Source organism: Strongylocentrotus purpuratus, unplaced genomic scaffold, assembly GCF_000002235.5.
Source record: "Strongylocentrotus purpuratus isolate Spur 01 unplaced genomic scaffold, Spur_5.0 spur5_scaffold_5, whole genome shotgun sequence".
Lineage (NCBI taxonomy): Eukaryota > Metazoa > Echinodermata > Echinoidea > Camarodonta > Strongylocentrotidae > Strongylocentrotus > Strongylocentrotus purpuratus.
In genome coordinates this window covers 89137-161225 of record NW_022145611.1, presented here as the reverse complement: position 1 = coordinate 161225, position 72089 = coordinate 89137, and the positions used below count along the sequence as shown (strand labels likewise).

Here is a 72089-nt window from a genome sequence, read left to right as displayed (position 1 = left end):
GTGCAACTTAATGATACCACTCAGGAGTCCACAGCGTTCTTTAAAAGAAAGATATTTGCAAATGTGATGAAAAACTAACAAATACGCCTCAAATGGTTCTTTTTGTGCAATTGGACAGTTTATGCAAGGTTTTAGAGCTCTATACACCCTTTTAAACATTGCGCAATAAATACAGATGAAAACCATAAACCGATGACGCTTACAGGTAGAGGAGATCGAGTGCAACTTAATGATACCACTCAGGAGTCCACAGCATTCTTTTAAAGAAAGATATTTGCAAATGTGATGAAAAACTAACAAAAACGCCTTAAATGGTTCTTTTTGTGCAATTGGACAGTTTTATGCAAGGTTTTAGAGCTCTATACACCCTTTTAAACATTGCGCAATAAATACAGATGAAAACCATAAACCGATGACGCTTACAGGTAGAACAGATGGAGTGCAACATAATGATACCACTCAGGAGTCCACAGCGTTCTTTAAAAGAAAGATATTTGCAAATGTGATGAAAAACTAACAAATACGCCTCAAATGGTTCTTTTTGTGCAATTGGACAGTTTATGCAAGGTTTTAGAGCTCTATACACCCTTTTAAACATTGCGCAATAAATACAGATGAAAACCATAAACCGATGACGCTTACAGGTAGAGGAGCTCGAGTGCAACTTATTGATACCACTCAGGAGTCCACAGCATTCTTTTAAAGAAAGATATTTGCAAATGTGATGAAAAACTAACAAATACGCCTCAAATGGTTCTTTTTGTGCAATTGGACAGTTTTATGCAAGGTTTTAGAGCTCTATACACCCTTTTAAACATTGCGCAATAAATACAGATGAAAACCATAAACCGATGACGCTTACAGGTAGAACAGATGGAGTGCAACATAATGATACCACTCAGGAGTCCACAGCGTTCTTTAAAAGAAAGATATTTGCAAATGTGATGAAAAACTAACAAATACGCCTCAAATGGTTCTTTTTGTGCAATTGGACAGTTTTATGCAAGGTTTTAGAGCTCTATACACCCTTTTAAACATTGCGCAATAAATACAGATGAAAACCATAAACCGATGACGCTTACAGGTAGAGGAGCTCGAGTGCAACTTATTGATACCACTCAGGAGTCCACAGCGTTCTTTTAAAGAAAGATATTTGCAAATGTGATGAAAAACTAACGAATACGCCTTAAATGGTTCTTTTTGTGCAATTGGACAGTTTATGCAAGATTTTAGAGCTCTATACACCCTTTTAAACATTGCGCAATAAATACAGATGAAAACCATAAACCGATGACGCTTACAGGTAGAACAGATGGAGTGCAACATAATGATACCACTCAGGAGTCCACAGCGTTCTTTAAAAGAAAGATATTTGCAAATGTGATGAAAAACTAACAAATACGCCTCAAATGGTTCTTTTTGTGCAATTGGACAGTTTATGCAAGGTTTTAGAGCTCTATACACCCTTTTAAACATTGCGCAATAAATACAGATGAAAACCATAAACCGATGACGCTTACAGGTAGAGGAGCTCGAGTGCAACTTATTGATACCACTCAGGAGTCCACAGCATTCTTTTAAAGAAAGATATTTGCAAATGTGATGAAAAACTAACAAATACGCCTCAAATGGTTCTTTTTGTGCAATTGGACAGTTTTATGCAAGGTTTAGAGCTCTATACACCCTTTTAAACATTGCGCAATAAATACAGATGAAAACCATAAACCGATGACGCTTACAGGTAGAACAGATGGAGTGCAACATAATGATACCACTCAGGAGTCCACAGCGTTCTTTAAAAGAAAGATATTTGCAAATGTGATGAAAAACTAACAAATACGCCTTAAATGGTTCTTTTTGTGCAATTGGACAGTTTTATGCAAGGTTTAGAGCTCTATACACCCTTTTAAACATTGCGCAATAAATACAGATGAAAACCATAAACCGATGACGCTTACAGGTAGAGGAGCTCGAGTGCAACTTATTGATACCACTCAGGAGTCCACAGCGTTCTTTTAAAGAAAGATATTTGCAAATGTGATGAAAAACTAACAAATACGCCTTAAATGGTTCTTTTTGTGCAATTGGACAGTTTTATGCAAGGTTTAGAGCTCTATACACCCTTTTAAACATTGCGCAATAAATACAGATGAAAACCATAAACCGATGACGCTTACAGGTAGAGGAGCTCGAGTGCAACTTAATGATACCACTCAGGAGTCCACAGCATTCTTTTAAAGAAAGATATTTGCAAATGTGATGAAAAACTAACAAAAACGCCTTAAATGGTTCTTTTTGTGCAATTGGACAGTTTATGCAAGGTTTTAGAGCTCTATACACCCTTTTAAACATTGCGCAATAAATACAGATGAAAACCATAAACCGATGACGCTTACAGGTAGAGGAGCTCGAGTGCAACTTAATGATACCACTCAGGAGTCCACAGCATTCTTTTAAAGAAAGATATTTGCAAATGTGATGAAAAACTAACAAATACGCCTTAAATGGTTCTTTTTGTGCAATTGGACAGTTTATGCAAGGTTTTAGAGCTCTATACACCCTTTTAAACATTGCGCAATAAATACAGATGAAAACCATAAACCGATGACGCTTACAGGTAGAACAGATGGAGTGCAACATAATGATACCACTCAGGAGTCCACAGCGTTCTTTAAAAGAAAGATATTTGCAAATGTGATGAAAAACTAACAAATACGCCTCAAATGGTTCTTTTTGTGCAATTGGACAGTTTATGCAAGGTTTTAGAGCTCTATACACCCTTTTAAACATTGCGCAATAAATACAGATGAAAACCATAAACCGATGACGCTTACAGGTAGAGGAGCTCGAGTGCAACTTAATGATACCACTCAGGAGTCCACAGCATTCTTTTAAAGAAAGATATTTGCAAATGTGATGAAAAACTAACGAATACGCCTCAAATGGTTCTTTTTGTGCAATTGGACAGTTTATGCAAGGTTTAGAGCTCTATACACCCTTTTAAACATTGCGCAATAAATACAGATGAAAACCATAAACCGATGACGCTTACAGGTAGAACAGATGGAGTGCAACATAATGATACCACTCAGGAGTCCACAGCGTTCTTTAAAAGAAAGATATTTGCAAATGTGATGAAAAACTAACAAATACGCCTTAAATGGTTCTTTTTGTGCAATTGGACAGTTTTATGCAAGGTTTAGAGCTCTATACACCCTTTTAAACATTGCGCAATAAATACAGATGAAAACCATAAACCGATGACGCTTACAGGTAGAGGAGCTCGAGTGCAACTTAATGATACCACTCAGGAGTCCACAGCGTTCTTTAAAGAAAGATATTTGCAAATGTGATGAAAAACTAACGAATACGCCTTAAATGGTTCTTTTTGTGCAATTGGACAGTTTATGCAAGGTTTTAGAGCTCTATACACCCTTTTAAACATTGCGCAATAAATACAGATGAAAACCATAAACCGATGACGCTTACAGGTAGAGGAGATCGAGTGCAACTTAATGATACCACTCAGGAGTCCACAGCGTTCTTTAAAGAAAGATATTTGCAAATGTGATGAAAAACTAACAAATACGCCTCAAATGGTTCTTTTTGTGCAATTGGACAGTTTATGCAAGGTTTTAGAGCTCTATACACCCTTTTAAACATTGCGCAATAAATACAGATGAAAACCATAAACCGATGACGCTTACAGGTAGAACAGATCGAGTGCAACTTAATGATACCACTCAGGAGTCCACAGCGTTCTTTAAAAGAAAGATATTTGCAAATGTGATGAAAAACTAACAAATACGCCTCAAATGGTTCTTTTTGTGCAATTGGACAGTTTATGCAAGGTTTTAGAGCTCTATACACCCTTTTAAACATTGCGCAATAAATACAGATGAAAACCATAAACCGATGACGCTTACAGGTAGAGGAGCTCGAGTGCAACTTAATGATACCACTCAGGAGTCCACAGCATTCTTTTAAAGAAAGATATTTGCAAATGTGATGAAAAACTAACAAATACGCCTTAAATGTTCTTTTTGTGCAATTGGACAGTTTTATGCAAGGTTTAGAGCTCTATACACCCTTTTAAACATTGCGCAATAAATACAGATGAAAACCATAAACCGATGGACGCTTACAGGTAGAACAGATGGAGTGCAACATAATGATACCACTCAGGAGTCCACAGCGTTCTTTAAAAGAAAGATATTTGCAAATGTGATGAAAAACTAACAAATACGCCTCAAATGGTTCTTTTTGTGCAATTGGACAGTTTATGCAAGGTTTTAGAGCTCTATACACCCTTTTAAACATTGCGCAATAAATACAGATGAAAACCATAAACCGATGACGCTTACAGGTAGAGGAGCTCGAGTGCAACTTATTGATACCACTCAGGAGTCCACAGCATTCTTTTAAAGAAAGATATTTGCAAATGTGATGAAAAACTAACAAATACGCCTCAAATGGTTCTTTTTGTGCAATTGGACAGTTTTATGCAAGGTTTAGAGCTCTATACACCCTTTTAAACATTGCGCAATAAATACAGATGAAAACCATAAACCGATGACGCTTACAGGTAGAACAGATGGAGTGCAACTAATGATACCACTCAGGAGTCCACAGCGTTCTTTAAAAGAAAGATATTTGCAAATGTGATGAAAAACTAACAAATACGCCTTAAATGGTTCTTTTTGTGCAATTGGACAGTTTTATGCAAGGTTTAGAGCTCTATACACCCTTTTAAACATTGCGCAATAAATACAGATGAAAACCATAAACCGATGACGCTTACAGGTAGAGGAGCTCGAGTGCAACTTAATGATACCACTCAGGAGTCCACAGCGTTCTTTTAAAGAAAGATATTTGCAAATGTGATGAAAAACTAACAAATACGCCTTAAATGGTTCTTTTTGTGCAATTGGACAGTTTTATGCAAGGTTTAGAGCTCTATACACCCTTTTAAACATTGCGCAATAAATACAGATGAAAACCATAAACCGATGACGCTTACAGGTAGAGGAGATCGAGTGCAACTTAATGATACCACTCAGGAGTCCACAGCGTTCTTTTAAAGAAAGATATTTGCAAATGTGATGAAAAACTAACAAATACGCCTTAAATGGTTCTTTTTGTGCAATTGGACAGTTTATGCAAGGTTTTAGAGCTCTATACACCCTTTTAAACATTGCGCAATAAATACAGATGAAAACCATAAACCGATGACGCTTACAGGTAGAGGAGCTCGAGTGCAACTTAATGATACCACTCAGGAGTCCACAGCATTCTTTTAAAGAAAGATATTTGCAAATGTGATGAAAAACTAACAAATACGCCTTAAATGGTTCTTTTTGTGCAATTGGACAGTTTATGCAAGATTTTAGAGCTCTATACACCCTTTTAAACATTGCGCAATAAATACAGATGAAAACCATAAACCGATGACGCTTACAGGTAGAACAGATGGAGTGCAACATAATGATACCACTCAGGAGTCCACAGCGTTCTTTAAAAGAAAGATATTTGCAAATGTGATGAAAAACTAACAAATACGCCTCAAATGGTTCTTTTTGTGCAATTGGACAGTTTATGCAAGGTTTTAGAGCTCTATACACCCTTTTAAACATTGCGCAATAAATACAGATGAAAACCATAAACCGATGACGCTTACAGGTAGAGGAGCTCGAGTGCAACTTAATGATACCACTCAGGAGTCCACAGCGTTCTTTTAAAGAAAGATATTTGCAAATGTGATGAAAAACTAACAAATACGCCTCAAATGGTTCTTTTTGTGCAATTGGACAGTTTTATGCAAGGTTTAGAGCTCTATACACCCTTTTAAACATTGCGCAATAAATACAGATGAAAACCATAAACCGATGACGCTTACAGGTAGAACAGATGGAGTGCAACATAATGATACCACTCAGGAGTCCACAGCGTTCTTTTAAAGAAAGATATTTGCAAATGTGATGAAAAACTAACAAATACGCCTTAAATGGTTCTTTTTGTGCAATTGGACAGTTTTATGCAAGGTTTAGAGCTCTATACACCCTTTTAAACATTGCGCAATAAATACAGATGAAAACCATAAACCGATGACGCTTACAGGTAGAGGAGCTCGAGTGCAACTTAATGATACCACTCAGGAGTCCACAGCGTTCTTTTAAAGAAAGATATTTGCAAATGTGATGAAAAACTAACAAATACGCCTTAAATGGTTCTTTTTGTGCAATTGGACAGTTTTATGCAAGGTTTTAGAGCTCTATACACCCTTTTAAACATTGCGCAATAAATACAGATGAAAACCATAAACCGATGACGCTTACAGGTAGAGGAGCTCGAGTGCAACTTAATGATACCACTCAGGAGTCCACAGCGTTCTTTTAAAGAAAGATATTTGCAAATGTGATGAAAAACTAACAAATACGCCTCAAATGGTTCTTTTTGTGCAATTGGACAGTTTTATGCAAGGTTTAGAGCTCTATACACCCTTTTAAACATTGCGCAATAAATACAGATGAAAACCATAAACCGATGACGCTTACAGGTAGAACAGATCGAGTGCAACATAATGATACCACTCAGGAGTCCACAGCGTTCTTTAAAAGAAAGATATTTGCAAATGTGATGAAAAACTAACAAATACGCCTCAAATGGTTCTTTTTGTGCAATTGGACAGTTTTATGCAAGGTTTTAGAGCTCTATACACCCTTTTAAACATTGCGCAATAAATACAGATGAAAACCATAAACCGATGACGCTTACAGGTAGAGGAGATCGAGTGCAACTTAATGATACCACTCAGGAGTCCACAGCGTTCTTTTAAAGAAAGATATTTGCAAATGTGATGAAAAACTAACAAATACGCCTTAAATGGTTCTTTTTGTGCAATTGGACAGTTTTATGCAAGGTTTAGAGCTCTATACACCCTTTTAAACATTGCGCAATAAATACAGATGAAAACCATAAACCGATGACGCTTACAGGTAGAACAGATGGAGTGCAACATAATGATACCACTCAGGAGTCCACAGCGTTCTTTAAAAGAAAGATATTTGCAAATGTGATGAAAAACTAACAAATACGCCTCAAATGGTTCTTTTTGTGCAATTGGACAGTTTATGCAAGGTTTTAGAGCTCTATACACCCTTTTAAACATTGCGCAATAAATACAGATGAAAACCATAAACCGATGACGCTTACAGGTAGAGGAGCTCGAGTGCAACTTAATGATACCACTCAGGAGTCCACAGCATTCTTTTAAAGAAAGATATTTGCAAATGTGATGAAAAACTAACAAATACGCCTTAAATGGTTCTTTTTGTGCAATTGGACAGTTTTATGCAAGGTTTTAGAGCTCTATACACCCTTTTAAACATTGCGCAATAAATACAGATGAAAACCATAAACCGATGACGCTTACAGGTAGAACAGATGGAGTGCAACATAATGATACCACTCAGGAGTCCACAGCGTTCTTTAAAAGAAAGATATTTGCAAATGTGATGAAAAACTAACAAATACGCCTCAAATGGTTCTTTTTGTGCAATTGGACAGTTTATGCAAGGTTTTAGAGCTCTATACACCCTTTTAAACATTGCGCAATAAATACAGATGAAAACCATAAACCGATGACGCTTACAGGTAGAGGAGCTCGAGTGCAACTTATTGATACCACTCAGGAGTCCACAGCATTCTTTTAAAGAAAGATATTTGCAAATGTGATGAAAAACTAACAAATACGCCTTAAATGGTTCTTTTTGTGCAATTGGACAGTTTTATGCAAGGTTTAGAGCTCTATACACCCTTTTAAACATTGCGCAATAAATACAGATGAAAACCATAAACCGATGACGCTTACAGGTAGAACAGATGGAGTGCAACATAATGATACCACTCAGGAGTCCACAGCGTTCTTTAAAAGAAAGATATTTGCAAATGTGATGAAAAACTAACAAATACGCCTCAAATGGTTCTTTTTGTGCAATTGGACAGTTTTATGCAAGGTTTTAGAGCTCTATACACCCTTTTAAACATTGCGCAATAAATACAGATGAAAACCATAAACCGATGACGCTTACAGGTAGAGGAGCTCGAGTGCAACTTAATGATACCACTCAGGAGTCCACAGCATTCTTTTAAAGAAAGATATTTGCAAATGTGATGAAAAACTAACAAAAACGCCTTAAATTGTTCTTTTTGTGCAGTTGGACAGTTTATGCAAGATTTTAGAGCTCTATACACCCTTTTAAACATTGCGCAATAAATACAGATGAAAACCATAAACCGATGACGCTTACAGGTAGAACAGATGGAGTGCAACATAATGATACCACTCAGGAGTCCACAGCGTTCTTTAAAGAAAGATATTTGCAAATGTGATGAAAAACTAACAAATACGCCTTAAATGGTTCTTTTTGTGCAATTGGACAGTTTTATGCAAGGTTTAGAGCTCTATACACCCTTTTAAACATTGCGCAATAAATACAGATGAAAACCATAAACCGATGACGCTTACAGGTAGAGGAGCTCGAGTGCAACTTAATGATACCACTCAGGAGTCCACAGCATTCTTTTAAAGAAAGATATTTGCAAATGTGATGAAAAACTAACAAAAACGCCTTAAATGGTTCTTTTTGTGCAGTTGGACAGTTTTATGCAAGGTTTTAGAGCTCTATACACCCTTTTAAACATTGCGCAATAAATACAGATGAAAACCATAAACCGATGACGCTTACAGGTAGAACAGATGGAGTGCAACATAATGATACCACTCAGGAGTCCACAGCGTTCTTTAAAAGAAAGATATTTGCAAATGTGATGAAAAACTAACAAATACGCCTCAAATGGTTCTTTTTGTGCAATTGGACAGTTTATGCAAGGTTTTAGAGCTCTATACACCCTTTTAAACATTGCGCAATAAATACAGATGAAAACCATAAACCGATGACGCTTACAGGTAGAGGAGCTCGAGTGCAACTTATTGATACCACTCAGGAGTCCACAGCATTCTTTTAAAGAAAGATATTTGCAAATGTGATGAAAAACTAACGAATACGCCTCAAATGGTTCTTTTTGTGCAATTGGACAGTTTTATGCAAGGTTTAGAGCTCTATACACCCTTTTAAACATTGCGCAATAAATACAGATGAAAACCATAAACCGATGACGCTTACAGGTAGAGGAGCTCGAGTGCAACTTAATGATACCACTCAGGAGTCCACAGCATTCTTTTAAAGAAAGATATTTGCAAATGTGATGAAAAACTAACAAAAACGCCTTAAATTGTTCTTTTTGTGCAGTTGGACAGTTTATGCAAGATTTTAGAGCTCTATACACCCTTTTAAACATTGCGCAATAAATACAGATGAAAACCATAAACCGATGACGCTTACAGGTAGAACAGATGGAGTGCAACATAATGATACCACTCAGGAGTCCACAGCGTTCTTTAAAAGAAAGATATTTGCAAATGTGATGAAAAACTAACAAATACGCCTCAAATGGTTCTTTTTGTGCAATTGGACAGTTTATGCAAGGTTTTAGAGCTCTATACACCCTTTTAAACATTGCGCAATAAATACAGATGAAAACCATAAACCGATGACGCTTACAGGTAGAGGAGCTCGAGTGCAACTTAATGATACCACTCAGGAGTCCACAGCATTCTTTTAAAGAAAGATATTTGCAAATGTGATGAAAAACTAACAAATACGCCTTAAATGGTTCTTTTTGTGCAATTGGACAGTTTTATGCAAGGTTTAGAGCTCTATACACCCTTTTAAACATTGCGCAATAAATACAGATGAAAACCATAAACCGATGACGCTTACAGGTAGAACAGATGGAGTGCAACATAATGATACCACTCAGGAGTCCACAGCGTTCTTTAAAAGAAAGATATTTGCAAATGTGATGAAAAACTAACAAATACGCCTCAAATGGTTCTTTTTGTGCAATTGGACAGTTTATGCAAGGTTTTAGAGCTCTATACACCCTTTTAAACATTGCGCAATAAATACAGATGAAAACCATAAACCGATGACGCTTACAGGTAGAGGAGCTCGAGTGCAACTTAATGATACCACTCAGGAGTCCACAGCATTCTTTTAAAGAAAGATATTTGCAAATGTGATGAAAAACTAACAAAAACGCCTTAAATTGTTCTTTTTGTGCAGTTGGACAGTTTTATGCAAGATTTTAGAGCTCTATACTCCCTTTTAAACATTGCGCAATAAATACAGATGAAAACCATAAACCGATGAGCTTACAGGTAGAACAGATGGAGTGCAACATAATGATACCACTCAGGAGTCCACAGCGTTCTTTAAAAGAAAGATATTTGCAAATGTGATGAAAAACTAACAAATACGCCTCAAATGGTTCTTTTTGTGCAATTGGACAGTTTTATGCAAGGTTTTAGAGCTCTATACACCCTTTTAAACATTGCGCAATAAATACAGATGAAAACCATAAACCGATGACGCTTACAGGTAGAGGAGCTCGAGTGCAACTTATTGATACCACTCAGGAGTCCACAGCATTCTTTTAAAGAAAGATATTTGCAAATGTGATGAAAAACTAACGAATACGCCTCAAATGGTTCTTTTTGTGCAATTGGACAGTTTTATGCAAGGTTTAGAGCTCTATACACCCTTTTAAACATTGCGCAATAAATACAGATGAAAACCATAAACCGATGACGCTTACAGGTAGAACAGATGGAGTGCAGCATAATGATACCACTCAGGAGTCCACAGCGTTCTTTAAAAGAAAGATATTTGCAAATGTGATGAAAAACTAACAAATACGCCTTAAATTGTTCTTTTTGTGCAATTGGACAGTTTTATGCAAGGTTTTAGAGCTCTATACACCCTTTTAAACATTGCGCAATAAATACAGATGAAAACCATAAACCGATGACGCTTACAGGTAGAGGAGCTCGAGTGCAACTTATTGATACCACTCAGGAGTCCACAGCGTTCTTTTAAAGAAAGATATTTGCAAATGTGATGAAAAACTAACGAATACGCCTTAAATGGTTCTTTTTGTGCAGTTGGACAGTTTATGCAAGATTTTAGAGCTCTATACACCCTTTTAAACATTGCGCAATAAATACAGATGAAAACCATAAACCGATGAGCTTACAGGTAGAACAGATGGAGTGCAACATAATGATACCACTCAGGAGTCCACAGCGTTCTTTAAAAGAAAGATATTTGCAAATGTGATGAAAAACTAACAAATACGCCTCAAATGGTTCTTTTTGTGCAATTGGACAGTTTATGCAAGGTTTTAGAGCTCTATACACCCTTTTAAACATTGCGCAATAAATACAGATGAAAACCATAAACCGATGACGCTTACAGGTAGAGGAGCTCGAGTGCAACTTATTGATACCACTCAGGAGTCCACAGCATTCTTTTAAAGAAAGATATTTGCAAATGTGATGAAAAACTAACGAATACGCCTCAAATGGTTCTTTTTGTGCAATTGGACAGTTTTATGCAAGGTTTAGAGCTCTATACACCCTTTTAAACATTGCGCAATAAATACAGATGAAAACCATAAACCGATGACGCTTACAGGTAGAACAGATGGAGTGCAGCATAATGATACCACTCAGGAGTCCACAGCGTTCTTTAAAAGAAAGATATTTGCAAATGTGATGAAAAACTAACAAATACGCCTTAAATGGTTCTTTTTGTGCAATTGGACAGTTTTATGCAAGGTTTAGAGCTCTATACACCCTTTTAAACATTGCGCAATAAATACAGATGAAAACCATAAACCGATGACGCTTAGAGGTAGAGGAGCTCGAGTGCAACTTATTGATACCACTCAGGAGTCCACAGCGTTCTTTTAAAGAAAGATATTTGCAAATGTGATGAAAAACTAACAAATACGCCTTAAATGGTTCTTTTTGTGCAATTGGACAGTTTTATGCAAGGTTTAGAGCTCTATACACCCTTTTAAACATTGCGCAATAAATACAGATGAAAACCATAAACCGATGACGCTTACAGGTAGAGGAGCTCGAGTGCAACTTAATGATACCACTCAGGAGTCCACAGCATTCTTTTAAAGAAAGATATTTGCAAATGTGATGAAAAACTAACAAAAACGCCTTAAATTGTTCTTTTTGTGCAGTTGGACAGTTTATGCAAGATTTTAGAGCTCTATACACCCTTTTGAACATTGCGCAATAAATACAGATGAAAACCATAAACCGATGACGCTTACAGGTAGAACAGATGGAGTGCAACATAATGATACCACTCAGGAGTCCACAGCGTTCTTTAAAAGAAAGATATTTGCAAATGTGATGAAAAACTAACAAAATACGCCTCAAATGGTTCTTTTTGTGCAATTGGACAGTTTATGCAAGGTTTTAGAGCTCTATACACCCTTTTAAACATTGCGCAATAAATACAGATGAAAACCATAAACCGATGACGCTTACAGGTAGAGGAGCTCGAGTGCAACATAATGATACCACTCAGGAGTCCACAGCATTCTTTTAAAGAAAGATATTTGCAAATGTGATGAAAAACTAACAAAAACGCCTTAAATTGTTCTTTTTGTGCAGTTGGACAGTTTATGCAAGATTTTAGAGCTCTATACTCCCTTTTAAACATTGCGCAATAAAAACAGATGAAAACCATAAACCGATGACGCTTACAGGTAGAACAGATGGAGTGCAACATAATGATACCACTCAGGAGTCCACAGCGTTCTTTAAAAGAAAGATATTTGCAAATGTGATGAAAAACTAACAAATACGCCTCAAATGGTTCTTTTTGTGCAATTGGACAGTTTATGCAAGGTTTTAGAGCTCTATACACCCTTTTAAACATTGCGCAATAAATACAGATGAAAACCATAAACCGATGACGCTTACAGGTAGAGGAGCTCGAGTGCAACTTATTGATACCACTCAGGAGTCCACAGCATTCTTTTAAAGAAAGATATTTGCAAATGTGATGAAAAACTAACGAATACGCTTCAAATGGTTCTTTTTGTGCAATTGGACAGTTTTATGCAAGGTTTAGAGCTCTATACACCCTTTTAAACATTGCGCAATAAATACAGATGAAAACCATAAACCGATGACGCTTACAGGTAGAACAGATGGAGTGCAACATAATGATACCACTCAGGAGTCCACAGCGTTCTTTAAAAGAAAGATATTTGCAAATGTGATGAAAAACTAACAAATACGCCTTAAATGGTTCTTTTTGTGCAATTGGACAGTTTTATGCAAGGTTTAGAGCTCTATACACCCTTTTAAACATTGCGCAATAAATACAGATGAAAACCATAAACCGATGACGCTTACAGGTAGAGGAGCTCGAGTGCAACTTAATGATACCACTCAGGAGTCCACAGCATTCTTTTAAAGAAAGATATTTGCAAATGTGATGAAAAACTAACAAAAACGCCTTAAATTGTTCTTTTTGTGCAGTTGGACAGTTTATGCAAGATTTTAGAGCTCTATACACCCTTTTAAACATTGCGCAATAAATACAAATGAAAACCATAAACCGATGGAGCTTACAGGTAGAACAGATGGAGTGCAACATAATGATACCACTCAGGAGTACACAGCGTTCTTTAAAAGAAAGATATTTGCAAATGTGATGAAAAACTAACAAATACGCCTCAAATGGTTCTTTTTGTGCAATTGGACAGTTTATGCAAGGTTTTAGAGCTCTATACACCCTTTTAAACATTGCGCAATAAATACAGATGAAAACCATAAACCGATGACGCTTACAGGTAGAACAGATGGAGTGCAGCATAATGATACCACTCAGGAGTCCACAGCGTTCTTTAAAAGAAAGATATTTGCAAATGTGATGAAAAACTAACAAATACGCCTTAAATGGTTCTTTTTGTGCAAGTGGACAGTTTTATGCAAGGTTTAGAGCTCTATACACCCTTTTAAACATTGCGCAATAAATACAGATGAAAACCATAAACCGATGACGCTTACAGGTAGAGGAGCTCGAGTGCAACTTAATGATACCACTCAGGAGTCCACAGCATTCTTTAAAAGAAAGATATTTGCAAATGTGATGAAAAACTAACAAATACGCCTCAAATGGTTCTTTTTGTGCAATTGGACAGTTTATGCAAGGTTTTAGAGCTCTATACACCCTTTTAAACATTGCGCAATAAATACAGATGAAAACTATAAACCGATGACGCTTACAGGTAGAGGAGCTCGAGTGCAACTTAATGATACCACTCAGGAGTCCACAGCATTCTTTTAAAGAAAGATATTTGCAAATGTGATGAAAAACTAACAAAAACGCCTTAAATTGTTCTTTTTGTGCAGTTGGACAGTTTATGCAAGATTTTAGAGCTCTATACACCCTTTTAAACATTGCGCAATAAATACAGATGAAAACCATAAACCGATGAGCTTACAGGTAGAACAGATGGAGTGCAACATAATGATACCACTCAGGAGTCCACAGCGTTCTTTAAAAGAAAGATATTTGCAAATGTGATGAAAAACTAACAAATACGCCTCAAATGGTTCTTTTTGTGCAATTGGACAGTTTTATGCAAGGTTTAGAGCTCTATACACCCTTTTAAACATTGCGCAATAAATACAGATGAAAACCATAAACCGATGACGCTTACAGGTAGAGGAGCTCGAGTGCAACTTATTGATACCACTCAGGAGTCCACAGCATTCTTTTAAAGAAAGATATTTGCAAATGTGATGAAAAACTAACGAATACGCCTCAAATGGTTCTTTTTGTGCAATTGGACAGTTTTATGCAAGGTTTAGAGCTCTATACACCCTTTTAAACATTGCGCAATAAATACAGATGAAAACCATAAACCGATGACGCTTACAGGTAGAGGAGCTCGAGTGCAACATAATGATACCACTCAGGAGTCCACAGCATTCTTTTAAAGAAAGATATTTGCAAATGTGATGAAAAACTAACAAAAACGCCTTAAATTGTTCTTTTTGTGCAGTTGGACAGTTTATGCAAGATTTTAGAGCTCTATACTCCCTTTTAAACATTGCGCAATAAAAACAGATGAAAACCATAAACCGATGAAGCTTACAGGTAGAACAGATGGAGTGCAACATAATGATACCACTCAGGAGTCCACAGCGTTCTTTAAAAGAAAGATATTTGCAAATGTGATGAAAAACTAACAAATACGCCTCAAATGGTTCTTTTTGTGCAATTGGACAGTTTATGCAAGGTTTTAGAGCTCTATACACCCTTTTAAACATTTAGCAATAAATACAGATGAAAACCATAAACCGATGACGCTTACAGGTAGAGGAGCTCGAGTGCAACTTATTGATACCACTCAGGAGTCCACAGCATTCTTTTAAAGAAAGATATTTGCAAATGTGGTGAAAAACTAACGAATACGCCTCAAATGGTTCTTTTTGTGCAATTGGACAGTTTTATGCAAGGTTTAGAGCTCTATACACCCTTTTAAACATTGCGCAATAAATACAGATGAAAACCATAAACCGATGACGCTTACAGGTAGAACAGATGGAGTGCAGCATAATGATACCACTCAGGAGTCCACAGCGTTCTTTAAAAGAAAGATATTTGCAAATGTGATGAAAAACTAACAAATACGCCTTAAATGGTTCTTTTTGTGCAAGTGGACAGTTTTATGCAAGGTTTAGAGCTCTATACACCCTTTTAAACATTGCGCAATAAATACAGATGAAAACCATAAACCGATGACGCTTACAGGTAGAGGAGCTCGAGTGCAACTTAATGATACCACTCAGGAGTCCACAGCATTCTTTTAAAGAAAGATATTTGCAAATGTGATGAAAAACTAACAAATACGCCTCAAATGGTTCTTTTTGTGCAATTGGACAGTTTATGCAAGGTTTTAGAGCTCTATACACCCTTTTAAACATTGCGCAATAAATACAGATGAAAACCATAAACCGATGACGCTTACAGGTAGAGGAGCTCGAGTGCAACTTATTGATACCACTCAGGAGTCCACAGCGTTCTTTTAAAGAAAGATATTTGCAAATGTGATGAAAAACTAACAAATACGCCTTAAATGGTTCTTTTTGTGCAATTGGACAGTTTATGCAAGGTTTTAGAGCTCTATACACCCTTTTAAACATGGCGCAATAAATACAGATGAAAACCATAAACCGATGACGCTTACAGGTAGAACAGATGGAGTGCAACATAATGATACCACTCAGGAGTCCACAGTGTTCTTTTGAAGAAAGATATTTGCAAATGTGATGAAAAACTAACAAATACGCCTTAAATGGTTCTTTTTGTGCAATTGGACAGTTTATGAAAGGTTTTAGAGCTTTAAACAAACAGAACTTTATTCCTCGCTCATTTTTCCTGATTGAGGTGTCATATGAAAGGGCAGAAACTCAACTTTCTAGAAATGTGAATTTTTCTTTTTGGTTTACTTCCTTCAAATTGCTTTTAATCACTCATGCGTAAAATATGCATCATTTGAGTAGCATCAACTGAAAGAGGAGACTCTAAGCTTTCCAAATATGTATCATTCATAAATTATGGTTGTGATTAAGTTATGATAAAACATCGTTACTTCTCGGTTTCGTTTTTTATGGGACGCACTGTATAACAAATCTGTGTTGTGAGGACCCTACGTCACAAAAAATGCATTTCCCTAGCTTCTCTTGTGCTGACCGTTCTCTGAAGAGCAGAGGGGTTGACAACGCTTGTTGTATCTGCCTCCCTGATGAGGTAGCATTGGTCCTCTTCACCCGCCCTTTAATCTGTTGCTAAGAACAGATTAAAGGTTTTTTATCAAATACAGGATTTACAGAAGAAATGTTCTTCACCGTCTTTTACCCTTAATGTCACCTGAGTTTCCCAAGCTTATCCTTTGCTTGACCGTTCTCTGAAGAGCAGAGGGGTTGACAACGCTTGTTGTATCTGCCTCCCTGATGAGGTAGCATTGGTCCTCTTCACCCGCCCTTTAATCTGTTGCTAAGAACAGATTAAAGGTTTTTTATCAAATACAGGATTTACAGAAGAAATGTTCTTCACCGTCTTTTACCCTTAATGTCACCTGAGTTTCCCAAGCTTATCCTTTGCTTGACCGTTCTCTGAAGAGCAGAGGGGTTGACAACGCTTGTTGTATCTGCCTTCCTGATGAGGTAGCATTGGTCCTCTTACCCCGCCCTTTCTTCCCCTATGCAACAGGCTTGGTGTGATATTTGGGGGTGTGTATAGGCATCCAGGGGACTGGGTTGTAGTAGCTGGGAATGGCGTAGCTTGCCTTGTCATGGTAGCCTACGTGTGAACACAAGTGGTAAAAAATACAGCATTTTTTAATTAAGCTTCTGATAGTGATGTAAAAAGCCATTGGCAGTCAACAGCAGACAAACTATCCTCACATTTACAAGTTTGCTGACTGCAAAATTGTTTTAGGCATAACTATGAACCACCAGTTTTTGCTACGCAGGCGAAACCAAAATTGTATTTTTGTACAGTGGTGTTTGAAATGTTGAGAATCAATAGAACAGTTTTTAATACAGCAGCAATTGGAGCCACAGTTTTCAAATTAAATACGGTAACCCATACAAAGAAACCAATTCAAACCAAATACAGGTTGGGCAACGTCACCCTGGAAGAAGTGCAACACCACCCCTACCTGAATTCAAAGGGACTCGGTTGGGCCACACATATTGACCAAACTTCATCAAATTACATGTAGGCCCAAATTAGAGTTCTATGCAGCTACATGTACAGTACATGGGACCCACAGCAGAAGTCAGACCAGGACAAACTAAACATTCACAACGAGGGACTATGACAGGGAATCAAGTGTTACAAAGATGCTGGAAAATCTAAAATGGGAATCTTTGAAAGTCCGCAGAACCAAAGCCAGACTACCTGCATTGTATAAGGAAACACATAACACATGGATACCCAGCAATATATAAACTTATCTTCTCATTTGAAAATGGTGCTATGGTACATTCTTTATACTCTTTGCATTGCAGCTTTCTTGCATATTTATGCATCCACAACAACCACTGAGCTGATAAGAGTTTTAAGCAACTACCCAAAGGTTGATATTTAAAAACTAGATATCTTCGAAACAATGATATTTCCACCTTTCAATTAACATCAAATACTCCACTTTTGAAATTGATCATGTCTGGTGACGTGGAGCGTAATCCGGGACCTGAACATTCAAATTCGTTACGTTATACACTCAATTGTCTACTACTAAATGCCTGTTCCTTTGGTAATAAACTGAATGACCTGAAAGTGAGTTACTTCCGGTAAAATAGATGGATGAACTCCGATTCCTGCGATGGTGAAATCTTAGATGTACAACAATATCAAATCTTTCGTAAAGACCACAATCACAACGGAGGAGGTGTACTTTTTGCATGAAAACGATTCACGGCTCCGAGTTTGAGATTCCCAGCTGCGAGTTGTTATGGATTCAATTTAGTTTACCACGAAATAAAGTCAAGCTCTTTATGGGTGTATGCTATCTTCCCCCATCATCTAATGCTACCTTCCGTGATGCACTAAATAAGTCCTTTGTTCTTATCCCCCACATATTTCTTCTTTCAAATCCATTATTTTATGCAGTGGTTTCCATATTCATAACTCGGTTCCATTTGAATTGGACTGTAGTCGTGTGCCACAGTTGCTTCCTAGGGTTTTCCATCAATTTCACAAAGCAGATAGCGTACACTATGAACATGACTGACAAAGAAAGCGGACAAAATATACAGTTCTTCAGGTAGACAAAGGAACATCCCTTCACTGCTATTATGTAAAAAATATGTAGAACTGGTGTCACATGCATATTCACCATTTTACATAATAGCAGTGAAGGGAAGTTCCTTTGTCTACCTGAGGAACTGTATATTTTGTCCGCTTTCTTTGTCCGTCATATTCATAGTCGTAGATTTACAGAAAACGATTGAATTTATTACATGGAATCTATTTATTGATGAAGAGAGCATTGATAACACATGTGAACTTCACACTGACTTGTGTTGCAGGCAACAATCAAAGATGTTTATCAAAGGAAATAGTTAGAATATCCAGAAGAAAGAGAAGAGCTTACAGAAGAGCTTTAATACAGGAAAGCAAAGAAAGCAAATAATCACATAATGTACATGTAAAGAGGATTTCCATAACAATAAAACACCTTGCTCTATTGTGTACACTCCAAGACTTTTAAATGCCATTACCAAATCATGCATGCCCAAGTCTTGCCAGTATCATTCTTTGAGTATTTAAATAGAGGAACAGCTGAAAAGTCTTTTATCTATTCACACATTGAAAAGTGATTGTTATAACTTTCACTGATTGTGCATATATTAAGATGCATGGTGGGAAATCAATTCTTCAGGCAATGATTATTCATCAGCTCATCATGTTTATGCATAAGTCACAAGAAATGTTGGTGAGGAGGGGATAAGTTGTACTAACTGTCCTAAAACTCTTTATCTGTTGGTAAGGTATATATGGAGGAGACTGCACTTGTACTTGATGTGACGCCATGTTCACATGCAGGGCCAGATCATCAGTTGGGGGGAAAATGGGGTTAAAATTTGTGGGGTAAGTATATGCTGTATATCTGGCCCTGTTGTCACAGTTCCATGTTAGTAGTTTTCTGCTGGCATGGATCTCCCCTGATCCTCCCCCTGGCAATTTTCTAATATGATAAATCAAAATATATCAAAGCTCTCGACATATCTTGAGCATTTCTCACTCTGTTTAACCATTATTTTTGTGTTTTTGTTGTTTTTGAGACGGTTTTAGTAATGTAGTAATGCTGATGCGTATTGACGTCTAGCGCGGTATACTTGCTGAGAGGCAGCACGATTTGAATTTTCAAAGTATTCTTTCTAACATCATTAAGTTGAAACAAGGGAAACGCTCTCGGCGGTCTCGCCTGCATTACGCAATTTGTTATGATGAAAAATTGAAGTTGGAACATTATTATAGGCAGGGTGGCCCATTAGCAGGCCCCAAAAAATGAAATCCTCTGAATATAATCAGCATTTTGAAGTGAATATTGATTAAGAATCATGAACAAATAACAAAAATTGATTCATTTATTCTCATATTAAGTTGTGAAAACATAATCCAAGGCTACTGACCTAAAATGACCTTTGACCTTGTGACCTGGAATTTGTGAAATATGATTTGTGATACTTGATAACCCTTGGGTATAACTTTCATAGACTTTGAACAAACACTTTTGAAAATATGCTAAAAATTCAAAATCTTGATGTTGATAACACAAACAAGTCGAAGTTTGTTGACCTAAACTCACATGATTGGGGATACTTGAGCACCCTATAGTCCAAGTTTCGTTGACCAAGAACTTATACTTTCAAAATTGTATCAAAAATTAAAAAACTTAACCTTAGGTTAAGTTTTTGATGTTGACGCCGCTTTTTTTTTTTGCTACGCAGGCGAGACAAAAAAGGAAGAGCCAGGTTATTCCTTATGTTATCTATTGTTCTGATAATTTCTCATGTATTTCTTTGTTTTTTAACTTATGTATTTTGTCGTTTCATTTCATTTCTAATAACTATAATTCAACTAATTTGACCCCCCAAATAAGTATAAACAAGACCAAATAACCAATGTTTTATCTCTTTTTTGGAAAAATGAGATTTCCATATGTTTTGTACACAAATCACAAAAATGGGTGATTTGGGCTGACATGCACAGACAAAAGGGTCATGTGACTTTGTCCGTTTTTTGAAAAATCTATTTCAAAAGATGCGCCAGACTTGAATCGATCAGAAAAGGTGTGTACTGCAAGGTTCAGGAATCATCAAAATGATAACAAACGTGGACCAGTTTTGGTAAAGTTACAAGCACTATACACAGAAATATGTATATGCAGGGCTTAAATTAATCCAAGGCCACCAAGGCCATGGATGCCCCTTTGATTGGCCTCAATGCTTGGCCTTGGAGATTTTTTGTGCCCTTTCCAATTCTTCTTATTTGTGCTGTAATATAGGAATGTGCCCTACAGAAAAGTGGCCTTGCCCTAAAAATGTTGAAATTTAAGGCCTGTATATGGGACTACATGAACATTTGGCGTAAAAATCCGTCCTGATTTTTATGCTGTTACATGAAATATTTAGAATATTAAGGCATTTGAAGAGCCATGCTTTTCAGGAAACATTTGTTATCTGATGTTCTTCTAGACTTGTATAATAACAATGATAATTTATTTATTTATTTATCATTCTTCGTCATCTTTAAAAGTTTACAGCTGATGTGATCTTCACCAGTTGCTTTATCAATACTCGGATTATCAATCTGTTTCAATACAAAATCCTCAGTAATCAAATTCAAATTAAATTGCGAATGAGTTGGACCAATATTATTGTCCTCGTCTAATGCTCACAAATTATTGTTCACCTGTTCCCAGAACTCAACCTTCTCTTTAAGAGAGCCCTGTTTAGCCATAGAAATTGACTACGGGAAGTGGTCTTAATTCTATACTTACTTCACAAACCCACGCTCCCATTATCCACAATAAAATTATACATATAGAGCAATCAAATTTGCATTTGCAAACTCTCCAAAAATCACATGATAATGATAATTAAACAAGTTACACAAAACTTAGGCCTGAAAGAAAAGTAATTTGGTTGTCCTCGACTGCCAGCTCGTCATTTTCGGGCAGCTCATCAAAACATCACCAAACACTAAAAAGATGTAGATGATTGTACTAAGACACACCTCCATACAACATTTGAAAGAAATCTGTCAAGAAATGTGGCAGTTAGAGCGCATTGAAGACATATTTGACCATATAAAAGACGGAACAATGAGGGCAGCTTCACTAAAAGTGTGGATTGGTAGATTCCATGACATTTGCTCCGGCGACAATTGCTCCGCTGTAAATTTCATACACTAATCGAATGGCTAACTTCAACCCTGGATTCAACACTATACCCTACCCTAAACCTAACCCTAAACCTAACATAAAACCCTATTGAAACCCTAACCCTAACCCTACATCTTAGACGAAATAAAGCCCGGAGCAATTGTCGTGTCACCGATTGGTAACAAGATACATTTCTAATTCTCTATACAAAATTTGAAAGAAATCCATCATGAAATATGATCTGCAGAGCGCAAACTAGACACCCACCAAAATATGAACTCTTGACCCTATACAAGACGGAAAACTGGGGGCAGCATCACCAAAATCTATATGCTTGTAGATTATACCAAGATACATCTCTGTTGAAAATTTGAACAAAATCCCTTGAAAAATATGGCCTATAGAGCACACACAAGCCATCCAAAAAATATGGCCTTTTAACCTATAGAAGACGGAACACTGGGGGCAGCATCACCAAGAGTTATAGGTGTGTAGATTATACCATGATACACCTCCATACAAAATTTGAAAGAAATCCGTCAAGGAATGTGGCAGTTAGAGCGCACACAAGAATAAAATAATATGACGCGGCGGCGGCGGCGTAACACTACTGAATCCAAAGTACCCCACCGGCATACTGCCGGGGGATACAATTATTTTAAAGATGTTTTTATACAACCCCTGTATGAATCATATTTTCCCTAACGGTAAACCAATCAGTAAGAAAATGAAAGTTTATAAAATTGGAGAGGAGCTTGCAAGATATGTCACAGTGTTGCCAATTTGTGTTTCAATGATGACAATTTTGAAAATATATAACTTTCTTGTTTCTAGTCGGTTTTTGCTCAAACTTTCACTGACCTGTTTCTCTCATTTTCCTGCTTTTATTAAAAGCAACTTAATATCAGGGTGGACTTCCCCTTTAACACTCACCTTTGCTTTCTCCTGGACTCCCCTCTTCTCTTCTGCTTCAAGTTGTTTCTTTGTCTTCTCTAGCCTCCAGTTGGCTTTTCTCGATTCCTGCTCCTTAGTTGTTCTTTCCTCAATCCACATGTTGACCTTGACCTCAATGACATTAGCTTTCTCCACCTTCATCTTCTGCAATCTTCAGCTGTTTCTCCCTCTGCAGCTTGGCCTAAACTTGATAAAGAGAGAAAAGGAGAGAAAAGAGTGAGTGAGAGTGAGAAAGGGGGAGGAAGGAGAGGGAGAGTAAGAGAGAGAGGAGGGAGAGTGAGAGAGGGGGAAGGGGAGAGGCTGGATAGAGAGAGAGAGAGAGCAAGATAGAGAGGGAGAGAGAGAGCAAGATAGAGAGGGAGAGAGAGAGAGAGAGAGAGAGAGAGAAGATTCAGAATATGGTGAAAAGGTAAGGATCACGACACCTCACCAACAGCTAAGGTAAAGACAATACTCTCAATTTGTGGTCATAAAGGGTGCTAGAAATTCTAGCACCAACTTAAATAACATTTTACATGAAATACCACACTTTAAACAAAATGAAGTTAGCAAAACTTTAAACAATATGCGGCAAACGCTGGTAGCCCTAAGAATAAGTTCGTTAATGAAGACTTAATACAAATATTTATTGGAGATTGCTTAATACAACAAGTTAAACAAACAAAAATTTTAGGAGTTACAATTGATGATAAAATAACATAGAAATTACATATTGATGACATTTGTTCAAAAATTTCTCAAGCCGTAGGGGAAATGAATAGATTAAAAACTGTTGTTCCAATGAGGATTCTTTTAACCCTGTATTACACAATGATTTTACCTTATTTATCATATTGCAATATTGTATGGGGGAACAGTGCAATGTATCTTAGAAATAGAATTGGAGTACTCCAGAAGCGTGCAATACGAGTTATTTGCAATTCACAACCTCTTGCCCACACAACCCCTTTATTTCAACAGTTTAGTATTTTAAAGGTGGATCAAATGTGTAGTTCGCAAATTGCAATTTTTATGTGCTCTTATTTTAAGAACATTTTACCAGATAGTTTTAATAATTATTTCACTTCAAATTGTACAATTCATAGCCATAGTACCAGAAATTCGAATCACTTAAGATTGCCGTTATATAAATATAGTTTCTCTCAAACAACAATTTCTTACACTGGTGTAAAATCCTGGAATTCAATACCAGTAGAGATTAAGAATAGTCCGACACTTTCTAATTTTAGACGTAAATTTAAACTTTATATTTTACATAAAAATAATTCACAAATTTATAGTGGTACAATATAATTTTTTTGTTTGCCTGTTACTTTTGTTTTATCATGTACTGTACGTCGCTATTGTTTGTTTGTTTTGTTTTTTTTATCTTTTTATATATAAAATATCCAAAATATCTAATATTGTTCTTGGGATTAGCTTCGACAGGCCCCTGGCCTTTGTTTGTCCCACCACATGTTTTTTATATCTACATGTATTTAGTTGTTCTTTGTTTAAGGACTTTAGATTTTGTTCGCTATTTGTTTCTCTTAATATTATTGTTTGTTAATTGTGTATTTTGTATATGTCTGAACATGTAGGTCATGTATACTTGTTTTTTATGAACCACATGTGGAAATAAAACTTGAACTTGAACTTGAAAGTTCGATTGTAATTAATCCATTAACACACGGGTGGCCAACATTTTAAAGCTCGCGGGCCACAGCTAACGATACACCCCCCCCCCCCCCACTCAGTGTTATTTAGGGTACGCATATGCGTGTTCCAACCGACCCCCCCCCCCTTTTCAGCAAAAGTCCGGTGTGTAAAGTCAATATGGCTCGACCTTTTTCTTTTGTATACGAGCCTTATTCAGCACCCCCCCCCCCCCCCTTTCAGCAAAAGTCCGGTGTGAAAAGTCAATACGGGTCGACCTTTTTCTTTTGTTACGAAAAGGACATTTTTGCAACACGCATGGGGTCCGTCCGTTCTCGGAGTGGGGGAGCCGGGCGATACACACACACACAACTACACGCAATACGTGTACACACCTGCAATTTTGAAAAAATAAACAAGCAAACAACAAAATCAGGCTTACATTTTTAGTGCGATTTCTGGGGCTTGCACTTTTCTGCAATGTTGTTAACGTTCATTACCTACTTTGGTGACAAAAACGAGGCAAGGTGGTTTAACTTTCTCTTGTATGAAGCAATACTTCAGAGACCAATCTGATTTAAAGTTTCTGCCTTCATCAGAACCTTCCTTGTCGGTGCCATGATAGTTGTTATTTCAAACAAAATCAAGGACACAGCAGAGAAAATATCCTTACTTTATTAGTTGTACACTGTACATCTCATTTGATGCGGTGTAAAGAGAAGAAGACTATCCAGTTTACGATTAAGATTCATGAGAAAATTCAACGGCAAAAGAAAAGGGTTGTAATTGATTCAAGACAATTATGGCATTTCTTGATTCACAACATGTATATTTACAAACTGAGATTAACACGGCGCGTGATGTTAATGTTGTTATTGTAATGTAATGAGAGGAAATTTGAGGAGTTTTGTATCAACCAAAAAACGAATCAGTTATGTGCCATTTTATTATTACTATGTTAATGATCTGTGGACCACACCAAAAGGTTTTTTTTTTTTACATGTATGACCCTTTGATCTTATGACCCTAAAATCTAATCAGTTCAATGGCTCTGCAAGAAACATACATGTCCCGAGTTTGATAGTAATCCATTCGTCAGTTCTAATAAGAAGGCGTTCACAAGCTAGTTTTGCATACATAATGAGCCCCATGACCTTAGACCTCATGACCCCAAAATCTACTCAGTCCATTGGCTCTGCAAGATAAATACAGGTTTTGAGTTTGATGGTAATCTGTTCATCGGTTCTAATGATAATGTGATCATAAGCTATTTTTGCATACATAATGAGCCCTGTGATCTTTGACCGTTGACCTCAAAATCTAATCAAATCATTGGCTCTGCCAGATACATACATGGTTTAAGTTTGGCAGGAATCCATTCATCGGTTCTTGAGATAACGCGATCACGAGAACGGGACGTATGGATGGACGGACGGACAATCCAAAAACATAATGCCTCCGGCTACTTCGTAACGGAGGCACAACAATTCACCGCACACCCAATGAATTTAATATTTAAAGGGAAATCCCACCAAGGCGTTGTGGCGTGCCCCTGTAATCCAGCTAACAATTGAAGTTACAAACTGATTCAGCCGAGGAAGCAGGTTTGAAACTGACTCACGTCTTTCGGATAGTGACGTTAAAGGTCGGTCGTAAATAACCATATCTGATTGATACACGTCTGTAAAAACCCAATAGACACACACACACACACACCAAATAGACAACTTATCTAAAAGAAAGCAGAAAATCAGAGAAGCAAACTGATGAAAGTTTCAATTAAATCTAAATATAAGAAACTTATGAATTTTTGAAAGTTGTTATCACTAGTACTTTCCTATGTGTTCCAACATACACTGTTGGTCATAATGGTGGAATAATTATTTTTACCCCAATTTATGAACTGATTTTCACAATGATTTATTTCTAATAGATCTAAATAATAGTATACATTCTCAGATTCTATTGAATATTAATTTGTGAGCGTTTGTTTTACGTGCCTGCTAAAGCATGTGTGTGCTACTATGCTAATCAACTAGGGGACCTACGTCCTTAAGTCATAACAGACAGTAATGAGGATTAATGCCTCACAAAAGGGCACTCATAGCGAGCTTTTGATTTGGGCACCCGACGTCGGCTACTACGAGGTACTGGAGCGTGGAGACGTTGCGCAGCTCACGTCCGTTCCCTTCGCGTCAGTGCTCTTGATTTTTCACGTCGGTGCTATCACGTGACCAATTTTTTTAGATCAGGTGATTCAACAGGTAATAAATTCACAGTGCGCGAAAATCTGATACGAAGAATAGCATGAGGATGACAGAAAAAGAAAGTTAAAATGATAAAACAAAAAAACATGAGAAAAGGTGATAGAAGAATAAAAAAAAATGACAACATAAGGAGAGACAGAAAGAGAAAGTAATATAATAATAAAGAATTACATTGGAGGAGGTGGTAGAAGGAAGAAACAAAGAATAACATAAGGAAAGACAGAAAGAGGAAGTGATAGAATGGTAAAACAAAGAATAACATAAAAGAAGGTGATAGAAGGAAGAAACAAACAATAACATCAGGAAAGACAGAAAGAGAAAGTGATAGAATGGTAAAACAAAGAATACCATAAGAGAAGGTGGTAGAAGGAAGAAACAAAGAATAGCATAATGAAAGACAAAAAGAGAAAGTGATAGAATGGTAAAACAAAGAATAACATAAAAGGAGGTGATAGAAGGAAGAAACAAAGAATAACATAAGGACAGATAGAAAGAGGAAGTGATAGAATGATACAAACAAAGAATAACATAAGGAAAGGCAGAAAGAGAAAGTGATAGAAAAGTAAAAACAATAATAACATAAGAGAAGGTGATAGAAGGAAGAAACAAAGAATAACATAAGAGAAGGTGATAGAAGGAATAAGAAACAAAGAATAACATAAGGAAAGACAGAAAGAGAAAGTGATAGAATGGTAAAACAAAGAATACCATAAGAGAAGGTGGTAGAAGGAAGAAACAAACAATAGCATAATGAAAGACAAAAAGAGAAAGTGATAGAATGATACAAACAAAGAATAACATAAAAGGAGGTGATAGAAGGAAGAAACAAAGAATAACATAAGAGAAGGTGATAGAAGGAATAAGAAAGAAAGAATAACTAGATGGAATTTTGACTGCGCGCAGTCGAAAATGATGCCTCCGCCATAGAGCAATTTAAACAAGTTTGGAGTTTAAATCTCCAGTGGTTCTTGAGATATCATGATATGTTAAGTTTGAAGTTTAAATCTCCAGTGGTTCTTGAGATATTATGATATGTTAAGTTTGAAGTGAAAATTCTCCAGTGGTTCTTGAAATATCGCGATAACGATCTCAATGTATCGAATTTTATAAGTTGACCTCTGTGACCTTTGACCTTTGACCTACGTGCTCCAAAATCTAATCAGATTGTCTTCCTATGGTGATACACACTATCATTAAGTTTGAAGTTTAAATCTCCAGTGGTTCTTGAGATATTATGATAACAATCTCAATATATGGAATTTCATAAGTTGACCTCTGTGACCCTTGACCTTTGACCTACATGCTCCAAAATCTAATTAGATCGTCTTCCTATGGTGATACATACTATCCTTAAGTTTGAAGTTTTTACATCTCCAGTGGTTCTTGAGATATCAAGATAACAATCTCAATGTATGGAATTTCATAAGTTGACCTCTGTGACCCTTGACCTTTGACATACGTGCTCCAAAATCTAATCAGATCGTCTTCCTATGGTGATACATACTATCCTTAAGTTTGAAGTTTAAATCTCAAATGGTTCTTGAGATATCGCGCTAACAAACTCAATACAAGGAATTTCATAAGTTGACCTCTGTGACCTGTGACCTTTGACCTATGTACTCCAAAATCTAATCAGATCGTCTTCCTATGGTGATAAATACTATTCCCGAGTCTTAAGTTTAAATCTTAAATGGTTCTTGAGATATTGTGATAACGGTCAAACGGGACGGACGTACGGACGGATGTACGGACGGACAACCCGAAAACATGATGCCTCAGGCACCACCTTCGGTGGCGGAGGCATAACAAAAGAGAAGGTGGTAGAAGGAAGAAACAAAGAATAACATAAGAGAAGGTGATAGAAGGAATAACAAACAAAGAATAACAAAAGAGAAGGTGGTAGAAGGAAGAAACAAAGAATAACAAAAGAGAAGGTGGTAGAAGGAAGAAACAAAGAATAACATAAGAGAAGGTGATACAAGGAAGAAACAAAGAATAACATGAGGAAAGAAAGAAAAAAAATACGAGAAGGTGATAGAAGGAAGAAACAAAGAATAACATGAGGAAAGATAGACAGAGGAAATGATAGAATGATAAAAACAAAGAATAACATGAGAGAAGGTGATAGAAGGAAAAAGAAACAAAGAATAACAAAAGAGAATGTGGTAGAAGGAAGAAACAAAGAATAACAAAAGAGAAGGCGGTAGAAGGAAGAAACAAAGAATAAAATAAGAGAAGGTGATAGAAGGAATAAGAAACAAAGAATAACATAAAAGAAGGTGATAGAAGGAATAAGAAACAAAGAATAACATGAGGAAAGATAGAAAAAGGAACTGAAAGAATGATAAAAACAAAGAATAAAATACGAGAAGGTGATAGAAGGAAGAAACAAAGAATAACATAAGGAAAGATAGAAAGAGGAAATGATAGAATGATAAAAACAAAGAATAAAATAAGAGAAGGTGATAGAAGGAAGAAACAAAGAATAACATAAGGAAAGACAGAAAGAGGAAATGATAGAATGATAAAAACAAAGAATAAAATAAGAGAATGTGATAGAAGGAAGAAACTAGATGGAATTTTGACTGCGCGCAGTCAAAAATGATGCCTCCGCCATAGAGCAACTTTACAAACCCAAACGGAAGCAATTTTTAAAATTCAAGTTTGATTGTAATCCATCTGTCGGTTTTAATAATAATGCATTCACAAGCTATTTATAGTCATACATAATGAGCCCCATGACCTTTGACCTGATGACCCTAAAATCTAATCAGTTAATTGGCTCTGCAAGATACATATATACATGTCTTGAGTTTGATAGTAATCTGTCTATTGGTTCTCATTATAATGCGATCACGAGCTATTTGTGCATACATAATGAGCCCTGTGACCTTTGACCTCGTGACCCCAAAATATAATCAGTTCATTGGCTCTGTTAGATACATACATGACCCAAGTTTGGCACGAATCCATCGATCGGTTCTTGAGGTAACGCGATCACAAGCTATTTTTGTATACATAATGAGCCCTGTGACCTTTGACCTCCGACCTCGTGACCCCAAAATCTAATCAGTTCATTGGCTCTGTTAGATACATATATGACCCAAGTTTGGCAGGAATCCATTGATCGGTTCTTGAGATATTGCGATCACAAGCTATTTTTGAATACATAATGAGCCCTGTGACCTTTGACCTTCGACCTCGTGACCCCAAAATCTAATCAGTTCATTGGCTCTGCAAGATACATACATGATCCAAGTTTAGAGAGAATCCATCAATTGGTTCTTGAGATAACGCGATCACGAGAACGGGACGTACGGACGGACGGACAACCAGAAAACATAATGCCTCCGGCTATATTTGTAGCGGAGGCATAACAAAGAATAACATAAGGAAAGATAGAAAGAGGAAATGATAGAATGATAAAAAACAAAGAATAAAATAAGAAACAAAGAATAATGTAAGGAAAGATAGAAAGAGGAAATGATAGAATGATAAAAACTAAGAATAAAAATAAGAGAAGGTGATAGAAGGAAGAAACAAAGAATAACATAAGGAAAGATAGAAAGAGGAAATGATAGAATGATAAAAAACAAAGAATAAAATAAGAGAAGGTGATAGAAAGAAGAAACAAAGAATAACATAAGGAAAGATAGAAAGAGGAAATGATAGAATGATAAAAACAAAGAATAACATAAGGAAAGGTGATAGAAGAAGAAACAAAAGATAGCAAGAGGAAATAATAGAATAATAAAAACAAAGAATAACATAAAAGAAGGTGATGAAACTACACTCACGTTGACGTTTTCACGGCGACGGCGATTCACGCAAATTGCCCCAGACTCCTGTCGGGTGATATGGAAGGGAACGTGGGCCCAGAAGCTCACGCATGCGCAAGGGATAAATATGACGTCACACATAGTAGCTCACGTCGGGTGCCTAAATCGAAAGCTTGCTATTATAGCTGATCGACACGATTGTTATTCTGGGGCCTCACAGTAACGAGGCCATTGCTTAGCCACTGAATCATGACTGTATGTAGCGGGGGCTAGGGTACGTCACTGCCCTCACAAATACAAAAAAAACAAAGAAAATGCAATAAATTATCATTAATTCATTGCATTTTCCCCCGGTCTCCAACAGGAAAAAATCCTCTGTAGGGCCATGCATAATGGTTTAAGGTATGCCCACATAGAGGATTTTTTTATGTTAGGAGTTAAGTCGCATAATGATGATATATAAATGCGTTCATAACTTAGCACCTTCTTACCTTCAGGTAGGCTTAATCTATCCTAATGATGTACATGAGCATCATACAAGGCAAATAGACTGTGGATGTTTAAGAGTGCCTAGATTTCACACTGATTGCTATAAGTGTAGCCCAATTGTTTCCTCTATATTTGAATGGAATAATAGATAATACGATGAGAACGGCTTCTTCTGTCAATTAATTTTTGAATGGCTCAGCCGAACATACACTACATGCATATTCTGTAATATTAACATGATTTATTCTCATAATTGCAACTTAATCAATATTTTCCTATTGGCATTACAGTTGAACTAGGTCAATAAAAAAATGTTTCTTTTTTAAACGAGTATTCCTTTGTGCCACGTCTATCATTGCTGTATCATATCTTTCTTAATGTACTATGGAATTTTATTTTCACTGTTCTGTATAAACGTTATGCTTTTGCGATGTAAATATGTTCTTGTTCGTTCAGGGCCCCATGGAAGACCACTACTTATCGGTGAATGGGCTACCCTGACAAAAGATTAGAAATAAATAAATATATAATATGCTATCTAAACTATATTTTGAGTAGTGCACCAAGGGAGAAGGTACTTACAAGAAAAACAGAAATTAATATTTTTGTACACAGCAAATGGGAGAGTTATCCAAGTCCTACATGTAGGTCACAATCCACTGACCGAAATACCAATTTGAGATTCGTATAGACTTTAATAGTGATGTCATACATGTATTTCATACATTCATAACTTCCTTACTATTGGTCCGATTCATTTCAAACTTTTGACATTCTGTTTTTATTATATTTCTACTTTCCTACAAATCAACTATTTAGCGTTGGATTGCCCTTTAACTTTAAAAGTAGAGCGAGAAAATATTTTTAAAACACTTCCCGGTATGTTTGATATTTTCAGGAAGTATTTCCCAACTGTAACATCATTAATATTAATTTAAACATTATTTAAAGCAATGTTTGCTGCACATTCAGCACGAGAAAATACTAATATTTTCATGTATAAATTGTCCAAACTCGCACTTAAATGGAACACACACGCACGTAACGCTGTTTTGCTTGGCAACTCCACCAAAATGGCGACTTATCCGGTGTCTGCCCATTGCAGGCTCGGTACAAACATTGCACTGTTTTTATTTGCCTTTTTTTTGTTTTTCTATGTGAAAATGCTGTTCATTCAAATCAGGTTCTGAACGTTCTAAAACTCATTTTAAAGCAAACATTTCGTGCAAACATTCAGGCGTGCAAAACCCTGAAAGTTTTAAATATCAAAGGATTTCCTTACTCAAATTATAATATAAATGATTATGCTGTGGCAATTATTTGTATTGTATAGCAGCACAAAACTGATGTGCATTGTTTTGATGTGGTCCCATTCACACACTTATATAATGCTCCTTTAAGTTGGGTTTGTGAAAGGGGCAGTAACTTTGACTGGTTTACCTTTGACAGAGCCCTGAGGAAAGCCAAATTGAGTAGCTAGGGGAAATGGTCTCGTCTTGGCCTCTTCTTTCCACTTCAGGTATGCATCTTCCGCCTCTTCTTTCCTCCTCCTTTCGGCTTCTTCTTCAGCTCTTTGTTCTTCCTTCTCCTTCTTCTCCTTCATCTCTTTTGCAGCCTTCTTCTTGCTCCTCCATTCTCCATAGTTCTCCTTCAAAGTAAAGGGAAGATGAAAGGTGATTTCTTATTCTGGCAATTGCAGAAAACAGAATCTCACAGATTTAAACAAAACTATAGAGATTTAAAAAAAACTATTTTAAAGACTACAAAGAATGATAATACAATCACAAGGGTTCATTTTAAGTGACATCTTTCAATGGGAGATGACAAAGGTTGGTCTCTTGTTTCAATTAAATTTTGATTAAAAATGAGAAAGATATTAATTTTTGAAGTTGCAAAACAAATTGGCAACACTGTGCCATATATTGCATTTATTTTCAAGCTCCCCTGCTATTTGCCCTGTACTTAAAAATTTCATAAGTCTATACTTTCTGTTAAAGCCCCACTGCACTACTCATAGCTACTTACACCCTCTATATAGCAAACAATGCCTAAGCAGTAATAATAATAATTATGAACATTATTTGTATAGCGCATATCACTAACACCATGAAAGTCCCTATGCGCAGTGACAGTTGGTTCCTTTTTCCTATGTCAATTTAGAGCTGATAACCACCTGTCAGTGACCACGCAGTGAGGTCTAATCTCTCTTGGCCAAACTAGTGCAGATAGGCTTGAAGGAAATTTGCAATGATACATTCACCCTAAATATAACTAGAAATATCGCAATCTATATTGCTGCGCAATGCGAATGAGGGGCAGCGATTTTGTGTCATCCTTATGTTCGAAGGAGGGATGAAGATCCCCTCTCCCTGAAACAAAAGGATGACGTAGAGATCGCCACTATTGTCAAGACTAGGACCAGCATCACCAAAACAATATATGTGTGTAGATTAGAGTATAATGCATCTCTGTAGAAAATTTGAAAGAAATCTGTCAAGAAATGTGGCAGTTAGACCGGACAAAAGACAGCCACCAAAATATGACCCTATAACCACTATAACAGACGGAACACAGGTGGCAGTGTCACCAAACACTAAAAAGGTGTAGATGATTGTACTAAGACACACCTCCATAGAACATTTGAAAGAAATCTGTCAAGAAATGTGGCAGTTAGAGCGGATTAAAGACAAATTTGACCTTTGACCATATAAAAGACGGAACAATAAGGGCAGCTTCACCCAAAGTGTCGGTTGGTGACAAGATACATTTCTAATTCTCTATACAAAATTTGAAAGAAATCCATCATGAAATATGATCTGCAGAGCGCAAACTAGACACCCACCAAAATATGAACTCTTGACCCTATACAAGACGGAAAACTGGGGGCAGCATCACCAAAATCTATATGCTTGTAGATTATACCAAGATACACCTCCATACAAAATTTGAAAGAAATCCGTCAAGGAATGATGCAGTTAGAGTGCACACAAGAATACAATATGGCCTTTTACCCTATAAAAGACGTAACACTGGGGGCAGCATCACCAAAAGTTATAGGTGTGTAGATTATACCACGATACACCTCCATACAAAATTTGAAAGAAATCCGTCAAGGAATGTGGCAGTTAGAGCGCACACAAGAATAAAACTAGAATTTAATTCGTCACGAGGACGAATAAGGTGGTGTGTCTTCAAGTCTTATGATAGATTATAATATTTACTATATAGGAGAAGTTATTATATAGACATGTAAACAATGATCATCATCATGATGATCATGATGATCTTGATAGTAATGGTGATGACGATGATGATCATGATGATGATCGTGATGATGTTGATGATTATCATCAACAGACCATGATGACATCAGACTGAAAAAAATGAGAGAACATTTAGATAGTATATAGTACTCAAAAATCAACAAAAATCAAGCCAAAATAACGGCGATATTGCTCGCAAAAGACAAGAATGTAGAATCCAGATTTGAGAAGAAGTCATCTCCCATAAGGATTACAGGCAAAATGTAATGGATCAAGTGATTATAGAGTAATAATAAAGTAAATATGGTTGTTTATTACATTATTTGCGATTGTACGTGGTTTAATATTCAAAGGAGATGGTACAGTGAAAGGTCAAAAATTTTTAAAAAAAGTGAAGAAAAAAAATTGTTGGAGACGCCCGGACTCGAACCAGGGACCTCGAGGTCGGAAGTCAAGTGCGTTACCGATATACCAAAACATTTCCCTTAGAGATTACACGTAAACGGAAAAAATGGAATTCTCAAATCCCACTTTGTAAGTGAAATATGAGCATGATCCCGGCATCTGATCGAAAAATAAAGGGCACACTTGTGATAGCTTATGTCTCAGCTACAACATACTCAAAGCTCAGCGTAAACAAAGATAAAACGACGGAGATATTGCTCGCGAAAGAAGAGAATGTAAAATCCAGTTTTGAAAAAAGGACATGTCCCATAGAGAATACATGGAAAATGTGAAAAATTGACATGCCTCCTTTAAAGGGAAAGTCCACCCTCAAATAAAGTTAGTTTTAATAGGAGTAGAAAAATGAGAGAAACAAGTCAGTGAAAGTTTGAGCAAATTCCGATTAAAAATAAGTAAGTTAGGATTTTTGAAGTTGTGATCAATCAAACACAAATTGGCAACTCTATGACGTATCATGCGAGCTCAACTTCCATTTGCTCAGTACTAAAAAAATCTAAAATTTTCATTTTCCCTCAAGAAAAATTTCAACCATACATGCACCCTAAATATAATAATTGCAAATATGTTTCTATACTCCCCCTGCAAGGTGCAAATATATATTCCGTCATTAATAACGAAGAAAACATGATTTTATGGAATATTATGCACAAAGCAAATGAAGGAGAGCTCGTATAATAAGTCACAGAGTTGCCAATTTGTATTTGATTGATCACAACTTCAATAATTCATAACTTTCTTATTTTCATTCAGAATTTGCTCAAACTTTCACTCACCTGATTTTCTTATTATTCTGCCTCTATCGAAACAAACTTATTTGGGGGGTGGACTTTCCCTTTAATCGCAAAAATACGCCATGATACCATTGTCAAAATGAAATATTGTTTGACTGCATTTGTAGAGAATATTCTCAGGTAGAACATATCAAAATTTGAAAGAAAATTGATCAATATTTACAGTGATACAATCAACTTCTAAAAATCTGCTGACGTCATAATATGCAAATTGAAATTTTGAGTTCGGAGGCCATTATGATGACGTGATGAGTTAATTGAGGGTCAAATGAGACATGAAATCATATCTCCAACTCATAATCTATATAAATATGAAAGAAATTGGGGGTATCTATCCATTCTGAAGAGTTACAATGAATTTTGTATAGGCATGTTTTTGCACATGTATTTTGGATATAGATAGCGCAGATCCGCGCGTACTGTAAACTTTGACGGACACTCATTGCGTTATTACTGGTCAGAAAAAGGTGAACAAGGTATCAAAATGCTTGGTAAAAAGTGGTTAACACGTTGATAGAGAAAATTTGGCGTTTCTATGTTGTAAAATGTCAGTACGCGCACACATAAGTGCTCACGCGCAAAATTTTGAAAAAGCTTACAATGGCCTGAAACGTGTGCAAAAAAAATTTGGAACGAATTTGAGCATTTTTAAAATTTTGATGCGCGCGTACGGAATTTGTTGACATTTTTAGTTGACCTTTGACCTGAAGTTGATGTATACCAAATATGGTTTATTTTTGATGACTCATTATCGAGATATGATAATGACCTGATTTTTACAAAATGGCGCCTAGATGACGTCACGATGACCCCATGAACTTGAAAAAGGTTTCGGGAACTTGATATTATAGGGCCTGATGACTGACAGAAATTCAAAGGAAACTGACCATGTCGATTTTGAGTTAACGTGTGCACACAAACGTGTACGGAAGAAATAAAAATAAATAAATAAATAAATAAATAAATAAAGAAAATTTTAACGAAATCAATAGGTAATCTGTCATCGACAGACCACCTAATAATATGCAGGGGTGATAGTGAGCACTAAAAAAAAAATAGGTTTTTTTTGTTTTCCCCTCAACCACGGCCCCCTTGCGTAAAAAAAAAAAAAAGAGGATTCGCGGGGAAAAAATGGCATCTAACAACATTCCCCCCTTTTGAGTAAAAAAATTGGGCAAAAATAGGGCAAAATAGGGAAGAATAGAGAAAACTAGAAATATCGCAATCTGTATTGCCGCGCAATGCGAATGTATCCCCCGGCAGTGGAAGCAATTTTGTGTTATCCTTATGTGGAAGGAGGGACAAAGATTCCCTCTCCTCTTTGTGAAACAAAAGGATGACGTAGAGATTGCCGCAAGTGGCTCAGACTATTGTCAAGACTAGGAGCAGCATCACCAAAACAATAGGTGTGTAGATTAGATTATGATGCATATTTATAGAAAATTTGAAAGAAATGTGATTTGCATAGCGACACAAGATATTCCTTTAAATATGACCTTTGACCCTATAAGAGATGGAATACTGGGGGGTAGCAGCACCAAATTTGTGGAGGTCTAGAGTAAACTATAATGAACCTTAATACAAGCAGCATCACTAAAATCTATAGGCTTGTAGATTATACCAAGATACACCTTTGTTCAAAATTTGAACAAAATCCCTTTAGAAATGTGGCCTATAGAGCGCACACAAACAAAAATATGGCCTCGTACCCTATAGAAGGCGGTACACTGGGGGCAGCATCACCAAAAGTTATAGGGATGTAGATTATACCAGGATACACCTCCATACAAATTTTGAAAGAAATCCGTCAAAAAATGGGGCAGTTAAGAGCGCACACTAGAGTGCACACAAGACATCTATCAAAATATGACCTTTGACCCTATAAAAGACGAAACATTGGAGGCAGCATCACTAAAATCTATAGGCTTGTAGACTATACCAAGATACACCTTCATTCAAAATTTGAACAAAATCCCTTAAAAAATGTGGCCTATAGATTGCACACAAACCATCCACAAAAATATGGCCTTGTACCCTATAGAAGACGGAACACTGGGGGCAGCATCACCAAAAGTTATAGGTATGTAGATTATACCAGGATACACCTCCATACAAAATTTGAAAGAAATCCGTCAAGAAATGTGGCAGTTAGAGCGCACACAAGAATATGACGCGGCGGCGGCGGCTGCGTAACGCTGCTGAATCCAAAGTACCCCACCGGCATACTGCCGGGGGATACAATAAGAGGGACATCGGGAAAATCAGGATCAAATAGGGAAGAAAAAAAATTGGTTAAAAAAAAAAAAAAAAAATCGGGAAAATCTGGAAAAAATCGGGAAAAACTATTTTTTTTAAATCGGGAAACCGATTTAAATCAGGTTTTTATCTGGCCTGAATTGGACGCGGCAGCGTAACGCTGCTGAATCCAAAGTACCCCACCGGCATACTGCCGGGGGATACAATTATTTCAAAGATGTTTTTATACAACCCCTGTATGAATCATATTTCCCCTAACCAATCAGTAAGAAAACGAAAGTTTATAAAATTGGAGAGGAGTTTGCAAGATATGTCACAGTGTTGCCAATTTGTGTTTCAATGATGACAACTTTGAAAATATACATGTATAACTTTCTTATTTCTAGTCGGTTTTTGCTCAAACTTTCACTGACCGGTTTCTCTCATTTTCCTGCTTTTATTAAAAGCAACTTAATATCAGGGTGGACTTCCCCTTTAACACTCACCTTTGCTTTCTCCTGGACTCCCCTCTTCTCTTCTGCTTCAAGTTGTTTCTTTGTCTTCTCTAGCCTCCAGTTGGCTTTTCTCGATTCCTGCTCCTTAGCTGTTCTTTCCTCAATCCACATGTTGACCTTGACCTCAATGACCTTAGCTTTCTCCACCTTCATCTTCTTCTCTTCTGCAATCTTCAGCTGTTTCTTCCTCTGCAGCATGGCCTATACTCGATAAAGAGAGAAAAGAAGAGAAAAGAGTGAGTGAGAGTGAGAAAGGGGGAGGAAGGAGAGGGAGTGTAAGAGAGAGAGGAGGGAGAGTGAGAGGGGGGAAGGGGAGGAGAGGCTGGAGAGAGAGAGAGAGAGAGAGAGAGGGAGAGTAAGAGAGAGAGTGAGAGAGGGGAAGGGGAGAGGCTGGATGGAGAGAGAGAGAGAGAGAGAGCGAGGAGAGTAGGGGAAGGGAGAGAGAGAGAGAGAGAGAGAGAAGAGAGAGTGAGAGAGAAAGGGGGAAGGAAGAGAAAGGGGAAGGAGAGGGAGAGAGACAGACAGAGGAGGGAGAGAGAGAGAGAGAGAGAGAGTGAGAGAGAGAGAGGGAGAGAGAGAGGGGGAAGGGGAGAGGCTGGATAGAGAGAGAGAGAGAGAGAGGGAGAGTAAGAGAGAGAGGGAGAGTAAGAGAGAGAGGGGGAGTGAGAGAGGGGAAGGGGAGAGGCTGGATGGAGAGAGAGAGAGATTTAACATGTGAAAGTGAACCAACAAATGTGTGAAAGTGAACCACGTTTGTACGCGTCCCTATTGGTTCACTTTGACAAGCGCCGATTCTGCCGATGTTTCACTTTCACAAGTGTGAAAGTGAACCAAATATGATGTGGAGCGCCATCGTAGTATTACGCACGCCAAACATTATTATTTGTATTCTTTAATTTCTTCATTCTATTTGATTATTTCAACTCGGAAGTGTCTCAAATAATTTTCAAAAATCAAAGTAATATTTTAGATTTAACTCCCTCTCGTGTTTTATGATTTTGAATCATTTAAAGTAAAAAATGATGTACTTGATCTCTTGATCAATTTGAAGCTACGAATTTATCGAAAACTACGCTGTCAACACTTGGGCAGAGTCGACGGTCCTGAAAAGGTAGCATAAATTTCCTTTTTTAAAATCATTCTGATTATTTAAGTAATCTTATTTTGCTTCCGTATTGAGAAAAGTATATATGTAATGAGTTTTAAATGCTGATGAATTAAGCAATTCAAACTGGAGCCATAAGACAAACCAAGAAAAGTTTTCATTTTCAGCATCCAGCGCTAGCGGGGAGTGCGCCTACGTAAAGCCGAAGCCTAAGGGGACATCGCACCGTCGATGACTGTCGCGTCACCGCCGCGGCCTCGGCGCAGTGTGTGAAATAATCATGATGAATGTTAGACTTGGACCTAATTAAGAGGGAGGGTATAACGTAAGGATACATGATAAGAGGTCATACACTACCTAACTTCCACTTCCACTGTACAATATAAAGTATAGAGTCTAGATCTAGGTCTAGTTAAAAAAACAGATCTAAAAGTAGGCGTTACGCCGTTAGCAACTAACTAGATAATAGATTAGCTAACACTACAGTAACACACTAACACTACAGTTGCACACTTTGCTTTCAGCAGCCATTAAATTTATATTAATTCAGAATGTTAGTGTTGTAGATCTAGATCTATGTGCATTTCATCTAAACTCTTTTACCAGGGGCGGTATTCTCAACATTGTAAGTTTTGTGTTATCTTTTGTTGTATCTTCCAGAGATAACACGGCTGAATATTAATAAGTAATATTATTGTAAGTTGGTATTCTAAAAATCATTTTATCCCTGTGTTATCTCTTGAAGGACCGCCTCTATCTTATCTTTGACATGCACATTTTTATGGACCCTACCAATCAAGATCTATTTTATTTAGTCTAAGCATGATATTGATAAGTAGACTAGGTCAACCAATAGGAGAACCTTATGTCATACTAAAGATCTTGGGCGTAATTAGTTAATTGAGCGCTTATTATGCACGTCATTATATTCGCTGTGACACTTGGATCATGAAGACAAGTCACACTTTCACTTATAGTGGTTAAGAGACATCACACATAAATCGTCATATCCTAGCCAAACTTAAAATTGGTTGTTTGGTTATTTTACCTGACTGCTAAGAAAGCATAAATGCTTGTAAGTAAGCAACCAGACGGCTGATGGCTTTACCTGGTAGTGAGGATTAATGCCTTACCAAAGCGCATCGACTTGGTTTCGAACCACTGATCTACCGACTGAGCTATTGCGCTTCCTCATGTAATTTCTTAGAAAGTTCTCAGATCATCTGTGATGTCTCCGGTCAACACAAAATCTTCTTCCAACTCGTCTATTAGTAATAGTATTGGCATTTTATCACTACGAAAGATACAACCCCCCCCCCCCTACCTATTGTAAATATTGTTGTAAATACTATGCAAGATAAGATAAGATAAAAGATACAACAATTTTCAGAATACCAATTATTTTGTCATATTATCTATCGTACGCATATGCAAATGAGGATTAAAGCCACACTGTCCTACTTGTAGCTACTTGCTCCCTCTATAGAGAAAACAATGCCTAATCAGTTACCATTGATCCCCATGATTCTCTTTTAATTATGTTAATTAAGAGCTGAGTTGATGAGATAACCATAACCACCTGTCCAGTGACCATGCAGGGTGGTGTAATCCCTCCTATAAACTAGTACAGATAAGCTTTAAGTGGGATTGTATTAATAATACACATGATTACAACCGCACAAAAGTTTGAGCGCAGGCGTGGCCAAATAAATGAGAGCAGAGTAAAGATACAACAAAAGTTACAACAATTTTCAGAATACCAACTTTATCTTATCTTGAAAGATAAAACAATATTACAGATAACACAGGGTTCAGAATATGGCCCCTGGTTTTGAATAATAATAATAATAATAATAATCTTTTAAAGTTCACTCCAAATTTTATTAAGTTAAACCGAAAATGGAAATTCTTTTTGCCCAATTGATCGTGAGCCCGGCAGCCACTGAGCAGCGCCAGATCGACGTTGCTCTATCCCTTATTGTTGAACGCCAAACAAGGTAGCAGCAACTCCCGTCTTTTAACGTCTTTTGGTATGATGCGGCCGGGGTTCGAACCCACGACCTCCTGGTTGTGAGGCGGACGCTCTACTGACTGAGCCAACGCATTTATTATCATCTACTTTGATCTTTGATCTTTAAATACGAGATATACATGTAGAATTGTAGATATACTTTTGTTTTCATTCAGAGTAGATGCTCTATATAGATTTCACATATACTGTTTTGATCTGAAGTAGATATTGATACACTGTATAGTTATAATATTTTGTAGTTATATATACATAGTTTACAGTACATTTTTTTATAGTAGATAAGAATGTATTGAATTGATCTGTAGTATATATTGACTTACTGTTCTATGGATGTAGATATAATGTTTTGATCTGTAGTAGATGTAGATACACTATTTTGATATATTTAATTCTGTTTTTATTTTTCAGATAGAAGGTAGCACAGCTATTGAAGTTCTGTTTGGGGATGATGGAGATGGTGGTAACTGGTAAGAACAGTGTTGTTGATTTTATTTACTTTTTTTCAATGTAATTGTTTTTGTGTGTATAATTGATTGTCTAAACCACACATATTTATTAATTCAATATTGAAATTTTAAAGATATTTTTTGACACAGGGCTGTATTTCATTAGAATTTATTTGTTAAAATACTTGATATAAATTCATTAATAGCAAATTACAGTCATAATTACTCATTCAATATTAGAATATTATAAGAGTAAGGAATCAATAATTATAAAATGGAAAAGAAAAATGATTAGAGACTGGATGGAGGAGATATGATAAGTGAACAAAATGTGAGGTAGAACCAGTGAAGCATGAACAACTGAGGCTCATTCAAATATGATGCAGTAAACTGCAGCAAAACAACTCCGCACTTTTTAAATGTGTATTAATGGCAACTGCGTGTAACAAAGGTCCTACGCTTATTTACTGAGATCTGTGTTATAAGATAAAGAAAGTTTAAGCAGATTACGGTTCATGTCATTAAACAAAATTGGCAGTATACTGCGGCATAAGTGGACAAGGCTTAAGAAGGGATACCGGTAATCACTATTATAAGAATAATAAGAAAGTAGGTAGGAATAAATTAATAATAAAAATAATATTACGCTTTTATATAGTGCTTAATACATCAACAATGTATGTACAGTATGCATCACCAATGTGCTTTACAGATATATTATTACCCCGGTCATCAGATTCAGGCTTGCCCGCACACAATGTATGCTCATTCTCTACTCCCTTGGGAGCTTCCAGCCAGGTGTCATTTCACAGATGCTCACAATGCTGAGCAAACTACTTTCGCATCCTACCGGGTACCCATTTAACACCTGAGTGGAGAGTGGCAATTGTAAATTAATGTCTCGAATTGGAATTCAAGTATAGGTTTATACCACGTAGAGGTGCCGTGGTCGAGTGATATGTCACGGGACTGTGGATCACAAGGTCCGCGGTTCGAGTCCCGCCGCGGCACTAATGTCCTTTGGCAAGACATTAATCTACATTTGCCACACTCAACCCAGGTGAGGTAAATGGGTACCTGATAGGATTATTCCTTGAAATGCACTGCCCTGATAACCGCTTTAAGCTAAAGCTAGGGTTCAGTAATAATTTCCTAACTCTTTGGAAGCACATAGGGATGTTATATAATGTGATATGCCATATACAAGAATATGTATGCAGTAAATTTCAGTATCTTTATTTTAATCATCGTAGAGAATTTTGTCTTCAGCTGTCAGAGATAGTATTAAAGTACAGACTTTTAAAGCACCATGTCATAATGATTTCATTTGTTATAGCTCTTGTAAATGAACAAGTTTAAAGGGCATTCCTACCTTTGAAATAAGTTCATTAATTTGTATTACAGCAGAAAAAAAAAGGGTATAAGAATGGCGATAGAGTGAAATATATTGGGCCAGTACCGTTATAAGAAAGTTATGAATGTTTGAGATATGAGATCACTAAGTCTATGAGAATTTCACATTGGCAGTTTGGTGAAAGGATTATGACATAAACTCTCTCATTTGTTCTGTACAAAAAAGTCATCATTTTTTGTTTTTCTTGTAAGTGCCTTCTCCCTTCGGGCAAGATTCAAAATATATTATAGATAGCAGTGTTATAGTTCCTCTAAAGAGAATTGACCCTCCTGAGTCATAAATTTCATTATTTATATTTGATTTTTAGTAATTTTGTGTGTTGGAACAAATGGAAAAGTTGTCCGCCCCTACATCATAGAGACATTACAGATCCAGCCAAATATGGAAAGCCTAGACCTATAGTGAGTATAACTTTCAAAAATGCATAACTTTCTCATGTTTTGTCTGATTTCATTCAAACTTCACCAGCCTACTTCTCTAATTGTTCTGCTCTCCTCTAGAGTAGTTTGCTGTCGAGATTGGATTTCCCTTTAACTGCAACTAGGCATAGCCAGGAGACACTAGGGGACCATGCCTAGTATCCCTAATGCCAACCAAATTTTGGCCCCAGTTATTTATTTTAAATTTATTTTAAATACATGTATTGATATTTGAATAAGTTGACATAATTGTGTTGATTTTTACAATTTCTAGTGATTACACTTTATTGTGGATATGTTCACTTTCCATGCTATTACCAATTATCTAAAGGTTCTGCCTCCAGCACGATGTTATATGTATTCTCGATTGCCTTTCTTTAAACTATTTAGATAAAATCTTTGATCATGCTATTTTACATTTTCTTATCAAATTCTGTGTTTTTGCTAAGTCTACAGATGTATATTAGACTGTAACATATTTAGATTTATTATTTCTCCTTTTTCTTGTAATTTTCTTTTCTTTATAGTATAGCAGCAGATGAGACATTCATTGTCATTGCACCAGAAGACAAAGAGCCAGAAAAGAAAAAGAAAAGGTTATTAAGAATGAATATGAATATTGTACTAGAACCTTTTACTGATAATAATAATACCCATAGTAATGATAATTTATCTTGTATAGTGCATGATAATAATTAAAGAGAAAATACTTCAAAATAGGTTACAGATTGAGGTTCCTTATATCTGATTAGCATTTGGAATAAATAAAATGTGTATTAAGAGCAGACTGAGATTTGTCTATTGTAGTAATAGAGAGTAATAGAGAGAGATTATTCTGTAAAACTGGGGCAGCATAAGCAATGAATGTTCACCATACATGTATGTTTTTGTCAGAATAGGAAGAACAATACAGATTTGTTTTGTTTACATGATTGAAGATCTCCTATTGGTCTGTATGCAGTGAGTAACTCATTTGAATAAGAAAAAGCTTGGTGTTGATAATGCAACTTATTCATAGATAATATGAGTAATATGAATTTGTATCTTCAATTATTTTTTTTAAACAACATGATTATTATTAATATATTTTCTTTCTAAATTGTCTTACTTTAAATCTCTTTGCAACACAGTACTTGTGCCTGACCATTAAAGCCCAACCAGAAGTGAGTTAGAAGTGAACAGAGCAGGCCATACAAGGAAACGCCCTTTACATATTTCTCCAGTTACCTGACACAAACTGCCTGGAAGAGTTCACTGGGTTTTCATTGAAATTGGCACTTAACACTCATACATGTATCTGCTTTTTATTTACATCTGGGAAAGGATCTTTACTGCTACCATCTGTAAGAGGAAACTAATTTTTTAACCACGATCCATTGGAGTTGGTTGCTAGGCCAAGCCAAGAGCCAAACACAAGATAGACACTATATTGGTCTGGTTGGGGTAGAAACAAAGTGATACTAACCACTGTCAAAATATGCCAATTATAATCAAGGATCACATGGCCACAAACCTACTTTAGAGGTCTTAGAGTTGATGAGCTTGCATACTGCAGTGTAGATTGATAAAGGATGCTTGACAAGCATGAAGAGATGTCACCGTGCAAGGTATATTTGGAACATGTGTTCTGTTTGTGCTACACCTCTACAATTATTTAAAGAAATGCCTATTGCCAGGTGAATGATTCTTCTTGCCAAACTGAACAAGCTCCATCTCAACTCCTTCCAGACTTTGCTTTCCTCGTTAAAGGGATAATGAAGAGCATACCCCTCAAACATTGCTCTTTTGATCCCAATGATGCTCATTAATTTCCTGCTCATGGCTGTTGAGTTGACTCACTATATGTAGAACAAAATTGGACTTCAAGTCCAATTTAAAGGGCAAAACAACCGTTGTAAAAAAATCATTTGTATGTAAGCAGAAATTAAGAGAAACAGAATGGCAAACGTTTGAAATAAATCAGAATGATGAAAAATGTATGAATGTTTGAAAGATGAGATCACTAAAGCCATGTGAATCTCAAACTGAAAATTTTGACATAGTAGCAATATTGAGGTGCAAGCCTTCAGCTAAATCCTCATTGTTTTGATATAAATAATTGGTATTGGTATTGTGCAATTCTGGGGGCTAAAGGATGATGTCCAGGGAAAACACAGGTGAACTTGTTCGTGAACATGCCAGGACAAGCCAACTCGTATATTTATTCATATTTTATATACACACTGTACATGTATTCATTTGTTAGTGTACCTTGAGATCAATTTCTAAATTTTCTGGTTGTTTTTTTATTTGAGATAAACTGTATTTGAATTTCCCATTTTGTAATAATTAAGGTTGACTAATGGATGATGGACTTCAGCTTAGCAATACACATGTAAATAAATCTATACAAATTTATTTCAATAGTATATACCGGTAGACCATTTCTTACAAGATGATCTCTACTTAAATACATGTACATGTAGCTAATTTAGAGCACTGATCAAAATGTATGTAAAATATAAGAGGAAGCTTGGAACATTGGTAACTATGTTTTTATATGAGACATATTATTTTATGAGGTTAAAGATAATCATAGTATACAAAGACTAATACGACCAGGTTAATTAACTTGTTATATGTACATTCAAGTTTGTTAAGATGAGCTTTCATTGTGGTCTACATGTTTTATCATATACTGTACATTGCTGCTTCTGACCATTCACAGATTTAAAGTTGAGTCGGAATACTTTATTGACCCCAACTTCCCATGATGTAACTTACTCAGTAAATTTAGATTATATTGCTAAATTTCTTGGGAAAGGTAAACATGTTCTTATGATTTGTACATGTGTATATGCCAACTTTTCTTTAAAACATTTCAAGATAAGTATACAAATACATGTATGGTATTCATATTTGTTAGCAGATGTTCCTGCATTTATTGATAAATCAAATACAAAACATTCAAATAACAATAATAGTATATAATATAATTGATTTACATAAAGAGTGACAACTGGAATACACACATAAAAATGCATATGATTGAAAACTTGAAAGTATATATAGAGGTAAGTAAAAGAATCAAGATAAACGCAGAGGCCAACTATCATAAGCATGAATGCTTGAGTCCATGGCAGCCGGGAAAGGTGGGGGTGGGGGGGGGGGGTACATGGCGCTGTTATAGGAATATGTAGGAGAACAGAGAGTCATGTATGAAAGTGCATTTAACTTTAACAGTGTAAAGTGTCATTTACTTCATTATATTATCTTGTTCAATATCTTTGTTTTTTTCAGGAGTATGTGGGCTAAACTGCCTAAAAAAAGATGAAGAAACAAATAACTTGGACCCCCCCCCCCCCCGCCAAAAAAAGAGACTTTTGTATAGTTATTTGTGTATTTAATAACAGTGTAATTATTTATTAGATTCAAATACTATGCAATAACTTTGTGTGTATATGTATATATATATCTATAACATACAGTGTATTTGTGTATTTATTTCCAAGAGAGTCACAACAAGTTTTGTGCATTTGTCAAATTTCTTTCATTGCATTATGAATAATTATTCTGGGTAATTAATGCATGTAATAAAGCTCAAAGCCATGATCCAACTGAGGCACGTAGCTTGTTATTGTTCAAATCTCACCTGCCCAGGACAAAAAATTAAAATACATGTACTACTACTACTACACTGTGTGCAACACACCCCCTTCGTGGAGAAAGGAAAGTAGAAGAGAGAACACCTTTAACAAATATGGGAGATAAAGAAATAATTAAATAAAGAGGAAAATGATGAGGAAGATGAATGAGAATTGCATGAGATTAAAATGAGTACATAGATCAAAATAGAGAGAAAAAGAGTGGCATATGGATTTAATATTTGTTGGTGTTTGTTAGGGGATGAGATGATGTGCTGTGAGTGCTGCTTTTGCAAGTAGTGTCGAGTGACGAAAACATTGGCTCTTTAAGTTACTTACTTTCATATTAAAGTAGATACAATGAATGGCAGTCTATTTTCATTCAATGTTATCTTAATAACTTAAATTAATAACATTTTACCTCAAAGGGTAAAGTTGACATTACACTTTCCAGCTAACAAATTTTGTATTGCTGAAGATTTTGATCCCTCCTTTTCTCAAAAGTTTGAGCTAAATGGCTTATTTTTAGTATTTGATACCATGAGTAGTTCAGCTGGGCATGTGCCCAACAAATTTATTCTTGAGTCAGATGTAACAAAGAATTACCAACTCGTGGACAAAGGGGCAAACAGATTCAGATCTAGATTCACCTTCAAAATAAATTTATTTACCATTAAAAAAAAATAGCAAAAACATAAATAACATGACAAAAATATATTTTTGATAACAAAGATGTTTCAGGAAAATCTCAGGAAATAATGGTTGAACTGTACTTACTTCATAATATAATCAATATATGATTCACAAGTTATGACCTTCATGATAATTGATAAATATTTTTGTAGAAAATAGTAGGATATGTATAAAAGAAAAAGAAGCTATGCTTGTTTATTACATGCATAAAAACTAACGTTAGGTAACGTATGAGTGGGTCATTGAAAATGAACCAGGGCCACAATCACCACATCTTCCCTACATATCAAAGCATGCAATGTTACTATCATCATATATTATAATCAAACAATTATAATGTTAATATGTTATTTTACCATTATTTTCTTTCACATACAAATACAGTACAAAAACATTGATAATATGTACATGTCATGTACATATATTTGTTTTAACGTATCCCTAAAGAGACTGATTGATTGATTGAAATGGTATGTACATGTATTAAATAATAAACACACATGGCCGCTAGGCAGCTGGATTAAGTTGGATATACATGCACCATGCAATGCAATACAAGTTGGGGAAAACAGCAAAATGCAATCGGTTATTACATATTCATAATTTACAAGCATATCATAACAAATGTATAGCAAAATAAACATATGGACTATTGCACCAAAAAGAAAGAGAGAGTAGAGAGAAAAGGAGAGAGAGATAAAAAAAAAAAAAGAAGAGATATATACTTGGACAGAAAGAAAAGTTAAGGCAAAAAGGGAGAAAATATAGATAAAAGAAGAGAAAGAGAGTATTTACTATATAGACAGCTAGAGATAAAAAGAAAAAGTGAGAAAGCAAAAGAAAGAGAGAGAAGACAGAGAAAGAGAGTAATTGGTAGAAATATAGAGGGAGAGTGAAACAAAAAAGAAATATCCATACATTATATCAAAATGTAGAACAAAGTCATTCTCCAGTTGTAGTCCAAGAGAGGATAGTAAACAGTAAACAAATATACTCATTATGGCCCGAATTCACAAAGGAGGTATCTAAACCCATAACAATGTTTTGTAAATGTTACACAAGGTCAGTATGTGTGACATAGGTACCAACACTTTTGACAAGCACTATATATGGCTGGTCTTTGACCAGATATTACAAAGAGGGAAATAGAGAACAAACAAAAATTATTTGATGTAAAATCTTTTCTCTGATTATTGTGAGATATAAACCTCATCATTCTTTGAAATATATAATACAAATGCGCTTTCTTCATTTTTAACCTACAACAACAGTGTACCATGCAATTGTTTATACTCTAAAGATATATGTGTCTTAATTGAGCATGAAACAATTTGTATTTAAAAAAAAAGATTTAATATCATGATTGAAATTTATTGGCAACATTTTCTGTTAATAACAATAATAATTATAACAATAATTATAATAACAACAATAACAATTACACTACTACTACTAACAATAATACATGTACATGTAATTGGAATTTAATTATATAGGGCATTTCCACAAGATATAAGGCACTACAAAGTACCAAATGTACTTTACCAATTTGAGTAAACATATTTACATTTATTTGGGTGATGCTCTATTATCTGCTGATTATAAGGTGATTTGGTAGGCAACAAGATCAGCATGTTTTTTAGCTTGTGCTTATGAAATCCAATCCATCTCAACACAAATGATGGATCAAAATTAGACTTTTGATGGCTATTCAATTATATGCTCATCAAAAACAATATCTTGAGAGTACAAATAATCATTTCCTACACAGCTACATGTTATATTCTGAAGACCATAGAAAATGTACCTGTATCCTATGCCATTGGAACATTATGTGATAAGAAATTCTAAAATTCTAATTTGTAATTTCAAAATATTGTTAAAAAAGTGCAAACGTGTATCCGAACTATACAATTATACCCATTTAAGAATTCATTGAGTAACAACAATCCAGCCATTACTAGTTTTCCTAAGTACCACTTACAAATATTGTGTTGTGACAAATATATCCAACTAGTCAAACAGCTAAAGACACCCTGGGTTACCGATGAATTTGTTAGTTTGTCTCATGAGAGAGATAAGCTTAGCAAAAAGGCTGATAAATCAAACCATCCACAAGCTTGGAGACATTTTAAAACCTGCCAAAATCATGAAAACAGCCTGAAAACTACCTAAAAGAAGGCATATTGTCATCGGCAAATCTTATCTAAGAAGAGTAACCCTTCTGAATTGTGGAAAGTTCTCAAGATTCTTACCCCTAACTCAACACATGGTGAATTAACCCACTAGCTTAAACCTACGTACCCTACATGCTTGTTCTGAGACTGAGCCGCTCATATTTGCCAATGCTTTCAATCAGTTCTTTGCATAAATTAAGAGTTAGACTGCTTCCAAATATCCTCTACAGAATATCCACCTTTCTTTTGAAAATCAAGCTGACATTGCTCAAAATGGCTTTTCTTTGGTTGATGTGACATAATATTTTGTGCTTAAAGAATGACAATCTGTAAAAACTTATGAGGCAACAGGCTTTATTAGAGAAAACCTCACCCCAAGAAATAACTTTGACTTAGAGATTTATTAGATTTTCTTGATAACGTGACGTACTATGTGAAGTCGTTTATCAAGTAAATGTATTCAAATTTATGGATGCTTCTTTCCCAGACGTGTGTGGTGATGAAGCATTTCATTTTACCTGCTATTATCCTTTGTACTACAATTGCCAGAATGCAAATTGCATAAATAAGTTGGTGCTCTTCTGGGGTCAAGGTTTTTCATGTCATGCTAAAAGCCTAAAAGGCATCACATCATGCCAAGAATATCTTCATTTATATATCTCTTGTAAATTTTCATAAGGAACAATTTACATCAAATGGCAGGAATACATCTCATTTTTCAAAATACCTTCACTTATTCTTTGGGGTGAGGTTTCCTTTAATTATAGGTTATTAAAATTGGCTGCACCTATCAACAAAAAAACAATCACCAAACTTTTTAATCTATCTCTCTAATTAGGAGTAATTCCTGAAGAATGGAAGCAGGCCAGGATTACCCCCATTCACAAATGTGGGAACACAGACAATGGAATACAATTATACAGTATACAGATGTGAATATCATCTGATAACGATTCTACCAACAATCATGAAGGTGTTTAGAAAAGACTGTGCACACCTAGTTTACATGACTATTTGTTGGATTCGGACTTGCTTACTCTTACCAATTCATGTTTCCGGAAGGGTTATTCCACTAATACTGCATTGGCATATGTTAGTGACTTCTTATACAGTAATATGGATAGTGGTAAAATAACGGATTTGATTTGATTCCGTGAACTACCGGAAGTTACTATACGCATACTAAAAAGATTTTAGAGATAAAATCATGCTCAGAATACCACCCAAGAAGTTTTCAAATACTGGTCAACTGCGATAACTTGGAACAAGGGAAGCACACATCTGTGATTGCAGATAAGTTTGGCCTGTAAAGCTGAGCACTAAGTTTAACACCACTTGATAAGACGAAGAGTGACGGCTTGAAGACAGAACTACCAGATGACAGGCCTTATGCTGTTTGGTAAGAACGGCTCTGTGTACTCTGTACTCTGTGTACAAAATGGACATTTTGCAGGATCTGTAAAGAAACCATAATGAAACCCACATTGTCATAAACAAATTGTGTTATTTCAATAAAATCCAAACTAGTACGGATGACTTGCCTTATGAAATTGGTATGTATAAAGACTACAAGTTCACATTATTGATATCATTATCTTACACCTTTTTTGTATTCACTGCTGAAAAGAAGCGGACGCTACCTACTTGATCCGCACCTAAAAAGTTCACATTATTGATATCATTATCTTGCACCTTTTTTGTATTCACTGCTGAAAAGAAGCGGACGCTACCTACTTGATCCGCACCTAAAAACATGCAACCTTTCAGAGTAGCTATAGAGTGTAGCACCTCCCATGCGCATTTGTTCCCATGGTTGTGCACATTGTTGTACATGAAATGCCTAATAATCCTATGCTGTCTGATTTTTTTCCCGCTACCTTGTCATGTAACATACAGCCAACCCATTCACAGAAACAGTGCTGGTTAACAGTTTGGGTACACCCTAGATTTTGAAATGTGTTTTAAATTCAGTGTTTGTGTCCCACATACATAATTAGCTTGCTTGGGCTCTAAAAAAGATTGAAACCAGTTTCCATTTTTACCGGTATGTTTCTACATTGCACTAAAGAACGATTTAGGTATGTTGAATTAAAAAAGTCCCTTCCATAGACCCTCCCCCCCCCCCCCCCCCAGCCTCAAACAAAAGTCTTTCCTGGGAGGATGATTGTCTGAGGTGAATGTCCGGGGGGGGGGGGGATTTGTCCTGGGGGTAATTGTCCCAATTTGAACAACTCAAGATCTCCCTTTCTAGCACGTGATGCCTAAAATTTTGGTAAGAAACCAGCCATGGATTTTTAAAGATGAAGAAGAAAATGTAAAAAGTTTACATCACACAATTTGCGATTAAATAGCTCACTTGGGCAATTGAGCTTGGAAACTTGATGGGCCTAGGTTAAAGCTAGTAACAAGAAAAATTTTAATTTACAACAAAAATAAATGGTACAGTTGCAAAAGTAGGGAAAAATACACATTTAAGATATTTCAGCAACAACAAATTTAACACACATCTATGGAAGTGATTTAAATCACTGATTTTGACAAAATAAATGAATCAAGGTGATCTAAATCATCCCTACCCTTGATGAAACTAGGCTTTAAAATGACAAACAAAACCTTCTAACCAACAGCACCTTGGCAAAATTGCCAAATTTGCTTGGGCAAATGATGCTTTATGTATTAGTATCCAAAATACCTCACAGTAATATTAATTTTTTACATGTATTTCGGCATTGTGACAAACTAATGCCTCAGTCACACCTCTGCGTATGTTGCTGCGTATTGCTGCGCTCTGCGGCGTATATCAATACACAGCCGTGCCCAGCAATACGCAGCAAATTTGAAGGTAGCAGTCACACTATTGCGTATCTAGCTCGTAGGTAGCTCATATGCCGCTCGTACAAAGACTGCCTACGGTTGCCTATGGCCACGCTATAGCTCATAGCAGTACGATTCAATACGCAGTTTGCTCGCCATGTTGCGTATGTAGCTCGTTTGCTGCTTTTTTGCTGCTCGTTAGCCGCTTGCACCAGTTGGTCTTGTTGCGTGTCCGCTTGCTTTAGCTCGTCTGTTGTTCGTACTGATGCGTGTCGGCTCGTGCTACAGCGTACCAGCTCGTTTGGGCTGCGGCATATGTAAAAATACTAGTCCTTTTGAGGGACTGGGCATAAACATCTATCTTCTGACGATTCTACATCTACAAGAAAAATAAATCTGATGACAATAATGGCCCTGCAGCAGAGCTCTGCTTTGGTTCAGCTGGAAGAAGAGAGGCGAATGAAGATTATGAGCAAGGGAAGCTGCTGAATGAGCTGCATCAACAAAGTATCCCTCGGAGTTGTTGGGTGCGGTCCTGGATCTACTGGAGGAAGGACCAGGGACAATTCGACCAACTGATGAGGGAACTGGAAGACGAGGACCAAGAGGCATTCACGGACGTGTTGAGGCTAACCCCTGAAATGTTTAAAGAGTTAGAGCAGAGACTACATGAAAGACTGGAGAAGTGGGACACCTTCTTCAGGAAAGCCCTCTTACCCGCACTGAAGCTGGCCAGGGTGACAGCTACAAGACACTAATGTATAGCTTTAGGGTAGCCCATAATACCATTTCACTCATGGTACGTGAGATATGCACTGCCATCATTGAGGAATACGGTGATAAGCTGGTGATGTGACCTACCAGCCCACAGGAATGAAAAGCAGTCACACAGGGCTTCGAAGGCTGCTGGAATTCTCCCCAAACCTTGGTGCTTTGGACGGCAAGCATGTTGCAATCAAGTGCCCTGAGGATAGTGGGTCAATATTTTACAACTACCAGTGTTTCTACTCTATTGTACTCATGGCCCTGGTCGACGCCAAGTACAGATTTGTGTGGATAGATGTCGGAAACGAAACCTCTGATGCACAGCTCTTCAACTCGTGTGAACTAAAACAACGTCTTAAATCTGAAACCCTTGGAGTGCCTCTGCCAGAGCCTCTGTCCAACGATGATGAAGACATCCCCTACTTCTTTGTGGCAGACGAGACCTTCGCCATGACAACATGGCCAATGAAGCCGTACGCAAGGAGGGCTATGGCTAAACAAGAGAGAATTTACAACTACCGGCTGTCCCAGGCAAGGAGATTGGTGGAGAATGCTTTCGGCATTCCTACCAACCGATTTCAGTGCCTGCTGAGTACTGACCACTCTCCGACAAACCCCTTCAACCGTCAGGACCATGGTATAGGCAAGCTCCTTCTCTTGGTCACTTGAGAAGTTGACTAGGTCTTTCCGCGGCTTCTTCGCCATGTTCGTCTCGTGTTCACCCAGCGATGGTGACTCCGGAGCCGGCGGGGCGATGGGACCTAGGCAGCTTGACTGGCTTCGTCCTCGTCGTCACCCCCCCCCCCCCTTTTCGCTTTGGCTTTCGGCATCTTTTCAGTGTTCAGTAGTTGTATATTTTTCAACTGTTGACTGCAGTATGATTCCACCCCGCCTTATATTGCCGATACGCAGCGCATAGGCAACTAATCGCAGTGATAGCGAGCTAAAGCGTGCGGCAACCAGCAACTGCGAGCTAAAGCAAACGCTGTACGAGGTAGACTCGCAGCGTAGCGAGTGGCAATCGCAAGGTTTTTTGGCTGCTGTGAGCGATGTGCGAGCAACAGCGCAACAATACGCGCAATCATGCATATAGACACGAGTTAAAGCGAGGTAATTCGTGCAGGAAACGCAGCTACACATGCTCCGAAAAAAGAGGTGCGTATGATTGCGTTTACCTGCGCTAAGCTACACGCTGTCGCTCGCATTCACTGGTTGCCACTCGTATCCGCTCGTATGCGATTTGACCTTGCGTTTGCTTGCGATAGTTTAGAAAATTTTAAAACTAGCGAGCGACCAACGCAGGCACATGCGCTAGTTTGCGTATTGAGTACGTAGTGAGCATGTTTTATTGCGCGTTATTGGGTATGACTGCCTTTGTCTGCGTTCGGGTAATACCCAGCAATACGCAAGCCAAATACGCAAAGGTGTGACTGAGGCATTAGACATTGTAAGACATAAGTTGTGTCATGTTTTTCTAGACATTATTCTACACCAGACTGTAGAGCAGGGTAGAGCAAGGAGAAAATATCTGCCTACCGGTAATTCCAATTGGACACATATTTTCTGGCTGATTTCAATACCCCAAAAGCGATGGACAGTTGTAACTCCTCCAAGTATTATAATTTCTATGAGATATTTTGGAAAGCTACATGTATGTACATTATTGTTTATGGAAGTAAAGGATGATTTACAGTTAATCTGGAACAATAAAAAAATGTGCTAAAGTATCATTCAAACATACCACTTTGTCTACAATCAAAATAAATTGGAAGACATATTTACTTAGGTTCAGTTGGAGAGAGAAAAAACATTATTTTCAAAAAGGCCCAAAGTTCTTACATGCTCCGAGTCATCCATCTTCTATCCACTCAGAACTGATCTCTTGAAAATGGGTACATGGCATGGTCGATTCCTTGAAGAAGATCTCTAACGTTGAGGCACTGTGATTTAAAATACAGACAAATTGCTCATTATAAGACAGTCAAAAATAATGTCATTATGCTGATACGGTACATGACCGACAATATGTTACCATATTATTTGTATGGCATGGCTGCAGATAGACCTTAAATCAGTTTATTTGTTCTAGGAAATTGCCTTTTGTCAAAATCCAAATACAGTACCTAAAATCATGTGTTGGCTGACATTAATATATCAAAATAAACAGACAAACAAAAACAAAACATACAAACACTTACAAGAGTACATCCCATCAAGTTTATATCTATTTGTAAATCCATTACTTAAAGTAAAAAAGAATTTAAATGGACAATGGATACTCAATTCAATACAATTCAGTTCACCAACGTAAGTGTATAATAGAGAGGGGTAAAGGCTAGATGATAATATGAAGTTAATATCCCCTACATGTAGTCTTAATAAACAATAATACAATAATACAATAATACTCGGGGGGGGGGGGGGGGTTACAGCCCCCAGCTGCGTTTGCCAATGGCAGAGCGGTCTCTGTTATCACAGATGAAAGCGTGAAAAGATGTTGTATTTCAGTATCAATAACATGGATTAGGCCCGCCATGTGTATTGTATCGACAGAGAAAATACTAATCAACATTAAAAAAGACTCTCCGTTATGTAACCCTATTCTTGCCTTCCTTTATGAATAACTTGTATGGATGGCCTGGTGGTCTCCATCATTGGCGTAGATCCTTACTTGATACCTATTTTTGAGGGGGGATGAATGAATAGATCACCCCCCCTCCCCCTGAACAATGGGTATTAAGTAATGATCTACGACACTGGTCTCCATTATCAGAAAGGGAAAGGGGCACATATTGTTAAAAAGGAAATTATCATAGGTGAAAAGGGGCACTGATGAGAATAAAAAAAGGGGCACTTATACTGAAGGATAAAGAGCAATATTTTAGAAAAGAAAAAGGGCATGTGTCAAAATAAGAGGGGAAGTTATTAGAGGTGAAAAAGGACACTCATTAGTGATGAAAAGAGCACTTATCAGGAGGGGAAGGGGCATTTGTAAAAGTAAAACCAGTATCTCTCAGATTTGAATAGGGGCAATTATAAGAGGTGAAGGGGGCACTTATCTGAAGTGAAAAGGAGTAACTTCTCGTACCTGAAAAGGGATACTTACTAGAGATTAAAAAGGGCACTTTAAATGCGAATGGGAAATGGACACTTATTGCAAAGGAAAATGGACACATGTCAAATTAAAAGGGGCACTTATCAGAGGTGAAAGGAACACTTTTTGGGTACTCTGAAAAGTGAGGGGAGGGGGCATGGGTATATTGTCTGCAAGATTCAGACTAATATTCGCAAAATATGAATTAAACGCTTCTGCTTTTACTATCATTGAGCAGAACATTCCGTTTTTTTTTGCACTATCCACCAAACAGAAGGAATAGCATGTGTAATTCAGTACAATATCATCATAATCTTGAATTAACCAAAACTATTTAAGATATGCTTTACTATACACATTCCATAGATCCTGGTGGGCATGGGCTGCAGCACCTTCTCTTTGGAATACTTTACCATTTAATTTGAGAATCATAACTTCCTTAGAGACCTTTAAATCAAAGCTGAAATCTTATCTTTTTTAACGATACCTGTATTTGGCACTATGACACTCATCCAAACTCTCTCATTCTTTATATTTTTTTTGTGGGCCTCGGAATAGAATTGTCTAGATAGACGGCACGATATAAATGCCTATTATTAATTTTAATGGAGATGATATCAGTCGATCTTTCTTCAATTTAAATTTACAAAATTTCCATCAAAGGTACGCATCAGATTGCACTATTTGAAGTGAAAAATTGCAAAAGCTCCATACTGTGTCAAACTCAAGGCTCAAAATACACGGGGGTAGCGGGCGCTTGGCCCCTGTGAGCTTCATAATCGCCTCCGTCAGATTGCTCACAGGGACGATTGCAAATCTGGTGATTCCAAAAGACCAGCAAATAATAAACCTCGACCAGTAAATCAACCGAAAGCTATATTTAGTAAAAGGAAACCAGTTGGCGAGGAGGCGACTGCACTGGCTTGGACCAGAAATTTCGTACAGAGGTAGGAGATCTGACCATTAGAGCATACAGTAACTTGTAAAGTTGTAAGAGGGAAATAATACCGAAAATGATGAAATAGCAAAGAATTTAGGAGTATCATGGGTACCACCAATTCAATGGAAATTTGTATTTAAAAAAAAAGCCCCCGTCAGTACTAAAAGAGCCCCCGTGAGAAGGCTCACGGGGGCTCTTTTTTTGGAAGAGCCCCCGTGGACAAAAAATTAATTTGAGCCCTGGTCAGACTGAAATCAGAGTTTTATTTTCTCTTTATTTAATACAGAGCCTGTATTCAGCAATCCCCCTCCCCCATTCCAACTGAAATTAAAGATTTGTTTTCTCTTTCTTTTATACAGAACATGTATTAGGCGAGCCCCACCCCCCCCCCCTCCCCTTCAACCTGTGGTTACGCCAGTCACATTTCCCTACTCTTACTCGACTATGATATGTCTGACTTAAATTATAGTTTTGTTTTCTCTTTATTTAATAAAGAGCCTATTTTAAGCGAGCCCTCCCCCTCCCAATTCCCCCCGTGGCTACGCCAATCAAATTTTCCTACTCTTTCTTGAATATTAGAGTTCCGACTAAATTGAAGGTTTGTTTTCTCTTTATTTAAAACAGAGCTTGTATTGGTGGGTGAACCCCTCCCCCATTCCTCATTTAATACAGAGCCTGAATTAGGTCTCACCTAATACAGGCTCAGTACTAAAAGAGCCCCCATGAGAAGGCTCACAGGGGCTCTTTTAGTACTGAGGGGGGCTCATATTTTGTACAAATTTCCATTGAATTGGTACCCATGATACTCCTCAATTCTTTGCTATTTCATCATTATCACTTATTTAAGTCAGCATTTTCCCTCTTACAAACTTACAAGTTACATATCTGTTACTGACTGTCATCCCGTCATGACAATCCCTCCATTTCAGCACATTAGTTCTGCACATTATTTCCTCCTCATTATTCGGAGCAACCTTATTCACATTCTTTCTTCACTTTAACCCTATTTAGCCCGGGCTATTTTGAAACTGCATAGCCCGGGGAGGGGGGGCTTCTAAGGCCCCCCCCCCCCCCTATGATCTCGGCCTTGAAACGAAAATTTGCATACATGTCAAGTGAAGTGTATAGAATACTATGGTAATTTCAATTTTTTTGAAAAATTTACTCATTTGCATATTTATGGTAATGTATGCAAATAAGGTCATCAAATTCACATTTTTGCCCATGAAACAGACATTATTCATATTTAAGCATTCTTTCTCACTACATATATTTGTTAGACCATTTGGAATGATAAAGAGTAGGGAAATGAAGAGGGAGGGGGGGGGGGGGGAGCTCACCTATGAAGGTAATGTATAAAATAAAGAGAAAACAAAGTAATTTCAGTCTGACTTTTTATGGTCGAGAAAGAGTTGGGAAATGTGATTGGCGTAGCCATGGGGAATGGGGAATGGGGGGGGGGGGGAGGGCTCGCTTAATTCAGGCTCTGTATTAAATGGGAATGGGGGGGGGAGGGCTCGCTTAATTCAGGCTCTGTATTAAATGGGAATGGGGAGGGGAGGGCTCGCTTAATTCAGGCTCTGTATTAAATAAAGAAAATACAAATCTTTTATTTTAGTTGGAACTCTCATATTCGAGTAGGAGAGAGGAAAAGGGAGCGGAGGGCTCACTTAATACAGACTCTGCATTAAATAAAGAGAAAACAAAACTATAAGTTTAGTCGGACGTATCATATTTGAGAAAGAGTAGGGAAATGCAATTGGCGTAGCCACGGGGTGAAGGGGGAGGGGGGGGGGAGCTCGCCTATGAAGGTCATGTATAAAATAAAGAGAAAACAAAGTAATTTCAGTCTGACTTTTTATGGTCGAGAAAGAGTTGGGAAATGTGATTGGCGTAGCCATGGGGAATGGGGGGGGGGGGGGGGGGGAGGGCTCGCTTAATTCAGGCTCTGTATTAAATGGGGAATGGGGGGGGGAAGGGCTCGCTTAATTCAGGCTCTGTATTAAATGGGGAATGGGGGGGGGAGGGCTCGCTTAATTCAGGCTCTGTATTAAATAAAGAGAAAACAATCTATAAGTTTAGTCGGACGTATCATTTTTGAGACAGAGTAGGGAAATGTGATTGGCGTAGCCACGGGGTAAGGGGGGGTGGGGGGGGGGGGAGCTCGTCTATGAAGGTAATGTATAAAATAAAGAGAAAACAAAGTAATTTCAGTCTGACTTTTATGGTCGAGAAAGAGTTGGGAAATGTGATTGGGGTAGCCATGGGGAATGGGTGGGGGGGGGAGGGCTCGCTTAATACAGGCTCTGTATTAAATTGGGAATGGGGGGGGGGGAAGGGCTCGCTTAATTCAGGCTCTGTATTAAATGGGGAATGGGGGGGGGGGAAGGGCTCGCTTAATTCAGGCTCTGTATTAAATGGGGAATGGGGGGGGGGAGGGCTCGCTTAATTCAGGCTCTGTATTAAATAAAGAGAAAACAAACTATAAGTTTAGTCGGACGTATCATATTTGAGAAAGAGTAGGGAAATGCGATTGGCGTAGCCACGGGGTGAAGGGGGAGGGGGGGGGAGCTCACCTATGAAGGTAATGTATAAAATAAAGAGAAATAAAGTTATTTCAGTCTGACTTTTATGGTCGAGAAAGAGTTGGGAAATGTGATTGGCGTAGCCATGGGGAATGGGTGGGGGGGGGGAGGGCTCGCTTAATTCAGGCTCTGTATTAAATTGGGAATGGGGGGGGGGGGGAGGGCTCGCTTAATTCAGGCTCTGTATTAAATGGGAATGGGGGGGGGGGAGGGCTCGCTTAATTCAGGCTCTGTATTAAATGGGGAATGGGGGGGGGGGAGGGCTAGCTTAATTCAGGCTCTGTATTAAATAAAGAAAATACAAATCTTTTATTTTAGTTGGAATTCTCATATTCGAGTAGGAGAGAGGAAAAGGTGATTGGCGTAGCCAAGGGTAAAGGGAGCGGAGGGCTCACTTAATACAGACTCTGCATTAAATAAAGAGAAAACAAACTATAAGTTTAGTCGGACGTATCATATTTGAGAAAGAGTAGGGAAATGCAATTGGCGTAGCCACGGGTGAAGGGGGAGGGGGGGGGGGGGAGCTCACCTATGAAGGTAATGTATAAAATAAAGAGAAAACAAAGTAATTTCAGTCTGACTTTTTATGGTCGAGAAAGAGTTGGGAAATGTGATTAGCGTAGCAATGGAGAATGGGTGGGGGGGGGGGGGGGGAGGGCTCGCTTAATTCAGGCTCTGTATTAAATAGGGCATGGGGGAGGGGGGTTCCCCCTTATACAGGCTTTCTATTAAATAAAGAGAAGACAAAGCTTCAATTTCAGTCAGAACTAAAATAGTCGATAAAGAGTAAGAAAATGTGATTGGCGTAGCCAGGTGGTAAGGGGAGGGGGGCTCACCTAATACAGGCTCTATATTAAATAAAGAGAATACAAATAAAAGAGGCCTGTATTATATAAAAGGAAAATAAATATCTTTAAATTAGTTGGAACTCTCATAGTCGAGAGAGAGTAAATAAATGTGATTTGCATAGCCAGGGGATAAAAGGGGGGGGGGGTGGCTCACCTAAAAGAGGCCTGTATTATATAAAAGGAAAAAATATCATTAAATTAGTCGAAACTCTCATAGTCGAGAAAGAGTAAGTAAATTTGATTGGCGTAGCCAAGCGGGAATGGGGAGGGGGGAGGGCTCACTTAATACAGACTCTATATTAAATAAAGAGAATACAAATCTTTAATTTTAGTTGGAACTTGGAACTCTCATAGTCGAGAAAGAGTAAATAAAGGCAATTTGCATAGCCAAGGGGTAAAGGGGGGGGGGCTCACCTAATAGAGTCCCTGTATTGTACAAATATCTTTAAATTAGTCTGAACTCTCATAGGCAAGAAAGAGTAAGTAACTGTGATTGGCGTAGCCAGGGGGGAAAGGGGGTTAGGGTGGGGGGGGGGAGGGCTCGCTCAATACAGACTCTGTATAAAATATAGAGAAAACAAATATTGAATTTCAGTCAGAACTATAACAGTCAATAAAGAGTAAGTAAATGTGATTGGCGCAGTCAAGCGGGAATGGGGAGAGGGAGGGCTCACTTAATACAGGCGCTATATTAAATAAAGAGAATACAAATGTTTAATTTAGTCGAGAAAGAGTAAATAAATGTGATTTGCATAGCCAGGGGGTAGGGGGGGGGATTGGCTCACCTAAAAGAGGCCCTGTATTATATAAAAGGAAAATAAATATCTTTAAATTAGTTGGAACTCTCGTAGTCGAGAAAGAGTAAGTAAATGTGATTGGCGTAGCTAAGCAGGGAATGGGGGGGGGGGGGTGGCTCACTCAATACAGACTCTGTATTAAATAGGGCATGGGGGAGGGGGGTTCCCCCTTATACAGGCTTTCTATTAAATAAAGAGAAGACAAAACTTCAATTTCAGTCAGAACTAAAATAGTCGATAAAGAGTAAGAAAATGTGATTGGCGTAGCCAGGTGGTAAGGGGAGGGGGGCTCACCTAATACAGGCTCTATATTAAATAAAGAGAATACAAATAAAAGAGGCCTGTATTATATAAAAGGAAAATAAATATCTTTAAATTAGTTGGAACTCTCACAGTCGAGAAAGAGTAAATAAATGTGATTTGCATAGCCAGGGGATAAAGGGGGGGGGGGGTGGCTCACCTAAAAGAGGCCTGTATTATATAAAAGGAAAAAATATCATTAAATTAGTTGAAACTCTCATAGTCGAGAAAGAGTAAGTAAATTTGATTGGCGTAGCCAAGCGGGAATGGGGAGGGGGGAGGGCTCACTTAATACAGACTCTATATTAAATAAAGAGAATACAAATCTTTAATTTTAGTTGGAACTTGGAACTCTCATAGTCGAGAAAGAGTAAATAAAGGCAATTTGCATAGCCAAGGGGTAAAGGGGGGGGGGGGCTCACCTAATAGAGTCCCTGTATTGTACAAATATCTTTAAATTAGTCTGAACTCTCATAGGCAAGAAAGAGTAAGTAACTGTGATTGGCGTTGCCAGGGGGAAAAGTGGGGTTAGGGGGGTTAGGGGTTAGGGGGTTAGGGGGGGAGGGCTCGCTCAACACAGACTCTGTATAAAATATAGAGAAAACAAATATTTAATTTCAGTCAGAACTATAACAGTCAATAAAGAGTAAGTAAATGTGATTGGCGCAGTCAAGCGGGAATGGGGAGAGGGAGGGCTCACTTAATACAGGCGCTATATTAAATAAAGAGAATACAAATGTTTAATTTAGTCGAGAAAGAGTAAATAAATGTGATTTGCATAGCCAGGGGGTAGGGGGGGGGGGGGATTGGCTCACCTAAAAGAGGCCCTGTATTATATAAAAGGAAAATAAATATCTTTAAATTAGTTGGAACTCTCGTAGTCGAGAAAGAGTAAGTAAATGTGATTGGCGTAGCTAAGCAGGGAATGGGGGGGGGGGGGGGTGGCTCACTCAATACAGACTCTGTATAAAATATAGAGAAAACAAATATTTAATTTCAGTCAGAACTATAATAATCGTTAAAGAGTAAGTAAATGTGTTTGGCATAACCATTAGGTGGCTCACCTAATAGAGTCCCTGTATTGTACGAATATCTTTAAATTAGTCTGAACTCTCATAGGCAAGAAAGAGTAAGTAACTGTGATTGGCGTAGCCAGGGGGGAAAGGGGGGTTAGGGTGGGGGGGGGGGGAGGGCTCGCTCAATACAGACTCTGTATAAAATATAGAGAAAACAAATATTTAATTTCAGTCAGAACTATAATAGTCGATAAAGAGTAAGTTAATGTGTTTGGCATAACCAAAGGTTGAAGGGGGGGAGGGGGGGCTCGCCTTATACAGGCTCTGTATAAAATAAAGAGAAAATAAGGTAATTTCAGTTAGACGTATCATAGTCGAGAAAGAGTAGGGAAATATAAAGGGCATAGCCACGGGGTAAAGGAAGGGGGGATCTGGAGCTCACCTAATACAGGTTATATATAAAATAAAGAGAAACAAATCTTGAATTTCAGTCGGAACTATTAATAGACTAGATAGAGTACGCAAATATGATTAGCGTAGCCACGGGTGGGGGGGGGGGGAGGGGAGGCTCGCCTTATAAAATGCAGCCTCTGTATTAAATAAAGGGGAAAAAGTAATTTCAGTCTGACTTTTTATAGTCGAGAAAGAGTTATGAAATATGATTGGGGTAGCCACATAGAATGTGGGGGGGGGGGGGGGGGTGGCTCGCTCAATACAGACTCTGTATAAAATATAGAGAAAACAAATATTTAATTTCAGTCAGAACTATAGTAATCGTTAAAGAGTAAGTAAATGTGTTTGGCATAACCATTAGGTGGCTCACCTAATAGAGTCCCTGTATTGTACGAATATCTTTAAATTAGTCTGAACTCTCATAGGCAAGAAAGAGTAAGTAACTGTGATTGGCGTAGCCAGGGGGGAAAGGGGGGTTAGGGTGGGGGGGGGGAGGGCTCGCTCAATACAGACTCTGTATAAAATATAGAGAAAACAAATATTTAATTTCAGTCAGAACTATAATAGTCGATAAAGAGTAAGTTAATGTGTTTGGCATAACCAAAGGTTGAAGGGGGGGGGGGGGCTCGCCTTATACAGGCTCTGTATAAAATAAAGAGAAAATAAGGTAATTTCAGTTAGACGTATCATAGTCGAGAAAGAGTAGGGAAATATAAAGGGCATAGCCACAGGGTAAAGGAAGGGGGGATCTGGAGCTCACCTAATACAGGTTATATATAAAATAAAGAGAAACAAATCTTGAATTTCAGTCGGAACTATTAATAGACTAGATAGAGTACGCAAATATGATTAGCGTAGCCACGGGTGGGGGGGGGGGGAGGGGAGGCTCGCCTTATAAAATGCAGCCTCTGTATTAAATAAAGGGAAAAAGTAATTTCAGTCTGACTTTTTATAGTCGAGAAAGAGTTATGAAATATGATTGGGGTAGCCACATAGAATGTGGGGGGGGGGGGGGGGTGGGAGGGCTCGCTTATTACGGGCTCTGCATTAAATGAAGAGAAATCTTAGGTTACCCAACGCTAATTCTGAAGAATTCTGTTTCTTAAGTAAGGACAAATATTAAAAATAATGTGTTTCTCGTCAGGAAAAAGAGGAAGCTGGGCATTACTATTTACTATTTTGCGATTTTGTTTTCTTCTCCAAAGATGGCTGCCGCACCAAATATAGCTTGCCAAGTCTATTTTATTCACATATATTGTGCTATGTGAGTATACTGATGCCATGTATGACAAAACAAATGATTTGTATCACCTTAAAATAGAAGCTATTTGAACAAAATTTATATCATACCTAGATCTAGGTCTAACCATTTTTTTTTTTTTTTTTTTTGGGGGGGGGGGGTATATTTCAACTAAATAGTAAATAGTAAAAAAAAAGGAGGCAGCGGCCAAAAAGGAGGCAGCGGCCAAAAAGGAGGTGGGCAGGGACGAGAAACACTTTATTTTTGTTACTTGGTCTAACGCTAAACCTAATCTAAACCCTAACTCTATCTCTAACCCTAACCCTAACCCTAACCTAACCCTAACCTAACCCTAATTATCCCTAACCCTAACCCTAGGTCTATGACGTTTATGTACATAAATCCTAAAGTTAAGCCGAGTAATTGACTAAATTACTGTTTGAAATCAACTGTTCTCAGCCTGAATGTCCGGATAAACAACCTGTTTATCAAACAAACGGCCGAGGGTAAAGAATTATGAGCTCGCGTACTCTCTTCGGAACAGCAGCTTCCCCCTGCCAGAGTTCTGGGGAGCTTGCTGATTAGATCTACGTAATATTCACAACACAAACATCACAGAAAAGACGGAGATCTTATCCGTCATTTACAAATTGCTTACCAAAATTGTTGATCAGGGCTTGAAGTCGAATGCGATGAATAAACAAAATGATGGCCACCGTCTTCCTACGTGTCTTTCATGATTTTGTGAGAGATTAGACACACTGTTCACTCCGACTGGGATCAGAATCGTGACAAATGTACTCGCTTTAGAGCCCCATATGTTTTACACGTAGAAGTCACTTTCGAACAAAAGAGGGCGTATTTTTAACAACATTAGAAATAACCCTTTTTCCAAACAGATTTTTAACTCATAAAAGTGGAAAAATATAGTTCTAAAATCCTATAAAAGCAAAATCTAACGTCTGTTTGATATTTCAGAGTAGCATTTGAGCAAAAATAAAACAAATGTATGGTCAAACTAGGTGTATGAATTGACCCGAAAGCTGGTTCACAATGACAATCTCCCATTCATTCATACACATTCTCTAGAGATGCCTTAAATTTCACCATGAAATATTTAAGTTTCCAATGCTAAATTTCCTTTATTTCAACAAAAAACGAAAAATAGTTGTTAAATAATCAATTTAATAGCATTCATCTATAATCTTCATCGAAAAATTTGAAATTATGAAGAAAACTAAAACCTAAATTTTGTTCCACAATGACAAATTTTATAGATGGGCTATTCGTCCAAAACAAATATTTAATATGTAAAAAATTAATTAAAAATATTTTCTTGCATAATTTCAGGGAAAAATGATTTTTTTATTTTATTTAGGCTCTATTCTTTGTGTGGAGCACCATCAATTCTTACTGCACTACTTTTATTACAATTACAGATAAGTTTTAGTTTTGGAGAGAAAAAACGTTTTTTTATATAGATGTACATACTTAACTAGTATATTGTTCATCTTGTCTTTTTTGCAATTTTTCGAAAACTGAAAAACGAATTGAAAAATCAATTAAATGATCAAAAAGGAATAGAAAAGCTCTTTATATCTCTTTTGGAGAATATGGAATTCGTCAAGAAATGAAAAACCTATGTGGCTTTACATAAAATTTGGTTCACTTTCACATGTTAAAGAGAGAGAGAGAGAGCAAGGAGAGTAGGGGAAGGGAGAGAGAGAGAGAGAGAGAGAGAGAAGAGAGTGAGAGAGAAAGGGGGAAGGAAGAGAAAGGGAAAGGAGAGGGAGAGAGACAGACAGACAGAGGAGGGAGAGGCTGGATATAGAGAGAGAGAGAGAGAGCAAGATAGAGAGGGAGAGTGAGAGAGAAGGGAGAGAAGGAGGAGAGTGAGAGAGAAGGGAGAGAGGGAGGAGAGTAGGGGAAGGGACAGAGAGAGAGAGAGAAGAGAGTGAGAGAAAAAGGGGGAAGGAAGAGAAAGGGGAAGGAGAGGGAGAGAGACAGACAGACAGAGGAGGGAGAGTGAGAGAGAGAGATGGAAAATGGAGAGGGGAGGGAGGGGGAGGGGGAGGAGGGAGAGAGGGAGAAGATTCAGAATATGGTGAAAAGGTAAGGATCAGGACACCTCACCAACAGCTAAGGTAAAGACAATTCTCTCAATTTGTGGTCATAAAGGGCGCTAGAAATTCTAGCACCAACTTAAATAACATTTTACATGAAATACCACACTTTAAACAAAATGAAGTTAGCAAAACTTTTAAACAATATGGTAGCCCTCATCCTATCTAGCCGCCCCCCCCCCCTCTCGAAATTTTTTGTGATTATTTTTCAATGCTAAAGAATATGTGCTGAAATTTTACGCCTTTTTCTTTCGAGCCTTGCGCATATTTTGAAATAAATTTTTCGAAAATCGTACCTACCGTTACAAAGTCACTCAACCCTTTGTCTTTGCATGTCAGTCCAAAATCGCTCATTTCATGATTTATGTACAAAATATGTATGGAAAAAAGAGATAGAACATTGGTTATTTGTTCTTGTTTATAGCTTAGGTGTTTATTTTGGGGTTCAAAATAGTTGAATTTAAGTTAGAATTAAAATAAAACAAAAAAAACAATAAAATACATAAACAAAAATAAAAAAGGAAATACATAACGAATAATCTGGCTATTCCAATTTTCTTTTGGTATTACTATCCCAATGGTCTAAAGAATATATGTACCGGTAGTGAAAAACACCGGTAGTGAAAACACCAGTAGTGTTTGCCATGATCTCCCTGGCCATCTGAACTTTGACCTGAATTCTACTCACATGATTGGGGATACTGGATTACCTTATAGTCCAAGTTTCATTGACTTAGGACTTATACTTCCAAATTATATCAAAAATTCAAAAACTTAACCTTAAGTTAAGTTTTTGATGTTGACGCTGTCAACGCCGCCAACGCCGCCACAGTCACCGGAAAAGCAGCGCCTATGTCTCGCTTTTTTGCTATGCAGGCGAGACAAAAGTTGTATTTTACTCACTAAAGTACCGATTTTTAGTGACATCAGTTGAGTTTTGTACAGTGGTGTTTGAAATGTTGAGAATCAATAGAACAGTTTTTAATACAGCAGCAATTGGAGCCACAGTTTTCAAATTAAATACGGTAACCCATACAAAGAAACCAGTTCAAACCAAGTACAGGTTGGGCAACGTCACCCTGGAAGAAGTGCAACACCACCCCTACTTGAATTCAAAGGGACTCGGTTGGGCCACACATATTGACCAAACTTCATCAAATTACATGTAGGCCCAAATTAGAGTTCTATGCAGCTACATGTACAGTACATGGGACCCACAGCAGAAGTCAGACCAGGACAAACTAAACATTCACAACGAGGGACTATGACAGGGAATCAAGTGTTACAAAGATGCTGGAAAATCTAAAATGGGAATCTTTGAAAGTCCACAGAACCAAAGCCAGACTACCTGCATTGTATAAGGAAACACATAACACGTGGATTAACACCCAGCAACATATCAACTTATCTTCTCATTTGAAAATGGTGCTACGGTACATTCTTTATACTCTTTGCATTGCAGCTTTCTTGCATATTTATGCATCCACAACAACCACTGAGCTGATAAGAGTTTTAAGCAACTACCCAAAGGTTGATATTTAAAAACTAGATATCTTCGAAACAATGATATTTCCACCTTTCAATTAACATCAAATACTCCACTTTTGAAATTGATCATGTCTGGTGACGTGGAGCGTAATCCGGGACCTGAACATTCAAATTCGTTACGTTATACACTCAATTGTCTACTACTAAATGCCTGTTCCCTTGGTAATAAACTGAATGACCTGAAAGTGAGTTACTTCCGGTAAAATAGATGGACAGGGGTGATAGTAAGCACTAAAAAAAAATAGGTTTTTTGTTATCCCCTCAACCACGCCCCCCTTGAGTAAAAGAAAAAAAAAGGAGGATTCGCGGGGGAAAAATGGCATCTAACAACATTCCCCCTTTCGAGTAAGAAAATTGGGGGGAAAATAGGGCAAAATAAGGAAGAATAGAGAAAATAAGAGGGAATCGGGAAAATCAGGATAAAAAGGGAAGAAAAAAAATTGGTAAAAAAAAAAAAAATCGGGAACCGATTTAAATCGGGTTTTTATCAGGCCTGGATGGATGACCTCCGATTCCTGCGATGGTGAAATCTTAGATGTACAACAATATCAAATCTTTCGTAAAGACCACAATCACAACGGAGGAGGTGTACTTTTTGCATGAAAACGATTCACGGCTCCGAGTTTGAGATTCCCAGCTGCGAGTTGTTATGGATTCAATTTAGTTTACCACGAAATAAAGGCAAGCTCTTTTTGGGTGTATGCTATCTTCCCCCATCATCTAATGCTACCTTCCGTGATGCACTAAATAAGTCTTTGTTCTTATCCCCCACATATTTCTTCTTTCAAATCCTTGTGTTGCAGGCAACAATCAAAGATGTTTATCAAAGGAAATAGTTAGAATATCCAGAAGAAAGAGAAGAGCTTACAGAAGAGCTTTAATACAGGAAAGCAAAGAAAGCAAATAATCACATAATGTACATGTAAAGAGGATTTCCATAACAATAAAACACCTTGCTCTATTGTGTACACTCCAAGACTTTTAAATGCCATTACCAAATCATGCATGCCCAAGTCTTGCCAGTATCATTCTTTGAGTATTTAAATAGAGGAACAGCTGAAAAGTCTTTTATCTATTCACACATTGAAAAGTGATTGTTATAACTTTCACTGATTGTGCATATATTAAGATGCATGGTGGGAAATCAATTCTTCAGGCAATGATTATTCATCAGCTCATCATGTTTATGCATAAGTCACAAGAAATGTTGGTGAGGAGGGGATAAGTTGTACTAACTGTCCTAAAACTCTTTATCTGTTGGTAAGGTATATATGGAGGAGACTGCACTTGTACTTGATGTGACGCCATGTTCACATGCAGGGCCAGATCATCAGTTGGGGGGGAAAATGGGGTTAAAATTTGTGGGGTAAGTATATGCTGTATATCTGGCCCTGTTGTCACAGTTCCATGTTAGTAGTTTTCTGCTGGCATGGATCTCCCCTGATCCTCCCCCTGGCAATTTTCGAATATGATAAATCAAAATATATCAAAGCTCTCGACATATCTTGAGCATTTCTCACTCTGTTTAACCATTATTTTTGTGCATTTGTTAGATGTGTTTTTGTTGTTTTTGAGACTTTGAGACGGTTTTAGTAATGTAGTAATGCTGATGCGTATTGAAGTCTAGCGCGGTATACTTGCTGAGAGGCAGCACGATTTGAATTTTCAAAGTATTCTTTGAAACAAGGGAAACGCTCTCGGCGGTCTCGCCTGCATTACGCAATTTGTTATGATGAAAAATTGAAGTTGGAACATTATTATAGGCAGGGTGGCCCATTAGCAGGCCCCAAAAAATGAAATCCTCTGAATATAATCAGCATTTTGAAGTGAATATTAAGAATCATGAACAAATAACAAAAATTGATTCATTTATTCTCATATTAAGTTGTGAAAACATATTCCAAGGCTACTAACCTAAAATGACCTTTGACCTTGTGACCTGGAATTTGTGAAATATGATTTGTGATACTTGATAACCCTTGGGTACAACTTTCATAGACTTTGAACAAACACTTTTGAAAATATGCTAAAATTTCAAAATCTTGATGTTGATAACACAAACAAGTCGAAGTTTGTTGACCTAAAATGACCTTTGACCTCAACTCACATGATTGGGGATACTTGAGCACCCTATAGTCCAAGTTTCATTGACCAAGAACTTATACTTTCAAAATTATATCAAAAATTAAAAAACTTAACCTTAGGTTAAGTTTTCGATAATGATACCACAACATAGTCTAAGTCTGTTGACCTTTGACTTTGTGACCTAAAATTTAACTCACATGATTGGGGATACTTTTTTTTTCTTTTTTTTTTCTGTTTTTATTGTTTTTTCTGAAAAATTAACAGAGTAAAAGCAGCAATATAAAATATAATATCATCTTAAAACTACAAAACAGGCACACACACACACACACTCACACTCATATACTTTCCCAGAGGGCAAGTTTACAATTCAAAAAGCCAATGAAGATGTTAATGACAACAGAGCTTTGCAAGACTACTCCTAAATTTCAGTTAAACTTGATATGTTGATAGACCATTTCTTTTGGGTAATTTTATATTCTATTTTTTGTTTGAACTTTACCATTGAAACAAATGCTTCGAAAATAAGTTCTTTTCCCTGAAACCTACATGAGTACATGTAATATTTTAAACATAAACAGAGAAAATTTATACAAGAGGCGTATTTGTCCCTTGACTGTATCCCAAACAAAAAATTAAATTTTGACAGAGTCAGATTATAGCTGTGATCAGTGCCAGTGTAAATAACAATTAGCAGACTCCTTTCTCCCAATCTTGAACAAAAATGCATTAAAACCAATAGCATTATGGAAAATTTTGAAATAAAAACTCCTTAACTGAGTCTCAATTGTGCAACAAAAGTTACTCGTATGAATAATCGACCAATCCTTCTCTTTGGGTTGATGGCCAAAGAGTTCCTCCCATTTACTCTCCCTTTTGGCATTAGTACAACTATATTTCTTTAGCAAAATATTACATGATTGGGGATACTTGATAACCCTAACGTCCAAGTTTCATTGACTAAGGACTTGTACTTTCAAAATTATATCAAAAATTAAAAAACTTAACCTTAGGTTAAGGCACTGTTTTTTTTAACTATGACCAAATACCTAAATGGCCCTTTGAGAGCCTGAAACTTTTTAAAGATGAAGAATTAGAAATCAATTACAATTTTTTCTTGTAGCATGGACCTAGATTGACCTCCCATAGCTTAATGAAAAAATTTCAACATTGCTTTATGTGCATCAGCTATCCCTGAACAGCCAATTGTTTACGGAATTTTGTAACAAAATTGACATACCTTTTAGGTTGGAGCTGAAAAAAATATATACCC

At 37.1% G+C, this 72089-nt stretch overlaps 1 protein-coding gene and 2 long non-coding RNA genes across 5 annotated transcripts; 1 reads left to right on the top strand and 2 right to left on the bottom strand.

Annotated features, from left to right (window-relative positions):
* Positions 1-17114: 17114 nt before the first annotated feature.
* Positions 17115-38527, bottom strand: LOC105442184 (coiled-coil domain-containing protein 34-like). Of its 3 annotated transcripts, none has more exons than XR_004066666.1 (4): positions 38291-38527; positions 32471-32678; positions 22840-23046; positions 17218-17309 (listed from the first exon to the last, which is right to left on the bottom strand). XR_004066666.1 is itself a non-coding variant. In XM_030999472.1 (3 exons), the coding sequence occupies exons 1-3, from the start codon at positions 38495-38497 to the stop codon at positions 17209-17211; spliced, it is 516 nt and encodes a 171-aa protein (XP_030855332.1). In that variant the 5' UTR covers positions 38498-38527; the 3' UTR covers positions 17115-17208. The 3 variants fall into 3 exon arrangements, 1 of the variants encoding a protein (XP_030855332.1); XR_004066665.1 differs by having other exon boundaries at positions 22840-23041; XM_030999472.1 differs by lacking the exon at positions 22840-23046 and having other exon boundaries at positions 17115-17309.
* Positions 38528-39054: 527 nt separating this feature from the next.
* LOC115919068 lies at positions 39055-45618 on the top strand. The gene is made up of 5 exons (XR_004066528.1): positions 39055-39410; positions 41845-41903; positions 43604-43697; positions 44243-44311; positions 44846-45618. It is a non-coding gene; the product is annotated as an uncharacterized LOC115919068 (long non-coding RNA).
* A 5322-nt stretch (positions 45619-50940) lies between these two features.
* Positions 50941-66196, bottom strand: LOC115929541. Its single transcript, XR_004066527.1, has 3 exons — positions 65719-66196; positions 55627-55727; positions 50941-51664 (listed from the first exon to the last, which is right to left on the bottom strand). It is a non-coding gene; the product is annotated as an uncharacterized LOC115929541 (long non-coding RNA).
* Between the last annotated feature and the right edge of the window lie 5893 nt (positions 66197-72089).

Bases quoted from the DNA above. Each gene is read 5' to 3' on its own strand.
- LOC105442184 (XM_030999472.1), bottom strand. From the start codon at position 38,497: ATGCTGCAGAGGAAGAAACAGCTGAAGATTGCAGAAGAGAAGAAGATG. The intron at 32,679-38,290 runs GTGAGTGTTAAA...TTTACTTTGAAG, and splicing joins GAGTCCAGGAGAAAGCAAAG to GAGAACTATGGAGAATGGAG. The intron at 17,310-32,470 runs GTAAACCAGTCA...GTTCACACGTAG, and splicing joins TCCTCAGGGCTCTGTCAAAG to GCTACCATGACAAGGCAAGC.